Below are 72,089 nucleotides of genomic sequence, written 5' to 3' on the forward strand. Positions count from 1 at the left end.
ATTCCCTCCCTGTGACCCTGAAACAAACACAACAGTCATATTTTCCCTGGAGTTGATTGTATGCTGAATATATTAAGCAATCAATTATTTGGCTAGAAAGTATATTTCTGTTTCTTTTGGCTTTGGTTAAAGCCCATGTGTTCTTTAACATGCCTGTCTAAAACTGTCCCATGTAATCTCCAGTCTGCACCAAGCAGAGACATTGTAACCTAAGGAGTACACACTGGGTGCTTGTTCAACAAAGAGAGACAAAGCTAGGAGACAACATTTGTGCAGATTTCTCACTGTTCAAAATGAGCCTTCTAGGCACAGTGTGCTTGGGACAGCTAGCCTCAGGATGCTCCTTAACTCCAGCACTGCGGTGGCAAGTAGCTTGGTGCAGGAGTAATCTGCCGGCACAGTGCCTCAGCAGTGTCCCGTGTCTCTACCTCAACCTCCAAGTTTCTCAGCCACCACCTCATGGCCATCCTGATGAACCTGTGTTAACCTGACTATACTTACCAAGATGGTCAAGCAAAACCATGACGATAGCCAAATAGTCTATCAAAAGGTGAAACACACAACAGACACTGAGAGACCCACAGAATTTTAAGGTTAATTGGACAATTCGTGGTATTTGCTTGGCATAAAATACTAAGTAGATAAGTGAGACAGACTTTTTTCAGACATTATTAAATCCCTTTTTGTCTTAAAAAAAAAAACAACAACTGGCATTTACCTCACTAGATTTTATATTTCCCAAGTGGTTATCCAAAGGAAAAAGAAGTGTCAAACTAATTAGAAGGAAGAAATGCTATCACTGTGTTTCCAGAAAGAACTTGCCTTCTCATTTTATCATGGACACAAAAGAGTAAAAGTATTTGCTTCCTTGACGGTCATTAGTTCACTTTGCCATCAATGAAACAAAACTTCTTTTTTACAGCCTCAGGGACATCTTATTAATGGAAATTAGCATCTGACTCTTATTAACATTTCCACTTTATATCCATCAGATCAAAATGTTCAGAATCCATTATTCTTTTGTGAATACTCAACTAGTCCCCAAAGAAGTTCATTAATATCAGATCTCCAAAGTAACATCTTATTTATCTAAGTCAAACACACGTACCCAAACACACTTCCCAGACTTTACACACACAGCTGTAATCCAATCCTGCTGATCCTATTCTCTATTTTCCCAAGGAAGGGCATGATTCAGTCGGTAGAGGTGAAGGCACCATGACGTTAACATCATGTGCCTGGACTTCACTCTCTTACAGCAAAGGGGCCGGCTAGTGACTCCAAAGCCTTCCTACTACAATACTACACATCCGGAAGAAACATGTTTAGAAAAGTATTAATGGATTCATGACAAGCAAGAAAAATCTGCAAGGGTAAAAATTAAGCCCAAATAACAATAACAACTATGAACTTTAACCAGAGAAGGCAGCTGTGAATGGTGTGCAATGGCCATGGATACTAATATCTAGAGAAATATGGAGATTAGAGCCAATGCCATCAGACTGCCCCTCAAGTGGAAGAGCTGAATCTAAAATGTCTGAATTAAGATGGAAAACTGGGGAGGTTACAGTGGCACCCCATGTTCTGGGCTTTAGCATAAACAAGTTAAATTCTCTCCCTCAGTCAATACCATGCTATTCTTCCAAATTAAGTTCAACTGAATAGAGCTGGGAATTTTTTTAATCACACAAAAAAACCACCCCTATAAAATAGAATGACTTGAGGGAAAGTCAGTAGAAACTAAAAGGCAGTAACTTTAGATCTGCAGGGACTTCAGATGATAGAATTAGAAATTATAAAACAATATAAAATAGTCAAGAGAAAAAAATGCAAGTTTTTAAAGAGGATAATCAATAAGAAACTATTGCAAGACTGATGTCAAAAAGAAATATAATGCAAGAATAAAAATTCACAATAAATGGTCAAAGGTTTTTAGAGGACTGGAAAGGAGATCTGAAGGGAATACCTACACCATAGTTCAGAGATAAGGAAAGACAAAATTTTTAAAAGTAAGGGATAAATGAGATGTTCTGCCTTCTAGTTATAATTACAGAAGGAGGAAATATAGACCGGAGGAGGCTAATGGTCTCTGCGGAGAAAAGTATGAAACTTTATTGAAAGATATTTAAAAGCCTCAATTAGACCAAAACACCCTATTCATGCACTGGAAGACTCTATTTTAAATATCTGCTAGGCCACATCTAAACTTTATCCCTTCATATGAATCATAATAGCTACTTTGAACGCCTTTAAATAGCAAGTCTTGTTATGTACACCAAAGGAGATATTCACAACAGGATTATTCAGAGTAGAAAAAAAAAAATATATATATATATATTGAGTGGACATTTGAATAATGTTGAGTGAATGATATGTATATATCATTTACATGAGTAAATTATGTGTATATATATATATATATATATATATATATATATCTCAGCAACAATGTATTGACAAGAGTATAGATAACATTTTCAATTGTCATAGTGGAATTTTTATGGAATGAGAAGAATTAATTGCAGCAATATAAAACAATGTGGATGGATCTGAGAAACAAAATGAAGGAAAAATGGAATTGAAGGTGGGATGACCTCATGTTTGACAATTCTATAAATCCCCCAAACAAGAAAACTAGGCTAGACTGAATTGTCTAATAGCATTAAACATGTAGTAGTGGTATTAAAAACAATAACAAAGAAAGAGTATCCATTAATATGAAAGAGTAGTGGTTAGTTCTGGTAGAGAAGCTAAGACATGAAATTAGGAAACAAAGAGTATCAATATTAGTGCTATTTAATAATTCCTAAGCTTGATTATGAGTATATTGTTAATATTTAGGGGCATCTACTGGCTCAGTCAGAAGAGCTTCCAACTCTCAATCTTAGAATCATGGGTTCTAGCTGCACTTTGGGGGCAGAGATTATGTAAATATATACATATATATATTCAATATTTAATGTTAAATCTTAAAATCTACCTAGAGATTACTAGTATTTTGTACCTATTGCATATCACCTTAAAAGTGTATCTGGTAGTTTATAGATAGTTCTAGGTTGGTGTGCTCAAATTTATTCTCATTTTATTCCAAATTCCCAAAACTACTTATTCAGAGTCTTAGGCCGCAACCTATCAGAAGCAGCAGATTGAAAGGTAAAAGAAAAAGTTCCCAAGAGGCTACTATAAACCAGCACCTGTACACTGAATAATGAATGAAATATTTAGAAATAATCTCTGAGATATAGGCTCAAGGGCTGCAAAATTATTGCCATCCAGCACAAGAGCTATTTAATATTATAAGGAATGGGTTGGCACCTTCCAACCTCTAGCACCGCTGTGGAATACAGTAATCTACTTCCCTTGGGGAATCCTGAGTCATGATGCTCCGGAGGCGCTGTTACCTTAGGAAAGAAAGAGGTGGCACCTATCAAAAGACATCTCAACTCCAGTACATGTCCACTCACAGGGTCTGGAAGGGATGCCCCCTTTAGACTCCACAGAGTCATACTGCCTGCTTCCCTTACTAGGGCACCTTCCTGTTCCTGAAAGCACGTGTCTTTGTGAACCACAGATGAGCAACCCTTACAAGCAGTTAGTGGCAAGCTGCAGGGGCTGTTTCATAGCCTTGGAGAAAGAAAAGAATCTGTGTGTGGGCAAGGGGATGTGACGGGTGGATGTAGGGAGACGGAGGGGTATCCCGGGAAGAGAAAGCACTGTGAGTAAAGGCCAAGTTGCCACTTCTCATTCTCAATGCCTCCCAGTGCTAATGGCTTGTTATGTATTTGCCATGTGGTCTTTTTGTGTCTCTGGTGGCACGACATGGAATCAGGGCCAGGATCCCTAGCAAAGTGAACATGTAGCTAAAGGATAGGCAGGGCTTTCTGCGTCCCTTTTGGCAGCTTCCCTAGTTTCTGACTTTGTACTTATGCCGTCTTCTGGAGCTTGGGATATTATCTTAAAACTATCTTCTGCAGCTGAAACTCATCCAGGTTTATTCTGTACAAATTGCCTGGAGCACCAACATCAAATCTCTTCCTAAATCCCTCCACTACACCAACCAAAAATTAATTAATTCAACAATTAATGGTGACCACTATGTGTCTATGCTTTCCATGCAATTAAATCCAGCTAGTTATTAAAAGGAGAGTAATTGAATTATTCAACTAAAATAAACCACCCTAAATGGCGAATGACTCATTTAATATTGAGTAATTCTCTCAAGGACTTTCCATAAGGTTTTTGGTAGAATATACAGAAGAGATGTTTTTCCTTTCCATAACCAGGGACAAAACCGCAAAGTTTATTATTTAGGCCATAAAACATTAAACAAGTATTTATTATGATGCCAATGTAAGGGTCTCAATACAATTGGCAAATTATAAGATGGCAGTATAATATGCCATATTTCTGTAGATACATTGAATTTTTTTATATCGTAAAAATAGCAGTGATCCTGATTCAGGGGATGCCCATCTCTGTTGTTGCTTTGCTATTAGTTAGATCATGGACTTTAGCTACCTTGCTTACTTGGACTATGTTATTTTGTTTCATATCTAGAAATCGAAAGGCAATGTTATTATCTTCATGAGGTAAATAGGACTCCTTGCCCTGCCACTTACAAGTGGCAGTTTTCTAGGTCTCAGTTTTCTAGTACATGAAATAGAAGTCATGTTAGGAGGAATATTAACCTTAAAGAATTCTCGAGATGGTTGAAATGAGATTTGCAAAGCCCTTAACATGCTGTCTACCTAGAACATGGTAAACATGGACAACATCGTCTTTCACAAACTGAAGAGACCCACAAATCAATACATGAAACAAGAGATTTATATTTTATTTTAATCTCCAATGTTTCTTTGGTTTATTTTACACGTATGACCTTGATTTTCCTCTATTTTTCCTGTTTCTCTAAATCTTCTCTAAGACATAGATGGACATACAAAATAGTAAATTGTATCAAGTGGATCAAGGGACTCTAGAAACAAGATATCTAGCTGAGGATAAGATTTCAATACTCATATTTTAAAAGAGAGAGGTCTTTAGTACAAATCCCTTTAGATCTGGCTTTGTTTATTTTGGGCTGAGTTATATTTCTAATGACCTGGATAAAATGCCTCTCTAAGATGGATGGGCAGGGTAAGCTTTGTTCCCAAAGATGCATGAGTGACCTAAAAATGGTACCATGACCCATAAGTGGCAGCTTTGGCCTTAACACTGTGGATGTTGATAGTGTTGGTCTTGAAAGGGTCCCTAGAGTTTTCATGCTGTGAAGAAATAATTGAGATATTTCACAGAAGTGATATTCTAACAAAAGTCCTTGCAGGACATGGGGGCCACTTTACGTAGAGGTGCTTAGCTTTCTATTTTCCATGAGTTTCACATAAATATAATTTTATGACAAATATGTATTTGGTTACTAAGAGAAATGATACAGTTTCTTCCTTGCCCTGGGAAAACAAGGAAGTGAGCCAAAGATAGACATCTGAGGAGAGAACGCTTCCAGGGGCCTATTAGGGAGTTTCCATCAAGATTCCAGAATTCCTAGGAGAAGCTGAAGTGATAGGATGATGTTCAGCAGGAACATTTTCTTGTTTGGGGTTAGTCAGTGTGCTAGGAGATAATTCAGAGGAATGAAAAATAGGGGTGGGAAGGAATATCATAAGGTGAAAACATATCTCATTCACTGTGTAAACAGAAGGGAGGGGAGATGAGGTTAATGGGCCAGAAGTGGTTGCAGCCAAAATATTTCTGACTCTGTGAAAATCACATTCCTTCATGCAAATAGGCCTACCCATGGTTGGCTCTGCTACTCCAGACTCTTTTTAACACCGACAAAATTTATATCCACATACTGGAATCAAAACAGGATTCTGTACATTTGTCTAAATGCCGCTCAACATAATCCCTTTTTGTTTGTGTGGAGTCCATAAAGAAGTCAACATGGCTTTGTAATTTATTGAGATGTCAGCTCCCCAAACGTGGTTGGAGCTTGGAAAGACAGACTACAGCTTCTTTCTCCCTTCTTGAAGATGCACTGACCTCATGCAGGGAGCACTTCAAGGAGTTTTGTCTGGATGATCAATACATTTCTATATTTATAAGCCTAATCAGAGCCCATCTGGTTTTCTGCTCAAGTGCTGCTCAATGAGAGAGGCACATAATCAAAATTATAAACTTTACTGCATTGATTTTTTTGTTCTACTTGTTACTCAGACCACAAAAATAATTAAATATTTTCATTTTAATAACTACGGCTTGACACAAAATCATTTCTCTGGGAATTATTTCCCTAACGGCAGGACTATGGCATCTTCTACTCCCAGTCCTGTCATTTCTCATTCTAATTATTAGATTTTAACAGGTCCAAGACTTGTTTTAAATGCTTTTGTCTCAAAACTTAACAGCTGTTCCGTGGGCCATATATAGAAAACCAGTCAGCTGCCTTGAACTGACCTCAGTGGCGTAGTCACTGAGAGCCCCATCTCCACCAGAGACACTCTAGCTGCACATTATAAATCCTGCCAGGTCATCTATAAATATGAGCATTTCACCACATTTCACCTGCTGTTGTTTTGCTGAGCCAAGTGCCTGCTGCCTTTACTCATGGAGCAGTGAGCGCCTTTGGAACTTACTTTTTTTTTTTTTTCCCTTAGAAGTAGGGATTGCAGAGCCAGTGACTGTTTAACTGGCTTCATCAAAGTGTCGTGGGGAGTTCAGAAAAGAGAATTGAGGATGACCAACTTGGTGGAAGTATACAGAACGAAATGACGTCTCACAATGAAGATGATAGGCTGGCTTTTAATTTGCCGACGTGTTAATAAGCTAAGACATCTTTCTGTATAGTACATGGCTCATCACTTCACTTCACAATGGCCTGTGCAAGTTTATTACATGGTTTGTAGAGAAGGTGTATGTGTGTGTGTGGGGGGGTGTAACCAGATCAATTCTACTTGCCACTGTTGAGCCACTGCCTCTGCTGTCGGGAATTTTCTTTTATGAAGGCAACTTTTCCTTCATAGGAAGATGAATTAGATCTGAAGACACCTAAATGCTTAGCATTTTCACTATGCCTTTGAGTATGCTCTCAGGCTAATTTAGGCCATATGGTGTCTTCACACGGCAATAAATATGCCCTTCCTGACTTTTAGGCTTTCTCAGCTTTGGGATTTCTGAATTACAACCTGCAGTTCTCCCTGGCTTTCCTAAATTCTTCAGAAGCACAAATCAATCAGCATGTTCTCAAGGCCAAATTACCAGGCTAAAGAAAATCAAAAGGGTAGTTGTTGAAAGGCAGTATGCTAATTTTAATTTTTAATGGGCGAAAAGAGTCACAGGTGCGTTCTGATTTTATTTAAGCATCTTTATCATTTTAGTGGAAATGATAAAGCAGTTCTTTCCATCTCAAAATTTTCCAAGATTTTCCTAAGTATTTTTTTCTAGTCAACTTTCTTCATGTCTCATGCTACACAACCAAATTTGTTTTCTAATAACATATATAAAATTGTAAGCAAACTCACGAATGGTGACCAACCACATAAAGGAAGAAATTAACTGTTAACTTTCCAGATGCCAAAAATACGTTATTTGTTTTTCTTTATGGAATGCACAAGGTTTTTGCAAAATCTTTCCACAAAGTCAGTCTTTGAGGCTCTAAGACAGGGAAACAAAATAATGACATACCACAGCAGTGAGTTTCCAGCAAACACAGCTAAAACTGATTATGGACACTTGCCTTTATCTAGCCAGCTTAGACTTTGAAGTTTCATATACAATATTAGTTTCAAAAATTAAGGAACTTATCATTTAAAACAGGTAGCCTTTTGTAGTGAGCACTCAAAATGTTGCATTGTCTGAACACTAATGGTAACAAAGTTGGGACCTCTGAAGTAATGAAGAGTCTGGATGGTCATTTAAGCCAAAATATACATTTTATTTTCTCTACATCCTCTTCACTGTCTACGGCACTTGACTAGCCTGTCATAGGATAGACAGCTCCACTATCTCCTAAGATATCCAGATCATAGTAAGATCACTTTCATTGTTTAACATCACATCAATCTAGGATCTACTTCATAGTTATTGGTCCTAGGCACCAAATAAATTCCCTGCAGCTGAGTTTACCTCTGTTTCTCTTGACCAGAAAAAAACACTCTGTCAACTTTACGTATCTCTTAAGTTTCAGACTCAGAGGAATTGTGGGGTTTGGAGAAATAAGTGTATGAACAGCATACACAGCAGTATCTCAAATATCTCAACTAGGCTGTTTCCATACTTAGTCAATTTTAATGCTGTAATAATTTGATATGTCAATTGCTGGAATGAATATACATACACATACATCTACTCTTTCAGGTACATACACACACACACAAATACATATAAAGAAATCAGTAAGCAGAAGCAGAAACTGTTATAAAACCAGTATGTATATGTGTATACACACACACATATATATATGAATATATCTATAGAAAAACATACATGTGCATACATGTATATGAAAAATAAGGAATTCCAATATTTCTGACAGTAGCAAGTTTTTCTAGAAAGAGTGTGTATATTATATATAATACCTACTACTGGAATCATGGAATCATACATTTTGTTTTCAGGTGAAAATACAGCTTATATAATTTCCGATGTCCAAAATCCTTAAATAGTCCTTAATGAGAACAAAGACTATAGCAGCTCAAATACAATCCCAGTATATTTCTCTTTCATGTTAGCAGATTGGCCAGTACAGGCTGGAAGAACCACTGTGCTTCACGAGATCATTAGACCCAGTTTCCCTCCATCTTGTTACTCTGTCCTAACCTCCAGTATATTACCCTTACCCACATACTATAAACTGTCCCACCACTACCATACTTCCACTTTAATTCCGAGGATGAATAAAGAAAGAAGTAGAGGGCAAGTAGTTTTATTTTAAGGGGCATGACCTCACCACTGGGCACATCAATTTTATTCATGTATCATATATTTCATCAGACATAGCTCGATGTGCACTGCATCTCATTCTGTCTCCACATCTAGCTGTCGGATAGGCCAGCAAAAGAAATGTCTTCTCTCTGTGGTCATGTGTTCAGAGTAAGCTGGTGGCATGAGTGAGAGAGGAAGGAGTTTTATTATTGGAGTTTAAAAGGAGATCATTGTACCAGGGAAGAGTTCATAAACTATTCCATTATTCCCTTGGAATAATTAGGTTAATTCTAATTTCTTTTACATCCCAAAACCAGAAATTTTATCTTTGATGAAAGCACTAATTATATGCAAACCCAAAGAGAAAATTTAAGATCATGACAAAAACTTTTTTAACAAGGAAAAAAAAAAACATGCTTAAATCGAATTATTTTGACCAAACTTGTGTGCACATCTGTCATTTCTTAATTGTTTCCTTAGGATAAAATTTCAGAAGTACAATGACCATCAAAGAGAACATAATCTTTTAAATTTCTGATGTATGTTACCAATATTTCATCCAAAACTCTGTATCAATTTACACTCCAATCATAAATGCAGTAAGATGCATTTGTTTCGATCTTTTTGTAAAGAGTTTTATTGAGGTGTAATTTATACACTATAAAAGTCACCCATTGACGTTTATATTTCAATGACTTTTAATAGATTTATGCAGTTGTGTAACCATCACCACAATAGTAGAACACTTCCATCACCCTGAAAGATTCACTGCTGGCCAACTGCAATCAATCCTGGCTCACATCCCCAATCCCAAGCAAATGTTGTTTTCTATCTTTTAGAGACCTGCCCTTTTCAGAAATTTCATATTCATGGAATCATGCAACACATAGTTTTTTGTGTCCGGTTTCTTTCACTATTTTACAATCCTTTTGAGATGTATGTATGCCATAGCATGTCCGTGCAATCTGTTCATTATTATTGCTGAATAATACCACACTGGATAAATATGATGCATTTTGTGTACCATTTCACCAGGTGATGGGTATTTGGATTGCTACCACCTTTTTTTTTGCAATTATAAGTAATAAATATCTATGAAAATTTGGGTTTCAGTCTTTGTGTGCACCGAGATTTCAACTGTTTCTCAGTCTTACTAGAACTATTTTAATACAACAGTCCTAAATGTGAGAATATGTACATTCACTTGTGATACAAAAAAGTACTAATTCCCATATTTCTAAAAGCAGTGGAATGTTTTAAAGGGTGTTTATTGAAAGTGACAGTTCACATTCTAAAGCCATTTCTATTCTGTAATTTTTTTTTTCTGATTCTGTTGCTCCAAAGAGGGGCACTGTATTGTTTCAATGGAGAAAGGGTGGCATCATCTTTCCTAAGTTCTGGCACACACTAAGTTATTCAACGATGTGTTAGAAAACACTGCATTTTGATTTACATGTATGATGCGCTTTATTTTTATATTTTAAATTCAGACACCCATTCAACGAATATTTATTCATCATACACAACAAACCAGATCCTATATTTGGAACTCAAGGAACAAAACAGAACAGAATATGGTCCTTGTCTACATGGAGCTTTACAAACCAAGGAGGCAATCACGGTTCACGTTTATAAGAGGATAATTGCTATCTACAACAAAACTAGTTTTTTAAAAAAACCTAGATCTACAGGAAATAAAGAAAAACCTATTTCAACATTCAAGACGTCTGAAAAGCATTGCCAGAGGAAGAAATATCCAAGCTGAGATCCAAAGAAAGAAAGGAAGGGTAATCTAAGGAAGAAGACAGAAAAATAGGGAGAAAATGAAAGGGGGGAAAGAACATGCACAAAGGCCTTGAGTCATCAGAATACAGCATCTTTGGAGAAATACAGGTAATTGTTATGGATGGGCTAAGCAAAGCTTTTGAAAGGGCAATAACAGCAGAAGGAGCTGGAGCAAAATCACGAAAGGATTTGTAAGCCATAAGGAAGCCCTGTAAGTCAAATCTACTTATATTCCAGGCACCAGGGTCCTCCACAGTCATCCCTGTTCACATCATCAGGCTCAGTTAAAGCCTAAGGAAACCTTTTCTGGGCCTTGAAACCATAAGCATTCATGATACATGGATTCACTATTTCACAGAACCCTAAAAACCTCCTTTAGAATTTAAGTGAGTTAGACGTACAGGGTAGGTCTGTCTCCTCTATTAGAAATGTAAACTCTTAAGACAATGCATTTGCATGTGTCCAGTTCACTCAAAATTTTAGCATTATTCCATAGCCTCTTGATTTTAAAAGGCTCTTAATAAACAAATTTGTGTTGAATCACAAGAATGGATTTGCTCTTTATCATATGGATACTGAATAGGTCCTGATGACTCTGAGGCATATTTTTGCTTTGAGCAAGGCACTATTTTGCAGAGAATGCCCTGAAGAAAGAGGGCAAGACTTGATACAGAAGGACAAGTTAGCAGTATGGACTAGTTATTTATAGTCAGACAATGTCCTAAGTGCTTCATATATTTTATACCTCTGAATTATCATAACTCTGTAATGTAGATTCTATCTACATCACTACTGAATTCTGTAGGAAAATGGAAACATTATTATTGATGAGAATATAAGTTAGCATACAACTTCAATGGAGAGGAATTCGGTAATGTCATAATTTTAAACGTACATATTCTATTCTTAGGTTTAATCTTAAAAAATATATTTTTATGCATGAATATGTATATATACATAATACATAAAATATGTTTACAGTGACATTTTACACAATTTTTTGTTGTTGTTTTGTAGTAAACATTGGAAACAAGCTAATTGTCCATCATCAGATGACTGGCTAACAATTTATGGGATAGAGTAGAATACTAAAAAGCTACTTTTTAAAAAATGAAATAGATATAGAAAAAAGCCCCACGTAGTTTTTAAGTGAAATTATCTTACATATATTGTATTCCCATTTGTGTAAAGATTTTCTACATACCTATCATCTATTATTGATCTATCTCCTTCCATCTATTGACGTATCTTTGTAAAGAATGAGTAATTTCTGGAAGAGAACACAAAACACTAATAGTGTTTACTTCTAGAAAAAAAAGAATACATGAGAGATACAGATGGAAGACAGTTTCATTTCCTCATAAGCTTTACTGTGTTTTAAAAATATGTTTTGCCAATTACCAAAGTGGATTTTGCTCTCTGGAAGACTTTTTAAAATTAACCAAATCCCAAATCCAACACCTGAAATTTTAACTTTTTGGCTGAAAAACTTTTGTGCTTAGCATGATATTTGGCTGCCAATGAGGCATTGTAAGTTAAAGTATAAAACACAGAGTTTTGAATATTATTATTTTGACCAGGATACCTGCAGAAAACAGATGGCACAATTAAATTAGAATAAGTTAAGGAATGTTTAATAAAGAGATATTTTATTTATAAAGGTTCTGTCAGGATGGGAAAACTCAGGGACAGTGCAGTGCAGTACTCTAAAGCTAATGCTAAGTTACTTCCCTTAGGTTAAAAGGGCTAGAGGAGAAGTGTTACCAGAAAACAGACATGGGCACTTCTGGAGAAGGTCTTCCAATAGGAGGTAAAGCCTTTTCTGAAATAGCACAGCAAAACTGCAACAACTTTTCAGGGAGAGAGCTGGGACAATACACCCTTCACTGTCCTCCTTCCTTTTGGTCTCTTGCTAGGGTTTGTCATCAACTGACAAAGGACAAAGAAGTCCACTGATACAGTAAGCTTCCCATAGCACCAAGAAGGACAGAGAAGAATGGAGAGTAAATCTGAAAGAGTAAGTGGATGATCATCTACCCAAAAGTAAAAATGGTTCTGATATCAAGTCCTGTAGAAAGTTACCAAAGTTATGACCTTGAGAAAGTCAATTTACTTGGTCTTAGATATTTTTATATGTTACATTAGTTAGGATCCAATGAGAGGCAGAAACCTCATCAGTAATATGAACAGAGAATTTGATATAAAGGAGTGTTAACCAGCTAAAATGTGAGTAACTACTAAACTGAGTAGAAGATTCTACAGGGTACAGAAATAGCTAAAGCAGGAATCAGCTACTACCTCAAAGGTTAAGGCACAGTGAGCAATAAAGGAATTAAAAAGTTGTAAGATATAACTGCAAGGACCAAGTAGAATTTGTAAATAAAAAGACAATATCACTGAGGTACCTGATTGACTTATTTGGTTAAGCATCTGACTCTTGATTTTTGGCCCATGTCATGATCACAGGGTGGTGGTATGGAGCCCTAAAAAGGGCTCTGTGCTCAGCACGGAGTATGCCTGTCCCTCTCCTCTGCTCCTCCCTCCCACTCCCTCTCTTGCTCACTTTCTCTCTAACAAATAAATATTTTTTTAAAAAGACAGTATCACTTAAATAAGAATCCCCAAACTTGGAATACTTAGGTATAAATTTACAAAATATGTATATGATCTATATGAACAAAACAAAAACTCAGTGGAAAAGTAGTTCATTTCATGGATAGGAAGCTGTAATATCAAGATGTCAGAGCTTGGCAATATGATCTAGAGATTCTATACCACCAGGCAAAATTCTATCAAGCTATTTTGTGGATATTGACAAAAGATTGTAAAGTCATGCAGAAAAAGCAAAGATTCAGAATAGCCAATACAATCTTGAAGGAAAAAGAAGCACAAAGTTGGAGGACTAATAACTACCCAGCTTTAAGACTTAGTATAAAGTTATAGTCATCAAGACCATGTGGTATTGGCAAGAGAACAAAGAGATCAATGGGACATAATAGTCTATAAACAGATCTACATTAATATAGGTAAGGAATATTTGACAAAGAAGCAAAGGAAATACAATGAAGCAAAGATTATCTTTTTCAACAAATGGTGGTGGAATAACTGGACATCCACATGTAAAAACATGGATGTTCAGATTCTATATTCCTCAAAAAAATGAACTCAAAGTGGATTATAGACCTAAAAGTAAAACATAAAAATATAAAACTCCTAGAAGAGGGATCCCTGGGTGGCGCAGCGGTTTGGCGCCTGCCTTTGGCCCAGGGCGCGATCCTGGAGACCCGGGATCGAATCCCACGTCGGGCTCCCGGTGCATGGAGCCTGCTTCTCCCTCTGCCTATGTCTCTGCCTCTCTCTCTCTCTCTCTGTGTGACTATCATAAATAAATAAAAAATTTTTAAAAAATCTTAAAAAAAACAAAACAAACAACAACAACAAAAAAACTCCTAGAAGATAATAGGAAAATACCTGAAAAACCATGGGAATAGTGAGGAGGTTTTATATACAATATCAAAAGCACAACTCATAAAAGAAGTAATTGGTAAGTTAGATTTCATTAAAGTTAAAATTTTTGCTACATGAAAGATAATGTTAAGAGAATGAATAGATAAGTCACAAGCTAGGAGAAAATATGTGTAAAAGACACATCTGATAAAGGATTTTTACCCTTTATTCACATTTGTTTTGTTTCTTAAATTCAACATCTGAGTGAAATCATATGGTATTTGTCTTTCTCTGACTTATTTCACTTAGAATCATACTCTCTCAAGACATTGTCAATGGCAAGATTTCATTCTTTTTGATGGCTGAGTAATAGTCCATCACACACACACACACACACACACACACACCACATCTTCTTTACCCATTCATCTGTTGATAGACACCTGGGCTATTTCCATATTTGGCTATTGTGGACATTGTTGCTATTAAGATTGGAGTGCAGGTGTCCCTTCAAGTCACTATTTTTACATCCTTTGGATAAATACTTAGTGGTACAATTGCAGGATCACAGGATAGTTCTATTTTTAACTTTTTGAGGAGCCTCCATTCTGTTTTCTGGAGTGGCTGAACCAGTTTGCATTCCAAGCAGCAGTACAAGAGGTTCTGCTTTCTCTGCATCTTTGCCAATGTTTGTTGTTTCCTGTGTTGTTACTTTTAGCCATTCTGACAAGTGTGAGGTGATATCTCATTGTGGTTTTCCTGATGATGATGATGCTGAGCATCTTTTCATGTGTCTGTTAGCCATCTGTAGGTCTTCTTTGGAACAATGTCTATTCATGTCTTTTGCCCATTTTTAAACTGGATTATTTGTTTTTTGGATATGGAGTCTGTATGTAGGGGGGATGAGTTAAATGAGTGATGGATATTAAGGAGGGCACTTGTGATGAGCCTGGCTGTTGTAGGTAAGTGATGAATCATTGAATTATACACCTAAAACTAGTATCATGCTGTCTACTAACTAACTAGGATTTAAATAAAAAACTGAAGAAAAAAAAAGGATTGTTATCCAAAATAAAAAAAGAAACTCTTAAAACACACAATAAAGAAACAACCTGATTAAGAAATGAGCCATGGGGCACCTGGGTGGCTTAGCAGTTGAACATCTGCCTTTGACTCAGGGCATGATCCCAGTCCCGGAATTGAGTTCCGCATTGGGCTGTCAGTGAGGCTTCTCCCTCTGCCTATCTCTGCCTCTCTCTGTGTGTCTCTCATGAATACATAAATAAAATCTTAAAAGGAGAGAAATGTGCCAAAGATCTTAAAAGACGTCATACCAAAAAAGAAAAAATACTAATGGCAAAAGAAAGCATATGAAAAGAGGCTTTGCCTCCTATGTCATTAGTGAGATGCAAATCAAAAGTGATGAGATACCATTATCTACTTTGAGAATGGTCACAGTCTGAAACACTGACAACACAAAATGTGAATATGATATGGAGAAACAAGAATGTTATATGTTTGCTAGTGGGAATACAAAACTCTATGGTCGCTTTAGAAGGCAGTTTGGCAGTTCCTTACAAATTCAAACATACAACCTTGCCACATGATGCAGTGATCATGCTCCATTGCTCCATGGGACTTAACAAAAGGTGTTTAAAACTTATATTCCCAGAAAAAACCTGCACATATGTGTGTGTGGTGTGGGAAGGCATATACATCATTTTTTCTGCAACAGCCAGAAACCCTGGAAGCAACCAAGATGTCCTTCAGCAGGTGAATGTGTAGAGAAACCATTGCACATCCAGACAATGGAATTTTTTCCCTTTAAAAAAAGAGCTATCAAGCTATGAAAAGACACAAAAGAAATTTAAATGCATATTACTATTACATATTAAGTGAAAGAGGACAATCTGAACTGTCTACACATTTTATGATTCCAACTATGTGACAATCTAGAAAAATGATTTTTTAATCAGTAGCTGCCAGGGAGGACGGAGAGGAACTGGCAGGGCACAGATGATTTTTAGGCACTGAAAATATTCTGTATGACATTATAATGCTGGATACGTGTTACTATACATGTGTCCAAACTCACAGAACGTACAGCAAGAGTGAACTCTAATGTGAACTGTGGACTTTGCGTGATGAGGAAATGCCAGCATAGGTTCATGAATTGTAACAAACGTCCTACGCTGGTGAGGGATGTTCATAATGAAGGAGACTGTGAATGTGTGGGGGGAGAGGCTATATGGGAAATCTGTACCCTCCTTTCAATTTGGCTGTGAATCCAAAAACAAAAAGAAAAGAAAGAAAAGAAAAGAAAAGAAAAGAAAAGAAAAGAAAAGAAAAGAAAAGAAAAGAAAGAAAAGAAAAGAAAGGAAAGAAAGGAAAAGAAAAAACAAGACTTAGGAGCAAGAAACCCGATTTGCTCAAAGGCCTCCAGAAAAAAATGTGAAAAGTTGAAGAGACTTCTATCTAATTCATTATAAGAGGAAATCCATTAGTGTGTCTGACATGCATAGGATGTGGATACTATAGAAAACTTAGACAGGTAATGGAATGCTAAATAAGTTATCCAAGAAGTAACATAAATGAATAAACGAATGAATGAATGAAAAAATGAAAAAAATTCTAATTGCCTAAAGTTGAGATTCAAACTTATTTGGAGAAGGTCTGGCTACCAGAGGAATAAGTTTGCCTAGAGCAAATAAATTTTACAGAGAGCATGGGCCAGAGCAGGTCCATGAGGGCATATGAGGTGGGCACTGCCTTCCTGCCTGTGCCTCCTAAGCTCCTTCATTGGCTCCTACACCAAAACTACACACTGAAGGGAATCCCAGCCTGTGGTATCCCTCCAGCGATCTAAACTGACAGAGTCTGACATAGAGCCAGATGGCAAAGACAAAAATGTACACAGGAGTCCAGCAAAGTATCAACATCATGAGAAAGCAGGTGGATTTGAATTTGATAGGTGATGACTGATAACTGGCAGATGTAAAATAAGCCTCATAAGAAAACTGTAATGACAATACTTTAATTACGGAGAGCTAGGTACTTGAGAAAATATTTTAAAAATATTATCTCATTTACTTCTCACTAATTCCTATTGTTGTACACATTGTAAAGACGAGGTAAAAATAATACATTTATAGTACCCTGAGAGTGCTGCTGTGAACATTCAGAGGCGTTATACCTAAAAGGCAGAACATGTTAGGTGGAATATACAACATGATCAGTAAATGGGGAAGGAGAAGAGGCAGGGAGGAAAGGATGGAGACAGAAAACGAAATTATACTATCTGATTTCATCCTTGTATGATGTACTTTGTTTAAGGTTTCTTTCATTTGTTTGTAAATTACCATGAACAGTCTGTGTCCCACAGTGACAAATTTAGACCAATTTCTTTTTAGGTGGGGAAGTCAAGTGAGAGGGAGAAAAGAATCTTAAGCAAGTTCCACACTCAGCGTGGAGCCTGACAGGAGGCTTGATCTCACAACCCTGAAATTATGACTTGAGTGAAATCAAAAGTCAGTTGGTTAAACTGAGCCACCCAGGCATGCACCCCCAGATCAATTCTTTACATAGGACCCACATGTATTTGAAATGAAATGATATAGTGGAGGCTAAAAAGTGATATATAATATCTTTAAAGCTATATATATAATATATATAATATATATAATATATATTTATAAATATATATTTATATATATACTTATAAATATATATTATTATATATAATTATATACGTTATATATGTTATATATTATTATATATTATATATAATATTAATATAATATATATAATATATATAGCTTTAAAGATATTATATATCTTTTTTAGCCTCCACTATATCATATTAATATAATATATATATAATATATATAGCTTTAAAGATATTATATATATACACACACATATATATACACACACAGATATTATATCTATATATAATAACATATATTATATATGTGTGTATATATATATATATACACACACACACACATACGTCACCTGAAACTCTGTATTCAATGAGCCATCTTTCAAAAATGAAAGTAAAATAAAGACCTACTTAGAAGGATCCCTGGGTGGCACAGCGGTTTGGCGCCTGCCTTTGGCCCAGGGCGTGATCCTAGGGACCCAGAATCGAGTCCTGCGTCGGGCTCCCTGCGTGGAGCCTGCTTCTCCCTCTGCCTGTGTCTCTGCCTCTCTCTTTCTCTCTGTATGACTATCATAAATAAATAAAATTAAAAAAAAAAAAAAGAGAACTATAGTTACAGTAACACTCAAAAAAAAAAAAAAAAGACCTACTTAGATAAGTAAAAACTGAGAGCATTTGTGACAAGAAGATTTCTTCCCCAAGAAAGAGACATTCCTTATGCTAAAGATGAGTAAGGTAAGATGAAAACTCAGATTTAAAACAGGAAAAATAAAGTAAGAAACAGGAAGTATAGAGTATTAGCAATAGTAAATATGTGGACATTCTTATCTTAATTACTCTGAAAAACATTTACTATTCTTTTTATTTATTTATTTACTATAGTCACATACAGAAAGAGAGAGAAGAGGCAGAGACACAGGCAGAGGGAGAAGCAGGCTCCATGCAGGGAGCCCTTAATCCAGGGACTCCAGGGTCACGCCCTGGGTCCAAGGCAGGCGCTCAACTACTAAACCACCCAGGGATCCCCAAATATTTACTATTTGAAACAAGAGCTGTGTTGTGAGGTTGATAAAATCCCCTTAGGAAAACATGAGGGGAAAATGCTTTATGTTGTCACAACTTTCTTAACATTTTCAATGAAATGCAACGATATTTACTCTGAGGTACAAGATAGTAAGATGTATTAAAACCCTAGAGCAGCATTAAACACACAGTAACAAATAAAGAGCTAAAAAATTTTTAAATGAAATACTAGAAATTATTCAAGCAAAATAAAAGATAACAGGAAAGAAATGACTAAAGAGCAAAGCCAGAATGAATATGAAATAATTTCAAAATGGTAGACCCCAACCAAAGAATATCAGTAATTACACAAGCTGATATAGAAAAAAAAGTACTTAAAATCAGAATAAGAACCAAATATATGTTTTCTAGAGGAAAGGCATTTTAAATGTAAAGACACAGATAAGTTGAAAGTAAAATGATTGGAAAAGATACACTACTCAACTAAACATAAGAAATCTCATGTGAAGAGATTTTTCATTAGAGAAAAGTAGGTTTCAAGCCAATAATTATTACCAGAGATAAACAAGGAACTTTTGGAATGGCACAAAGGTAAATTCATCAGCAAGATCATAATCATTAATGGATATACACCTAGTAATAGAGCCTCAAGGTATATAAAGCAAACTTTGATAATACTTAAGAGAGACAGATAAATGTACAATCACACTGGAAATTTCAGGTACTGACAGAATATAAGAATATACCCTATTTGAACCACAATGTCAATCACTTTGACCTAATGGATCTTTATCAAATGCCCACACTCAACAACTATAGATTAGATATTCTTTTCAAATGCACATGAAACATTTATCACATTAGACCACATGCAATGCCATAAAAATAAATGCCAATAAATTACAAATGATGGGAATGCTATAATGTTCTCAAATCAAAATAAAGTTAAATTAAAAATCAGTCCGTTATTTAAAAATCTTCCAATATTTAGAATTTCAATAACAGACTTCTTAAGACATTCATGAGTCAAAATAAAATCTGATAGTAAATTAGAAAACATTTCAAAAGGAATGATAATAAAAATATGGAGGATGCATCTACAACAGGGACTACCAAGAAAATTATCATCTTAAATGCCTAAGTTTCTCCTTGAATGAGCAGAGAAAAGGGAGCAAATTAAAATACAAGGAAAATAATGATAAAAGCAGAAACCAATAAAATAAAAATGCACACAAGAAGAACATTAACAAAGCTAAAAATCAGTTCTTTGGGGAGATTAATAAAATTAATAGGCTCCTAGGAGAATTGAACTGATAAAAGTGAAAACGCAAATTGCCAATATTGGGTATTACAGGGCACATATTAGTTAGATCATCATTAATTAAAAGAACAATAAGAGTAGTATGAATAATGTATGCCATGGAATAGGATAGCCTATAGAAAATGCAAAATATGTCCTTGAAAAACACAATTAATACAAACTGATACTGCAGGGAATACAAAACCCAAATAGCCAACTAAATGAAATTAAATTTCCATGTAGAAAACTCATGAACTAAATAGCTGCACAATCTCACACTACTTTCTCAGACAAGACAAGAGGAAGTAACAGTGGTGAGCTGATTTCACATGGCTCATATAAACCAAACATCAAAGCCTGACAAGGACATTATCCCTCATGAACACTGACACAGGAACTCTTAATAAGCATTAGCAAATTGTGCCTAATGATATATAAGGAAGGTAATATATCAATAACAAGTGAATTGTATTCCAGGGATGTGACAATGGCTCAAAATTAAACAATCAATCCATGTAACTCACTATGTAAACAAAATAAAAGGGAGTGACATCATCTGATCATCTCAAAAGCTGCTGAAAAAAATCACTTGATAAAATTCAGTACTCATGCTATAGCTCTGCTTTAATACCCTTTTTTCTAAGAAGTTACTATGAGAATCCTTCATGTAAAAGTTTTAGCTCTTCAGAATATAAATCAAAACAGATAAAAGAAAATCAAAGAGGAGAGTGGTTTTCCAAAATCATCAGTATTTTACTATTGAGCTACCCAGTCATTTTTCTTTTTAATTTGGATTATTGTATTTTTTCCCATTTAAGATTTCCCACACCCCCTATTTCTAAATTTTAAGAGTGTTGTCCCTTCTTGGAACAAGGTTTTGATGGTTCCCTCAGAGGTTCTGTCTAATAATTCCAACATTTGATTCATCCTGGGTTTGGCATCTTTTGATTGTCTTTTTCCCCTGTGAGTGTGGGCATTCTTGTGTCCTACAAATTTTGGATTGGATCCTGGAGATGTTAAAGTGCTATGTGACTCTGTTCCCCATATGACCCATCCAGAGTCCGCGCTGACGTTCTCAAAGCTTCCGATGTGCTGTTGAGGGTCAGACTCTTGCACATGCAGTTTGGGGTGAGCCTGGGGGTTCCTACATCAATTTCGGGGGTTCGGTTTCTTGAGGTGTCCCCTCTCTGTAGTCTTCCCAACACTCTCTGGCTATCAAAGTGCCCTTTTCTGGCCATCTGTCTAGAAAACTAGGACTTTAGTTTCCTTGCCCTTATATGAACTTCCAGTAACTATGCCTGGTTCTGAGGTCAAGTGATGGAAGGATAGATGAGGTTATAACCCTAGCACCACCACCCTTCAGTTGATAGTTCATTTGGCCAATGGAGTCTTGTCCCTCAGAGTTTTAGGTGTATGCCTGGCTGACATAGTGATTGCTGCCATAAAAAATTATAACTTTAAAAATGAGGATGCTCTGGTGGCTGGGTCAGGAGAACTAAATACTGAGATCTTTTTCCTATTTTCTCCCTGCAGAAAGCTCTCTTTTCTTGATGCCCAGACCAGAGTTAGAGGGCTTCTTTTTATTTGCTCTTTTTGTTTGCTCCCAGGGCACAATTCCAGAATTCAGGTTCCTTTTGTATCCACGATGAAAGATATGGTAAGAAAACAAAAACAAAAGCAAACAGAAACAGGAAATATACCATCAGATCAATCCCACTTGAAGCTCTCATCTCCTCTCCCATGTTGCCTGCTTTTGTTTATTTTTCAAAATCTTTAGGAAGCTGTCCCACATATTCTACACAGGGGAGAGACATGACCTACATAGAGTTGAAGGCACTAATTCCATGTTTAGAGGAACTACACATCTTTTAGCCATATTCCAAAACAAAATATTTTCAGATGTTCAAAAACATGTATTAAAATTTTAGATTTTCAGAGGTGAGCTTGTTTTCCGTTACACTTAATTTTCAAAATTAACATACTTTGTATTTATATACCTTTTTATTAACACAATGTTTTTTGAGTATTAATCAAATCAAGCATCCAATTATGGTCATGTCATCTCTTTTTGTTTTGGAGAAGAAAGCTCCACATTGGACTCTGATCAGGACTTGCTTTGCTATGACAGTTAAGTCACAAAGGGAGGTAGCTTCAAGAGTCCTCCTTTCCTTTTGGAGTAGTTGTTTTGGAAGCAGGGTAAATTCCATCCAATGTCACTGGAAATACATTGTAATAAAACATGCAGGCATAAACTTTGAAACAGAGATAAGGAATATGAGAACCTTAAGCTTTTTGACTCCCCCTGGTCATCATCTTGTCAGTTACCAGTAAAAATCTTGAATGGAAAGTCCTGGAGTGATCATCAGGGGCAGCTATGTAGGTGGGTTTGCGGTTGGGCGTCTGGGTAGGTTTTTGTCTATTACTGCCACCAAAGCCTGCAGAGAAATTCCTAAATGGCAAGTGTGGGTGATGGCAGTTTTTGAAGAAGTAGAAATCAGACTGAGCATTTACAGCAAAAGAAGAGAAGTAGAGGGAGTGGGGAGAGCCTGATAAAAAGGACTGGGGCTTAACCCATGGAAAGCTCCCAATGAGGTTCACTCACTAGCCACTCATCTAGAAATATGTGGTACTTTCTTAAAAGTTTTAAGTGCATGCTACTAAAAAAGAAGACTCTTTAGCATACAGAAGAACAGAAAAAGGGGAAAATAATTTGTTTTTCACTTCACTGGTTTAAAAGATATTAACTTATTCTAAAACTAACTTTATGCTACTAGGTTTCTTCTACCTTCTTATTTTAGCTCATGGATGGCTTATTCCAATGAAAGCTAAAGCAGTACAAAATGAAGGGTAGTTTTTACTTTTATAAAATACTAATATATTTTACTTGCAAAGTCATTGTTTAAAATGACACCTAAAACCACTGGATCAGTGTGTACATTTATTTTAGATAACAACATGAAGATCCTTTTTTCTCTCTGAAAAGCCTCCACTCTACAGAATAAACTCATAGTTTGGGTATTTTTTTTAGAGGAATTTCTTTCCCAAAATGAACAAAATTTTGTTCCTTTGCAAAGCCCTATGATATTTATATGGCTTCTCAAAATGCCCAGAGTGTCCAGTGCCAAGTCCACCACCCTCCCTAAGCTGTCATTATCGTTTTATGGACATTGTGTACAGTCCCCTTTCTTCTTCCGCATTTTCAATCACTTACTGCTTGATATTAGAAAAGATTACACATTTGTACCTGCTTTTCTCATCCCTTACTTTACTGAAATCTGTTAAATTCTCTAATGGGCTCAGGTGTACGCCTTCAACTTCTTATGTTGAGGTCCTAATCCCCAGTACTGAAAAATGTGACTGTCTTTGGGGTTAGGCCCTTTTAAGAAGTAATTAAGATAAAAAAAATCATAATAGTGGGCTCTAATCCAATAATGATTAGTGTCCTTATAAGAGGAAGAGATTAGGACACAAGACAAAGAGGGAAGGCCACAGGGAGACAGTGGAAGAAGACAGCCATCTGCAAACCAAGGAAATTGGTTTCCTAAGCAGTATCCCTGATGACACCTTAAAGTTAGACTATTAGTTTCCAAAAATGTGAGAGCAGAAATTTCTGTTTTCAAGCTATCATTTGTGCAGTACTTTGTTTGGCAACTCTTGCAAACTAACTGTGCTAATTTTTTTAAGTTTTATTTATTTATTCATGAGAGACACAGAGAGAGGCAGAGATTTAGGCAGAAATGTAGGAATCAATCCCAGGACCCCAGGATCACGACCTGAGGCAAAGGCAGACACTCAACCACTGAGCCCCCCGGGCGCCCCATGTGCTAATTTTTAAATGAGTTTCTTCAATGTCTAGGCTTTCCATCATACTGTCTACAAATTCTTCCCAATTTTTGTCTTATTATTTATTCCACCAATGCAATTATATGTTTGGTAATTTCAGAACAATGTTAAAGAAAAGTGGTATTAGTGGGTACTCAAGTATTTACTCTGCCTTAATGGGACACATCTAGTGCTTCAGCATGCAGCAATGATCATATTTCTGGCCTTAAATTGCATATAGACTTTCTTTTAACATTTTAGAAATGTTTCCATTTATTGCTAGTTCACTAAGATTTTTTGTTTTTCTTCTTTTTTTCCAATTTAAGAACAAAATTATTTTATCAAATATATTTCACATTTAGGGGATGACATTAGATTACTATCCTTAAACCTTTAAATATTTGATTAGATCAATAGCATTTCTAGTACTAAATTGCTCTTACTTCTTGGATTGAACCACACTTGGACTGGCTGAACTGTTGCAACAACAGAAGAGTAATTGAAAGAAATAAAATATAACCATAAAACAACACCAGAGCAAATAAGAATCAGATAACCTTCACAAGCTAGTGCTTTTACAAAACATATTCTCTGACAGAATTCTCAATGTCATTAACAGTTGTCCTATTTTGATTTCATATCTCTTCTAGGGTTAATTTGAGCAATATTTTGATTATCAGTATTCCTTGCATAGATAGGATAAATCTCCTTATTCATAATCCTTTCCGTTTTTCTGTCTATGATTGTTCTTTTTAAACATTTTTGCTTACACTTGACTTGGGAATAATATTAATAAATTTAGGATTCTTTGGGGCAATATAACTTTGCAAATGTTTCATGGATAGTTAAAAAGAAGTTGTATCTTCTATTTTCAAAGTGGCACTTTTAATGTGTATCTCTTAGATGCATTTTTAAAATGTACATCTCTTATCTTCCATATCCTTATTTTCTGTCTTCTTGATGTCTCCTAAATTAAAAGAAGTCTCTAAATTCAATTAGTTAGACCCAACAATATTATGAAATACATAGATAATATATATTTAATTCTATTTAGTACTTCTTCAAATAATTAAGAGCTTTATTTACAAGTGTGATGTTCTGCAGTCATAGGGATTTTATTCAAATTCAAGCTCAATTACCTAAAAGTTTTATTACCCCAAGCAAGTTACTTAACTCTCTGAGCCATTCACAAATTTTCTCACTTACCAAATGGCACAAAACTATGAAAAGTATCAAAGACGATATATATATAAAACTTTGCTCCAAGTAAATGGAAGCTGTAATTACTATTCTGTCCACATGACCTACCACAAATCAGTGGCATACTATACTTTTCATTATTATTTTTATGTTAATAGGGTCACTTTACTTCTAATTGTTTTTCCTTTGTGACTTACTGCTGCTGTAGTTTTAATGAAGTCTATAACATGTATTCGCAGATCAATTATTTTCAGTGTAATTAGCTTCTGTATCATTTAAACCATTTTTCCTTACTTACACCATGTCTGATACTAACACTACCTGCTTTTCTTATCTTTGCATTTACCTGACATGTATTTATCACACAATGAGGACTTTTTATTTTAAAAAAAGACTTTTTTTATTTGAGTGAGAGAGAGCATGAACGGGGGAGGAGCTGAGGGAGAGGGAGAAGCAGGTTACTCACTGAACAGGGAGCCTAATGTGGAGGTCCATCCCAGGATCCTGACAACATGACCTGAGCTGGAGGCAGATGCTTAACTGACTGAGCCACTGAGGCGCCCCAAAATGAGAGATTAAAAAAAGTTCACACTAATTTTTTTGTGTTATTATTGCAGAACCATGCCCATTCACATGTATTGCCCTATTGCTACATTGAGTATATTTCTTGTCTTACACTGAAAAAAATATTTTTACAGTTGGGCAATAGCAACGGTAAGCCCAGAAAGTAGCCCTTTCAGAATCCAAAGAACAACAAGTTATATCAAGAAATACCAAGGGAAAAAAAAGAAATACAAAGGGAAGCTATCCCCTTTGGGTCCACAAAACGAAGTTATTTCCTTCATTTGAGTACAAAAGGGAAAATTAAAAGGTGACAAATATCGGAGTGCTTGGGTGGCTCAGTCAATTGAGTGTTGGACTCCTGGTTTTGGCTCACTTCACAATCTTAGGGTCCTGGGATCGAACCCTCCATTGGGCTTCACACTCAGCATTGAGTCTGCTTGAGATTCTCTCTCTCCCTTTCCCTCTACCCCTTCTCCCCACTCATGCACTCTTTCTAAAATAAATAAAAATAAATCTTTAAAAAATGACAAATATTATACTCCCCACTGATGTTAATTTTCCTCACTATTTTCTTTTCTTAAAAAAAGATTTTATTTATTTATTCATGAGAGACACAAAGAGAGAGGCAGAGACACAGGCAGAGGGAGAAGCAGGCTCCATGCAGGGAGCTTGATGTGCGACTTGATCCCGAGACTCCAGAATCAAGGCCTGGGCGGAAGGCAGATGCTCACCGCTGAGCCACCCAGTGTCCCTCCTCACTATTTTCTTGCATGGCTTTCCATCTACTGAAACCCACCCACCAACCAACCAACCAACCAACCAACCAACCAACCAAGGTAATTAGAATAAACTTAACATTTGCCGATGAAAACAAACAGGCACAAGTGCTGCAGCCAGGAATTTCCACTCAGGTGCAATCACATTGACATATTTGCCTCAAAGAGCTAATTTTTTTAATCCTATAGCTTACTTATCTGTTATCATAGACATAATTTATATCAAGTCGTGACTTTACTAATTATATTAAGTTTGGTGACAATAAAGCTACTGAAACCAAGGATAAACCAAGGTTCACTCATTAAAAAAAAGTGTTCTGGGGCACGTGGTGGTACAGTTGGCTAAGCTTCTGACTCCTGGTTTCAGCTCAGGTCATGATCTCAGGTTCATGAGATCGAGTCCCATGCCAGGCTCCTCTCTCACTAAAATAAATATGTAAATCTAAAGAAAAAAGTTTTCCTTGACAATTTTAAGAATGCATCACATAATTTTTTAAAATATTTACCATATCAAAAACTGAACTTAAAGTATCCACATGCATGTTGTTTTCTTATTCTTTAATTTTGGTAGGTTTGGAGTAGAATGGGGAATTGCTTGCAATAACAGAAGCAGAATATAACCAGATGGGAAGAGACACTAAATTCATATAGTCCAAAAATTCACAGTGTCATATTTTTTTTTTCATTTTGACCTCTTTTACTTGATACTGTACATTGAAGCTTCCTCATATGTTTTCATGACTTAATTAGTAGTCATTGCTTTGTAGTTAGATTAGCTTCTTTTATGGCTGAATAACATTCCATTTTATGGATGAACCACAGTTTGCTTATCCATTCACCTCGTGAAAGACAGGTTGGTTGCTTCCAATGTTTGGGGATTATGAAAAAAGCTTATAAGTGTTTGTATGAAGTTTTTGTTTGTTTGTGGACATAGTGTCATATTCTGTATGAGAGTGCCTTGTGCTTGCCCAGAGGCCAAAAGATAATGGGCATGTTTTTAAGAACATCTTTTTTTTATGTACTCCCCTCATTCATTCTATAATCAGGAATTCTTCATTTAATCTTGAAAGGCTCTGATCACTGGATTTTCGAATTTTCAAAGGCTCCTCAAAAAACTTGGAAGTTTGATTATCTGATCCTTTACTTATACAATTTCAATAATCCACTGACTCCAGCCCACTATTTATTAGTTTTGTAACCTTTTGTTGGACTACCACCATTAAACATCCTCTGACTGTTGTATTGATGTAAAGATAATATGAGCTGATTGAATTGTTTTCCAGGACATTTATATTAAGATGTGAAGGTTAATGTCCAGTTGCTGTTCAGATAAAATTTCTCCCTATAATTAAAATCAGCATATGCCCCCACATAAATCAAAAGAGGTTTTATTTTAGTAAAATTAGATTTGGTTCTCAGGGACAGAATTTTTTTTCCAATGATGAGAATGAGCAATAAGCAAATGATTATTTGAAAGAGATATTTATACAAATTAAAATACTATTTAACAAATAGGGCTATAAATTAGGTCACTGTACTACTGCAAATGTTTGGCAAATTTTTAAATATTTAAAGATAGACACTAAGGAATAAATGAAAGATCAATCTTCAGTGTTTTTTTAATCTAATATGTAGTAGTCTTTCACTTGAGATTTAAGTTAGTAAAGTGGAACTTAAATCAGACTAAACCATAGACTAATTAATTATCAGATTGGTTATTCTTTTCCTTGGCCTGCCTAAATGCTGCATCATAGACAGTGATTAAAATTATTTTGTGAAATGAATTAATACCTGTCATCTGTGTTAGTTCAAAATGAGACAGTAGCTTTCTTTGAAGCCTGTTACACATTTAATCTTACATTTTAAAACCTATTTTTATAGATGTTTGAAGAACTAGCCCAAGTGCTCAGTTTAATTGTAGATGTCTAATTTGGAGAACCAGCAATGCACAACTGCCCCTTCATGAGTTTCTAGAGAGATTCTTGTCCAAACAGGTGAAGCTCAGCTAGACATCCTGCCAGTTCTCTTCCTGAATGGAGCTATATGTGGTGTAACTGCCACGGGAAGGGCTTGTCTTAATCCTCCTTCACATGTTCAGTTTTACTATCCATATACTCTGTTTAGTTACTAATTTAACACTAAAATAGTTTTTCATTAGCAAAAAGCATGTGTATTGTAATTTTTCATTAATAAACTTTCTGAATAAAAATTAATATGTAATTAAATAATTTAAACTGTTATTTTCAGAATTGTTCTAATTTGTAAGCAAAGTATCTAGACCATGTTATTCTGTAAAATATTACCTTTGGGCAATGGAATAGGTATTCATTTATAGATTTTAGAACAGGGTTTACAAACAGGATCCTATGGTTCTCGTGAGTTAATGTGCAAAGAAGTGCTTCATCTACTATATGCTATATTACTATCGCAATGCTTTTAAGATTTTAATTAAGCACTATCCACATTTAATCAATTGTATTTTCTGCATTGTTTTTTTCTAGAAAAAAAAAAACAGCAAACCAACCAAATACTTAGAAATAAAAAAATCTGTTTATCAAACACCCTAATTAAAAAAAAGAAAGAAAATAGTACCTCAGTTCTAGGCTCCCCTGAAACAGCTCTTACTCAAGTTAACAGTGATCTCAATCTTGCTAAATCTTATGGTCCTCATTTTACTTGAATTTTGAGAACCATCAATATAATAGACCAATTCTTAAAAGACTTCCTTTGGTATTTACTGTGCAATACTCCCCTGATTTTACTTCTACATCCATCTGTATCATTCCTTCAGTATCTACTTTGTAAGTATTTGGTTAGTACAATAAACATTAATATTCCTCAAATTTCTGCCCTAAAGCCTCTCCTCCACCGTTTTTTCTCCCTCCACCATCTCATTTATGTACATGACTTAAGCTAACCGATATACAGGCATTTCACAAATATATACCTAGGTCTGCATATCTTCTTTGAGATCTGGACTTTTCTATCTAATTTGCATTTTGACATCTGCTCTTTGATGTCTCAGAGGAGATTCAAAGTCAACATGTCCCAAAGTGAACTTACAGTCTTCATTCAAAACACTGATTCTCTGCCAGTGTTCATTATCTTAGTGAAAGGCATTGCCATTCATCAGAAACCAGGGAGTTTGACACCTGCCTCTACATCCAGTCTATTAGCAAGCACTGTAAATTTCACCAAATACACACACACACACACACACACATATATAATCTAAAACGTTGGCAAAGATGCTTTTATAATAGGAATTAAAACATTGTTGACCTTACTCTCTCAAGAACAATTAAGTTATTATTAAAGATTCAAGAGAACTAAGTTGTTAATCTACTAATGGGGTTCCTACCAATTTTTGACATTCTTAAATAGTTTGCTGATTTTTGCCTTCATTTTTAAAGACAATTTTTAAAAAATTAAAAATTCATATTTTATTCACTTCAGGATCAGCTAGGTTGTAATTGGCTACACAACTCTTGGATCCCAGTGGCTCAAAGTGATAAAGTTTATTCTCAATTTCTGTTACATGTCTATTTAGGTGAGTGAGGATTCTGTTGTGTATCTTTCACATTTAGAGCCAAGCAGAAACAAGCCATGATTGGGTATGATGCCAGAAAGAAAGAAAACTCTGGATCAACAATCAGAAGAAAAGTCTGTATCAGCCATCAGACATTCTGTCCCAGAAGTAACACATATCATTCTTGCTCACTGTTCATAGGCCAGGACTGGTCTCATGTCCATGCCCTGATAGGTGGGCCAGGAAGGATGTGTCGAGTAAGGAATGAGCTGGAAATATCTGCTGAGAGTACTCCTGACTTTCACATTACTCAAAAAGAACTGTTATTTTAAAGCATGATTTAATAGCTAAAGCTGAATCTTTAAATTCTTTGGATGTACCCATTATGGGTTAATCATACTGATACTCAAATAATTTGTATACTGGGAACATGATATATGGAAGACAATAATTTTCCTCATTTTCAATTAAATTATAATCTTTAATGATGATTTTATTTTCTTAGTTCTTCAAAGAGTCAGCTGAATCAATCAATTGACCATTGATTCTCATTGACCATTTAGACATATATATGATTATATGAGTTCTCAATTACCATGGCCCATTTGATGGAGAAATTTAATGAAAAACAGAGCTCAGCCAAAAAATGGACTTATATTCTTTTGGGATAAAGTCTCTTGAAGTTCTCTAGTTTTCCCTATTTTGCTTTCATCCACTCTTAAAAAAAAAAAAAAAAAAAAAAAAAGTTTCATTTGCCCTTTTTAGTGAGTAGCTAAAAGCATAAGAACTATATTTCCTCAGCAAAACATTATTTTCTCAACAATTCAACAAGTCTGAAAGAAGAAATGCACATAATTTTAAAAGTAGTTTAGTTATAGTCGGATTCCCCACCTTCTTTTGAGGATAACAAGGAGCAACTAAGTCAAGTATAAAATGCTTCTGGCAAACGCCCACTGACTATGACTTCATTCATCTGTAACTTGGTTTCCAAACTGTATCAGAAAAAATTTCCTTTCCATTCAACATCAAGGACCCTTCTCTGCAGCCATGTGAAAGTTTCCTGACAAGGTTTTTAATGCTGTCTTTAAGTGGAACATTGAGTTACTGCACTTCCATTATCAGAATACAGTATGCCTGATTGGCCAAGGCTACAGGAATTTTAGTTAAATTCTTCACCAGGGAAAAAGCAGCACTCAAACCCTTTTCACATAGCTGTAGCTAAATCATATAATGCAACTTGGCAAGTGTAGATGACATCCCATTATAGTATGTCTGGGTTGCAAGACTCTTAAGAAACTGTCCTGAGTCCCTCATATCAATCTGTAAAAGTCCCCACACATAGAATTCTTTTTGATGGAAGGGAATAATTATAATTAAATGTGTAAAATCACAGATATGCAACTTTGTGAAAATATCATCATATTTGACTTTACAAAAAGCACGTGCCCACTTTCCAAAGCCTGTTAAGTATTACTGCAGTGATCAGAAGCTTTTATAAAATGGAGCTGGATGTATTTCTTTCTGAGTTGTATATCCTCGAGACGTGTATACACATAGCTACTGAGTTTGACTGAGAATCCTGACAGAAAATGTAAGATTTTCTTCAGGGAATATTCCAAAATAAATTATTTGGGTGAAATAAAATGGTAGCCAGAAGCAATGAATTAACAGCTGAACTGTAAGTATGCAGTCCATTACCAATGATTAATCACTAACTGGTGTGCACGGGCTTCATATATAATGTTTGGGTCTTACTCTCTTCCTGTGTTCATGGGTTTAAAAAAAACATCTTGAAAGTTGTCAAAGGGATTTGGCTCTAAAATAGCAGAGAAAGTCAAGAAAGTCTTCTCTGTTGTGTGCTACTAATTGCTGATAAATTAATTATTTGCCATTGGTCTTTCATAGAAAGATATAATCATTATTTTGTTTTTGTAGGTCATCAAGATGATTCTAATATGAAAGACTTCACTTCTCATTCCCATAAAACAGCAAAAAGCAAAGTGGGGAAAATCATATATTTGAAATCCCATGTTTCTAGTTGTGTTTATGAAGTATTACAACTCTGTGAAAACTCTGATTACTGACTCAGATTCTGGAGCATTCTTATTATAATTCACTGTTATTATCTGTCTAATCAGAGATAAAGGCACAGTGATTTGTGCCTTTAGGCAAAATTCTCCTCAGACCCACTATTTCTGTTTGCATTTGCAATGGTTTAGTGCACTATCCTGGTTTCTGATTTCTTAAATTGACAATCTCAAGTTGAAACTCATCCTTTCTGAGCCTCTGTCAGCACTGTGTAAACCTACTGTGCCTTACAAATAGTGCTCAGGAGGTGTCCATGAGAAACTCAGCTTTGGAGCCCATTCTATCCACATTCCCAAATTCTGAGAGCTCTCACAGCTGCTGACACCACAGACAGCTATTGAATGAGCTTCACAGGTGCTGTGTTATATAGAAACATATTACTTTTTCTTATGAAAATATTATCAGCTATACAATTGAAAGATACTTACAAAATCAAATTGTGGATCTGGATGTCACTTTGAAAGGTCATTAAATCATCAAAGAGTATTGTATTATTGAGGGAGTTCATTACTTGTTTCTCTACATTTGAGATATTTCTTAAAATGTTATTGTTAAAGTTTTCTCCAAATGTCACTCTAACTCTATCATTTATTAACAATGATACAGATGGTAGAACCCAAAACACTGATTCTAATGTGGGACTCCATTTATGGATACTGCAAATGATAAGAGATTGAAAAGAGGCATCTACCTATCAGCCAAGAAATATTATTTGAGGCTTACATTTTGCCCCATATGGTTAAATGGTGATTTCAATCATGCCAACAAAAAACGCTATCTAATAGTGAACGACTGCTTACCGTTTGCACTGCAACAGATCTTTTAGCAAAGGGAGTTTTATTACCTGAGTTATCTCAATAATTGTCTGAACACTGTAATTTGTCTGTGGAACATAAGCCAAAACAAGGAAATAAACCTAAAGTGTTAGGCATGAAGGACATCACCCTTCCCGTAAGCACTGATGCTTGGTGCCTGCTGCCAAAAAAGAAAGAAGAGAACTAAAGATTTTTATGGAGACTATCCACCCCATTCTTTGAGGTCACTAAAAATAATTGTGCCCAAAATCAGGAAGATGAGCAAAGGGCTTTGTGCTTACTTCTAGCTTCATTCTTTCATTTATTCACTTCACCTATTCATGTATTCATTTAACTGTTTCCTGTCCTGCACTTACTGTAACAGGCTCTGTACAAGGTACAACTTGTATACAGAGAAAAAAGACAGATTTTTGTCTTCAAGATGTGTCCAGGGATTTCAGCAAAGAGCTGAGATGTCATAATATGGAGGAAGTCACTCAGAACCATGGAACATTTTGAGCAAAGACAGGTTTGGGGTTTAGAATGCAACAGAGTCATAACCAAAGACTTAGTACAACAAAGTGGACTGCAGGCAAGTGAATACCATGGATTTGAGGTTCATTCTCTAATGTATCCCCAACTCCACTCTTTCTGATGGCAGGTAACAGTGCAGAAATAATTTAGGAGTTCAAAGAGTAAATAGTTAAAGAGAAACTTTTTGAAAAAATTCTCCCTCTCATATGGAGTATCTTTTCTATGAATGGAAAGATATTTGGACCAAAGTCATCTGAGGAAATTCAGATTTTTTTTCCAGAAGCCACAATTCTCAAACTTTAAAGCTACATTATTTTGTCTGTGAAGAAAGCTTCACAGAGCTCCTCTTTGTAGATTACTATTTCCTACTCTTTTTCTAGGAGTCAAATTAAATTTCAATGAATTATTTTTAAAACTAAATTATAAATTCTGGTTTTTATATGTTATTAAAGTGGACAGGAAAGAAGGGGAAGGTTTTAGTATAGCTATTTTCAGTGAAATTTTTCAACTGATACATCATTACCTATATATAATCTTAAATTATAATTCTCTAGCTATACATTTGAATACAATTTTTTATTCAATAAATATTATTATCTATTATATGCCAGTAAGTCTAAATGCTGAGGATAAAAAAGTAAGAAAAACAGGAAAACAATTCCTTCTTTCATGAAGCTCACATTCTTGGATAGAGGGGAGGGTGGAGCATATGAAACACAAGTGGATAAGTAATGCATAACTTGTCAAATATTTGATATGGATTATGAAAAAGATTGAGTAACCATTGCAGAATTAAGACAGTTTCATGGAATCCCTGGTGTGAAGCAAGAAAATCTTGCTGCTGAAAACATTCAGGTCTTTGAGTTTGTTAAAATTTATTGAGTTACGTTTACACAGTGCTTGGGAAATGCTATGAGCTATTGGGTTACTCTTAGTAACTCATATACAATATTATCATTCAAAATGATAGCAAATAAAGAAAGCTTTTTTTTAATATATAATTTGAATATTTTGAAATGTTGTATATTAAACTGAAATAAGACAACAGTAAAGACAGGTCAAAATGAATTAAAATGGTTATATAATTGAGTTTTGCAGTAAAAAGGAATCTTGAATTCTCAAGAATACAATCCAAACTACTCTTTTTTGTATCAAAATAAAATACATAAGTAAACAACACAAAGACAAAACCTAAGATCCATGAATCATCAGAACAAGTGGACATTAAGAAGGTAATAAAAGTTAGGGATCATGAAATGAATTACACACTCTAACAAAGTGAGATTTATCCCAAGTATGCAAGACGGGTTCAACATGAGAAAATTGATTAATAGAATCCATCACACCTACAGGCAGAAAAAATATCAAATGATCATGCAAGTAGATGCAGAAAAGCCTAAGCCAAAACCCAGTGTCCATTCATGATAAAAACTCTCAGCCAACTAAAAAGAGAGGAGAAATGCCTCAACTTGATATAAGCACCTACAAAAAACTTATGAGAGTACAACAATGAGAGTACTTAACATTGCAAAACTCAGAGCTTTGTAAGATCAGGTATAAGGCAAAGATATGCTATCTCACAATTCCTCTCCAACACTGTACTGGGTGTGCCAGCTAATGCAGTAAGAAAGAAAAGAAAATACAAGGTATACAGATTTGGGAGAAAAAATAAAATAAAACCGTGTTTGCTCACAAATGGCACCATCAATTATGCAGAAACTAACTAACTAACTAACTAACTAACTAACTAAATAAATAAATAAATAAAATTCCAGGGATTAGTAAGTGACTGTAGGAAAAGTTGTAGATAAATCCTTTTTTAACTGCTTATTTTTATTTATTCTGTTTAATTTTGTTTAAATTCAATTAATTAACATATAATGTATTATTGGTTTCAAAGGTAGAGGTCAGTGATCCATCAGTCTTATGTAACACCCAGTGTTTACTCCATCATGTGCCCTTCTTAATGTCCATCACCACAACCAAACTCCCCTCCAGCAACCCTCACATTGTTTCCTATGATTAAGAGTCTCTTATGGTTTGTCTAACAAAATATGATCTATAAGAGGAAAGTATAACCTGTATGAGAAAAACTAAAAAAATCTGATGAACAAAAACAGAATTGAATACATGGAGAGATATTCCATGTTCGTACATAGGAAAACTCTTGGCAGTTCTTGCCAACAACCTAAAGAGATCTATAAAGACTCAAGACCATATTAATCAAAATCCCATGAGATTACTTTCTGGATATTGATGAAATTATTCTACATGTTTATAGAGGAAGACAAAAGCTTCCTAATAGCCAACATGATATTGAAGGAAAAGAACAATGCTGAAGGACTTATACAACCCAACTTCAAGACTTCAAGTCTTCAAGTTACAATAATCAAAAGAGTGTGGAATTCACAAAAGATAGAAAAATAGATAAGTTCACAAAATAGCCCAGAAATAGATATGCACAAATAGAGACAACTAATCTTTGACAGAGGAACAAAGACAATACAACAGAGCAAAGATAGTCCCTTCAACAAATGGTATCGTAACAAATGGATGTATAAAAAAAAAAAAAAAAAAGAAAGAAAGAATCTACAAACAGACCTTGCCCCCTTCAGATAAATTAACTGATCATGGATCACAGACATAAATGTCAGACACAAAACCATAAGTCTCCTATAAGATGACACAGGAGAAAACCTAAATGACCATTAGGTATGGTGATAGCTTTTAAACAGAGCACCAAAGACACAATCCATGCAATAAATTGGAAAGTTGAATTTCATTAAAACTAAAAACTTCTGCTCAGCAAAAGACAATGCCAACAGAATGGAAGACAAGCCACAGCCTCAGAACAAATACTTCCAAAAGTCATATCTGATAAAAAATTCTTATCTTAGGAATACAAAACAAAACAACCCAAAAAAACAGAACCTCTTAAAACTCAACAATAAGAAAGTAAACAACTTGATTAAAAACGGGCCAAATACCTTAACAGACATTTCACCAAAAAAGATATAACGATGGCAAATATCCATAGGAAAAGATAATCCACATCATATGTTATCAGAGGAATGTGAAATACAACAATGATGAGATACCCCTTGACACCTATCAGAACGGCCACCATCTGAACAGTGACAGCACACCAAATGTGAGGAGAATGTGGAGCAAGAAGAACTTAGTGGTGGGAATGCAAAATGGTAGACACACTTAGGAAGACAGTTTAGTGGTTTCTCAAAAAAGTTTACACACTCTTTAACAATAGAAAGGGAATCTGACACCTAAACCTAACAATTAACTCTTCTTATTAATATCTCAATGCTGAATTTGTAAAGTACAGTGGTGAAAAGTCATCAAAAAGTCCTAATGGTTAGAATTTATTGGGCACCTACTGTGTGCCAGTCAACATACAGGACTTGGCTACCGTCATATGCTCCACCGGAGCACGTTGTCTGGGTCTGGCATGTAGCGAGTGCACGTTCCGGTCTAGATCCAGGCCTAAAACCAACACCTGTGCTGGGGTGTGGAAACCAGAGCTTCGCCGGGAGAGCAGAGCGGCCCGGTGCAAGGCCCGAAGCCTGCAGGCCTCCCTCCGTCCACCTCCCTTCCCGCCCCGGGCGGTGACCCGGCGGCGGCGGCCTGGTGGCCTGCGGGGAGGACGAGGTGGCCTCGGGGACCGCGGGGGCCGCGTGGAGACAGAGGGGGCTTCCGGGGTGCCCGGGGCACGGACCCAGGTGGCTTTGGCGGAGGAAGACGAGGCGGTCCTGGTGGGTCCCCCGGGCCTTTTTTTTTTTGATTTTTTTCTTTTTTTTTTTTTAATTTATGATAGTCACACAGAGAGAGAGAGAGAGGCAGAGACACAGGCAGAGGGAGAAGCAGGCTCCATGCACCGGGGGCCCGACGTGGGATTCGATCCCGGGTCTCCAGGATCACGCTGGGCCAAAGGCAGGCACCAAACCGCTGCGCCACCCAGGGATCGCCCCGCCCCGCCCCGCCCCGCCCCGCCCCGCCCCGCCCCGCCCCGCCCCGCCCCGCCCCGGGCCTTTGATGGAACAGACGGGAGGAAAAGGCGGGCGTGGAGGACCTGGAAAAAGGGACAAAGGCGAGCGCCGCCAGGGGCGCAGGGACCCGCCCTGCTACACGCAGAGGCCCCGCAGAGCTGCACCGACTACCAGATTTATTTTTTAAACCAGAAAATGTTTTAAATTTATAATTCCATATTTATAATGTTGGCCACAACATTATGATTATTCCTTGTCTGTACTTTAGTATTTTTCACCATTTGTGAAGAAACATTAAAACAAGTTAAATAGTAGTGTGCGAAGTTTTTTTTTTTTTCTTTTTTCCTTCTTTTAAAGATGGTTGTTTAACAAAGACTAAACAATGGGAACCCCTTGTGAGCATGCTCAGTATCATTGTGGAGAACCAAGAGGGCCTCTAACTGTAACAATGTTCATGGTTGTGATTTTTTTTTTTTAAATAAAACTCCAAATGTTTATAAACAGTAAAAAAAAAAAAAAAGTTGTGTGATTCAAATTAGGAAGTCACATGCCAAAAGAAAAAAAAAATGTGCAGAAAGCAGACAGTAAAGCCCCGGGGTGTGTGTGTATGTGTGTGTGTGTGTATATATATATATATATATATATACACACACACACACACATATATATAATGTAAATATATTACAAATATATTTATAATATATAAACATATATAATATTAGTATTATATATATATATAAATAAATGTGAGTGGAGAAGCATTATGAGATTCAGTAGAAAGGGGGACAGAAGGGATAATGAAGTACAAAAGTTAATCAACTCTTAACTAGGTGTCTCTTGAAAGCAAAGGAAGCAAAACAAAAGCTCAGGTTTACTGATATGAGAAGGCAAAGGAAAGATGGGGAAAACCAAACAGCAAGCTAAAAGATGTTATTTGCTAAGAGATATATGTAAAATTAAAAACAAAAAGGGATTGGAGTGCCTCAATGGCTCAGTCAGGTAAGCAATCAACTCGATTTCAGCTCAAGTGCTGGTCTCAGGGTCCTGAAGATAGAGCTTCCAATCACTGGGCTCCACACTCAGCAGGGGGTCTGCTGGGGATGGTCTCCCTCCTTCTGCCCATTCCCCATGCACACACTCTTTATTTATTTAAATATATAAATCTTAAAAAAAAAAAAAACCTCTATAAAAAATGAAAATGGAGGAGGACAAAGAATGAGGAGAAAAAAGCAGTAAAGAAAGAATTTGTAGGTAGATATGAAAGGGATTCAGAATCAATATAAAATGAAATGTGGTGAGTATACCTGGTATTACCTTAGACGTAATTTTTAAAATGTCTATAATGATTGGACATACACATGGAATTTTTTAATAAGTTAAATATTATAAGTAGACCTAATAAAGGTAAGAAGTATAATAACAGGGTTGCTAATTACATACTGGGGTGGGGCCAGTATACTTCTGATGAGCAAAATATCTGCTGAAAGGATTACATCCTGACAATACTGAATTGCTAACACAATTCAACAACTGATTACTACTGAATGCTTTTCTAAAATTGGCCCATTATGAGTTTTCCATATTCACTTTCTATGCATAATATTATATATAGTATCATAAAAACAATATGAATCTTTACATTGATCTGTTTTATATGCCTTTTTATCATACACAATTGTTTTTCCTTGTCTCACTGACCTAAGTGATTAGGCATTTGAAATACGAAAAATGGTTTAAAAACAAATTATTTATTATCACAGCAGGAAGAGTTTACAAAGACAGGCAGATGATAAATGCATCAGGTTTGTGCACTCCAGAAACCATGTAGATAAACTGTAAGAATTTCTACTCTGATGGAAGAATGCATAGAGGTCACTTTTTTTTCTTAAGATTATTTTTTTAGATTTTTTTATTTATTTGAGAGAGAGGGAGAGAGAGCACAAGTAGGTGGGAGGAGCAGAGAGAGAGGGAGTAGACTCCTCACTAAGCAGAGAGTCCTAAGCTGGCCCCAGGACCCTGGGATCATGACCTGAGCTGAAGGCAGATGCTTAACCAACTGAGCCACCCAGGCAGCCCCACAAGAGGTCACTCTTGAGGGGAGGCTCAGTGCTTGCTGAGAGAACAAAGGGGTTGAGGTGGGAAAGACTGTCCCAATACTCACTGGTAGCAACGATCTTCTGGAGCATATTCTACAGTTTAATTTCAGATCTATGATTTTTTTTCTATTTTAAATCTACTATTATTGAAGATTTATGGCAAGATGGAAAGGTAAAATCACTTTCCAGCGAAGACAGTCAAAACTACTCTTGTATCTCAGCTAAAATTCTGGAAATGAGACCAAAAAATGGGAGCACAAAGGATACATGCTCTTAAGTGGTCTTTGAGTTTTAACTCATGAATCACCACCATAGTTTAGTCAATTTCCACAATGTAAACATTTTTCAAGGAATATTCATATTTGCCTTTGAGACATGTTCTCTCTAAGTTAAGCACTGAGTTAAGGAGCTCTACAAAACTATTCCATATATTTTATTGCCATCATTTCATTAAAAGAGAAAATCAACCAAGTGAGTAACTTGCTTAAGTCCACCCAACTATCAAGTTTCACAGCCAGGAATAAATCTAGAAAATAGTAACTATGACTATGTTTTGCAGTTTCCTGAATCAGACTGTGGAGAGGTAGAGGCCATAATTTTAAAGTTATTTTGATGCACAACCAGGATAAGTTATCACTACCTTATACCTACAGTGTACACAAATATAAATGCAATAACCCAGAGATTGGAATCATCACCAAAATGAATATGTCTAAAAGACAAAAGTGAAATGAAACAAAAATTTTCTTTATCAGTTGGGCCCTGAATTCCAATCAACCTTTCTATAAACACTGTGAAACTGGTTATGTAATTCAGTTGGCTTGTGTACACTGTGCCTAGTCAGGCTCAGTCTGACTTAGACAGAACTCTAGGGATCACTTATATAGTGGCCCCTTCTCCTTTTGGAGGTATCTGGATTTCTCTCTTGCCATCTATTCATTTAATTGCCTCTGTCTCAACTCAGAGCCAGTAAAGCAATACAAGAGCCGCAAAGAATATCCATTTGAAACCATAAGGTGTTCCAATGGAAAAAATAAATTCAAGGGAGAAATACATGTTGTAAGAGTACAGATAAGACCACATGAAATGCAGAGTTATTTTACAAGGAAACTAAATGCATAACTTTCAACATTGACCCCACTGCCATCCTTTTTATTTTCATGGCATAGGTGCTTCCTTAAAGCATTTCTAAACATATCTTCTATTTTTGGCAGTTATTGAAATTGAGCAGCTGTTCAGTATGTGAGGAGTTTTGCCTTATTGGAAAAAATCAGAAAAGTGACAGAAATAAAATTGTAGCAAATAGTCAAAGAGAGAAAATAAATTTGGGTTAGAGAAGCAGAAACACATGTAAGTACATAATGAAGGAGAATTCAATTAAATTATCAGTGAAGATATGGAATTACAGAGCTAGAAGAAAATGTAATTTCCTCATTACTAAAAAGAGATGGTTAAGCACTTTTACTCAAGAGATCTAGTAACTTTGGGGCACCTGGGTGGCTCAGTTGTTTAAGCATTTGCCTCAGCTCAGGTCATGATCTCAGGGTCCTGGGGTGGAGTTCCACAGTCCTGGAATCCAACCCAGCATCAGGCTCCAGGCTCAGTGAAGACTCTGCTTATCTCTCTCCTTCTGCCCTTCCCTTATTACTGAGCACATGCCTCCACGCACATTGTCTCTCCCTCTCTCACACACTCTCTCTCTCAAACAAATAAAAAAATATATATATTTTAAAGAGAGAAAAATAGTAAGTTATACCAAGATTACTTATACCAAGTGTTCTATTAGATTTTATTAATAGAACTACTCATATATAGTGAGGCACTGTGTTAGGCATTTATATTCATTTAATTTTCACAATAATTCTCTGTAGTAGTTATAATTTCCATTTTAGTGAGGAAGAAACTAAGACTCAGAGAAGCTAAGTAATTTGTTTTAAATTGTCTGTTAAAAGTAGCAAAACCAAGACCAGAACAGATTAGATATGCAGGGACAGAGCCTTATCAAATCAATAAAGAAATCATCTGTGAGACCCATGAAATAATTACCAGAAGAAAGGTAGTGGGTGGGCGGAAGCAGACTGGAGTGTTTCATTCCATATTCAATGGCATATGCTGAATAACTATACTGTCTCAGGCTCTTAGTAGAAATGATCTCTTTTGGGACATTAATATTGATCTAGAATACACTGAGTTAGACACATGTCTATTTCACAGGAATGCTGTAATTGAGTGTTTCACCATGAGCTAAAAATTATTTTAAATGATAATTGATTTGGAAGATACAGCCAAATCAGAAATGTAAAAAGGAATTTCAAAAGTGATGTAATAAAATTCAAGAAAGAATTAGAAGAACTGTTTTAGAATTAAAGACTCAGCTAGAAAAAAACACAGAGCATCTAAGCATAACAGATGATGACTTAAAAGAACAGAAGGTAAACAGAAAGTAACTGTCAGAAATCAAAGAGAAATGAAAAGGGATATATAAAAAATATGAGAAGAGGCAGCAGATGCAGGAAAAAGACAAAAAAGACCCAAGACATGTAGAGTAGGCATTCCCTAAAAAAGAAGTCTAAATCAGAGAACAAAAAATACTGAAAGTTATAACACAAGAAAACATTCCTGAGACTTAAAAAACAAAACAAAACAAAACAAAAACTTGCAACTAGAAAGTAAAGGAATACAACACAAATACAGAAAAACGGGCAATAGTGGGGCACACTCTAGTAAACTACTAGAATTAAAAAAAAAAAAAAAAAAAAAGGTTCTCTGGGCACTCAAAACATGACAACTCTAGAAAAAAGAAATTGAATCATCAGGACACCTGGGTAGCTCAGCAGGTTGAGCACCTGCCTTCAGCCCAGGGCCTGATCCTGGAGTCCAGGGATCAAGCCCCCACATGAAGCTCCCTGGATGGAGCCTGCTTCTCTCTCTGCTGCCTGTGTCTCTGCCTCTCTCTGTGTGTCTCTCATTAATAAATAAATAAAATCTTTACAAAAAAAATTAGATCATCAGACTTTTCACATACTTTCTATCAATAATATACTTAATACCTATGAAATGTGTGAGCCTAGGATTTGATCCAGTCACACTGATTTTTAACTATAAAGTCTTGAGATAAATCGTTATGACAACCTAATGTTTCAAACATTCTGTTCCCATTAGCACTCTGTAAAGAATTTACTAGACCATGAACTTTAGATAGCAGAATGAATGGAGGAACTACAATAAGAGGCCTGATGGTGAGCATTTAATGTATATTTACCTACATAGGACTGTGAAAAAATAGAGTTGTAAGAGGTGGCTTGTAACATATAACAGCTATATGTCCCGACAACAGACACATAGCAATCTATCCAAAACAGGAGAGAATGGGGAAAAAAAAAAAAAAACATTAACAATAGAACAGGAAGTTTACCAACTACCCTATAAGTATTAGCTTGAAGTAAAAGGATATTACTTCAAATATATTTGGGGGAGATTAAAATAAAGTTCCATTCTCCAGGAGAAAGAACTTTGCCATAGCCTATTCCCACCTGAGGGAACAGAATTTCTGTGACACTGATACTTCTCTGGCCTCCTTTATGCTGTAAGAAAGAAGAGGGGAGAAGAACACACATACACACACACACACACACACACACACACACACACACAGTCAACAGGGGTCTGTAATTTAAAAATAATAAATTCAGAATGCTACAACCAGGAAGTTAGGAAGCAAGGTGAGAAAAAGAAAGGAAACAAATAAAGAGCTATACCATTAGAAAACCACTTTTGAAAAGTCACAGCACTGCGACACAAGACCACTTGAAAACTGAGATTTATCAGAAAATCATAGCATGCACCCCAAATTTAGATTCAGAGCATACAGGAGCTGTGGGAGCTACAATGATCACAGTTTTACAGAGAAACAGAGCCAATAAGACATAGATATACACCTAGGTATATATGTATATATAGATCATGAGCAATTGGCTCATGTGATTATGGAGACTGAGAAGTCCCACCATCTGCCTTCTACAAACTGGAGACTCAGGAAAGCAGGTGGTGTGCAGAGGTCCAAGAACTAGGGAAACCTAAAGTATAAATCCTAGTGCAAAGGCAGCAGATGAGATGAGCTGTCCCAACTCAAACAGTAAAGGGGGGCGGGGAGGTGAACTCCTCCTCCTTCTGCCTTTTGTTTTCAAGACCCTCAGTGGATTTTATGACTCCACTCACACTGAGCAGGATAATCTACTGAGTCCATTGATTCGAATGCTTATCTCATCTGGACACCCTCACACACACCCAAAAGTAATGTTTACTCTGGGTAAACATAGCCAGTTAAGTTGACACATAAAATTAACCATCGGAGAAGAAGAAGAAGAAGAAAAAATTACCACCACAGAAGCTCTCAGCAATATCTTTGCAATTTTCTGTAAATCTCAAAACTATTCTAAAATTTAAACAATTTTTAAAAGAACTCAGAAACATAACAATTAAAATGTATGGAGTTTTCTTTGATTCCAATATTTTAAAAACAAATATGTTAGTTATATAATTTTGAACACTTATTGGCTATTTGATGTTATTTTGTACTATTCATTAATATTGGGGGTAAGACCATATTTTGTTTACTTTTTTAAAAAAGAATACTTTTGTTATGGAATTGCAAACTGAAATATTTGTTGGTGAAATAATCTAATGTCAGGGACTTGCTGTAGAGGAAGAGTGGAGGGGGAAGTAGGTGAGAGTATGAATGAAGCAGTATTGGCTGCAGATTCAGGTTTCTTGCACTGGGTTACAGGTACACGGGGCTCATGGGACTGTTGTGCCTATTTCTGTGTATGGTAGACATTTACCAAAATGGAAGCTTAAAAATATCTCCAAAGCAAACACGCACAACTCCGTAACGACTGTTGTAAAGGATTACGAGTAAACAGAATAAAAAACAGATGGGCTACATTTCTAAGTTAAAAATGAACAGTTGAGCAAAAACACTTCAAATTTTCACAAATCTGGATTCCTTAGTACATAATAATTTCATTATCCTCAACAACCATATAGAGATGTCGTTAACAGACCTGGGTGCTGGCCTGATTATCAGACCTTGCGTTCCCACCTAGTTAAGGCACAGATACTAAGGAGAAAAAAATCAGCAATGTGTCTCAATCAACAAGAAAGCTGCCTGAACTAATAATGAGTTAAAATAGTAGACAGCGAGCAGCAGCTAGATGCACACACTGGATGCGAAGAGAGACAGTCACAGGCGCTGTGTGTGGAAGGAGGCCAACTGCAAGTTGTTAGGCACAGGACTTTCTGCTTCTTCAAAAGCACTGTCATAGGAAGGGGCTGCCTTTTTAGAAACTAAGACTGGTAGTACAGAAATGATCGAAGTATAAATGAGTACTGAAAATAAATTCCATCTTCTTTTTTTGTCCAATCAGCAGTAGCACACTCTAAAGATATTTAAGTTACCCTTATAAAAATTGTCTATGAAACTAGAGCTGAATGGACACCCTGCATGCATGGTCATGCACAGAAAAACACACACACACACACACACACACATGCTGCACCTAGGTGGCTCAGCCACTTAAGTACCAGACTCTTGATCTCGGCTCAGGTCATCATCTCAGGGTCATTGTGAGATCCAGCCCCTGCTTAGGGTCCCTGCCCAGCAAGTCTGCTTGAGATTTTTCTCTCTCCTTATTCTCTGCCCCTCTCCCACTTGTATGTGCACACACTCTCTCTCTAAAAAAATAAATAAATCTTTTTTAAAAACCACATACATGCGTTATTTTGCATTAATACTCAAGAAGATGACATTTCGAAGGAATACATATTGATCAAGAAGAGATATAAAAATGTGGAGGGAAAAGAGTCTAGGAAACTATAAAGAATGCTTTGAGGTAAAAATGAAACTCAAGTTGTAGAATTAAAAGAGGTTTAATACCATTCTGGTTTTTGGCTTTCTACACATCATTCACATCTACCACTTTTAAGTCACTTCAAATTAGGCATCCCAGCAGTGAAGTTCATATTCTCTTGCTTCAAGCGAAGAATACAAATGTGAGACAAAAAAAGGGAGGGGGGAGGATTTTAGCACTAAACTTAGTGCTAAAATATGGTAACAAGGGACAAGAAATATAAGGGAAGATGGGAAGGCAACGGATGGAAAATCTGTGGCTCTAAAGATGTCACCTCAGTTCTATAATTTTCAGCTTTGTGGAGATTAGCAATGGTAGGAGGTCTGTTAAATTGTAAACCATGTTGAACAAAGGGGACGCAGCCTCTGTATGCTGGTGACATGGACTCCAAAGAAACCGAGCAGTCACTAGCTGACTCTTAGAGTTTTTTTGGTTTTGTTTTTTTTTTGTTGTTGTTGTTTTTGAAATGAGACATCTAAATGTCCAAGGGGAAATAGGCAGCTCTTACAGTGATTTATTCTACTGAGACATTTGCGGGAAAGATTGTAATTTAAATTCATCTGTCACATATGTTCTATTTTGTTCTGCATTATAGTATATCCACACAGATTTCTATGCTATATGCTATTATTTATGAGCGTGGAAGAATGTAAGCACAAGTTCTGATAACCAAAATTGTTTCCGGTGTAAGTTTTTGATCTCAAGCAAAAAGAAATGTATGAATTTGTAGCCCAACGTATGGCAACGGGCATAGGTTAGTGTGAGCTGGGGAGGTTAAGGGAATAGAGTTTTCTGAAACATCTGGGGCTCAGGGATACAATCACAAACATTATTGTGATGTAAATCATAGAAATGTATATTGTTAGAAAGGGAGATCTATTGGCGAGTGCTTGGAAAAGACCAAGCAAAAAGGAAACAGGATATGTAGAAAGAGGTGAAGTTATTTCTTCTGTGTTGATTTTGTGGTCAAGAGTCTCAACTATTACATGAAGAAAATGCAATAGATATAATGGACTTGGTGATTGCTAAAGTTTATAATACATTGCCTTAAAGCATCTCACTGAAGACATAACTCTAATTGGCTTGAAAATCATCTCATAGGAACTGTAAGCTCGATCTAGATTAGATGAACTCAAACCACTGATTGAATCAAGGTAAATGAAGTGACTACACTATAGAGACACAAAATCACTATTTGGTTGATTTTTTTCCTTGCACATATTCTCTCTCCTTAGTCTATAAAGTCTTCAGATGAGTGATATTTCACACCTCATTTAATAAAAATGTCTAGGAAGAGAGGAAATATGTAGACTAGCTATAGATAGTAGAGGCAGTCACAATATCCTTCTAATGTGGTGACCATGAATGTTCTAAGGAAGCAAACAGCATGTGCATTTGAAGACCAAGGTAGGAAAGAAAACTTATCCCCAAAATGGTTTGTAGACTTCATCCAGATATGTATCAATCCTAATGGGACATGTGTCTCACAGAGCAAGAGTTGGAACTGACAGCTCCTATCTTCTCTGCATATGATACAAAATCCAATGTATTCCTAAATTCAAAGATATTCACATTTAAGTATTTGAAATTGTTTAAGATGCAAAAAAATCACACCTACTTAGAGGACCAGGATTTAGTCTAGGAAAAAAGTCTATTAATGATGAACTCAGAGAGGAAATAAGAAAAATGAATCTTAAAGAAGAAGAGAAAAAGTGACATCAGTCCAGTTGACTGGAAAGCCTTTTCTAGTTCAAGAAGAGAGCTGTATCCTATGAAAACTCATGGTACATAGCACCAAACCCTTTTCTCTTCTCGTCTTCAAGATGTCTAGGGTAAGGGAAGATTTATCTCCACCGCAGGCAGGCTTGCTGCTGGCATCCAGGAGAATGTTGCAAAGAAAGCTGAGTAAGAAACACTTTTTTGGATTGCAATTTGAGAAGGTTTAGTAGACATATAATTTCTCTAATAAGGGTAAAAAGGAAATGTGGTCCAGAGTTAAGCTCCCCTAAAAGGGTTTCTGATACCACTTTATATTTTTTAATATCATAAAAACAAATGAGGGAATAGTAAAAGTCCTGCCTGAAGTAACTTGCTATGTATTTCTTATTCTGAAAGTTAAGCCATAAATAATAATTTTACAATCTAATTCCACTGTTCCCCATCTGGCTTTAAGATAAAGGCCATAAGCCGCCAATTCATGAATAAGTCAGATCCATCAAGATATGCCAACAAAAAAACCCACATTTTTTAAAAGATTTATTTATTTTAGAGAGAAAGAAGGAGAGAGTGGATAGGGCAGAGGGAGAGAGAGAAACCTGAAGCAGACTCGCCATTACATGAGGAGCCCAATGCGGGCCCTGAGACTATGACCTGAGCCAAAGCCAAGAGTCAGCCACTTAGCTGGCTGAGCCATCCTGGTGCCCCCAACTGCCAACTTTTTTTAAAAATAAATTTTTGTTAATATTTCAAAATTGAGAGAGAAATCTGAATTTTTCTTTTCTTTGACAAAAAGAATAGCAATCCTAGGGCCAAATCAGCTAGATCTGAGTGCCACAGTTGGCTTTTAATTAAATAGCACCATTTCTTTTCAACATGTCCCATATGAGTGACTTTTTCCATATATTTCCACTGCCTGTCCCATAGGTATTGAGATCTTGCACAATGCAACATCATATCCTTAGGGATGTATTATATTCATTAAGTAAAATATATTCTTTACTTATATTTAATATGCAATATTTTAAATAAGTTCTAGTTGTAGAGAAAGATGAAATTAGCCACTTTTAGTTTTCTGAGTGATCCACATACTACTGGCTGAAGACATGATCAGAAAGTGTACACTGGAGCTGGAGGTTTAGTGCCACCTAGGAAAAACAATCCAGGTTCTATAGTCTTTTTAAAACTTAAAAAAGAAAAAAAATCATTTAACCAACTATCATGCAGAATGGCACATTCTTCTCAATGTAGCGAGGGACATAAATTCTCCTGGCAACCCCGGCTTCCTAAGCTCCTCTGACTGACCAAATTTCTGGTAATTTCTTTTCCTGGTTAAATGTAAATTTCTTTAAATCATTAAAGATGGAGGGACTAAGAGTTTCCTCGTCTCGGGATAAGATTTTGACAAGAGGGAGAGCATGTATGAAGAATTTAAAGCCCCCACCTGTAAAAGGACAACAGTCTGGACAGTAACATAGCATTCTGAGGGTCCATCTAGTTTCTGCTCTGGGTTGCAACTGAGCCCTGTTCCCTAAATGTGGTTAAAACTATAAGTGGTCTAGCTGGCTATGTTTCTGTCCAAGGACTCCACTATGCCCTGCAGCTCTGTGTAGCAAAACCTATGCTGTCTACTCCAAGTCTAACCATAACTAAGGAGGAGACCCAGGGAAACAGAGGGCTCTGGGTTCCTCCCGCAAGCTGCTGGTGTTTGAACCTCCTGCATTAACTTCTGAGAACACTCAAGGGAATTCAACCATAAAACAAACCAGTCACTCGGGTTGCCAGGGGGCAATAATAAGACTCACTGGTTCAACTTTAGGAGCTCTCCAGGCAGTTTTCCATACAGCAGGGCTAAAGGGGCAGGTGTGACAGGATCATGAGCTAGAAGCTGCCTGTGAAGCTCTGGCCAGGGTTCTCTAATCAGGTGCTGTGGCACTTTCCCCACTCCTGGCCCAAATGCCCCAATTAGGAGCTAACAAAGAGCAAGCTGAACAAACACATCAGGAAAAGAGCTCCCCTGGGAAAGAAATAAGTTCTTATTGATGCAAGCCTTGGAGCGGTTGAAGTCAAACGCCTGGGTACACTCAGCAAAGATTCCTGGAGGAAATGAGGTCTTGCTGAGTATGTGTGAGGACTGCCAAAGGAATCAAGGTGTCAGGTTATTCCAAAAGCTCCAGAGGACTGTTGTCTCTCCTATGCCAAAGGGCCAGGAATTGCTGAGAGAATCACGAGTGATAGGTAGAAGAGGACTCACAGGTGGTGTGATACGGGAGACCATGAAATCACACATATCATGCAACAGCTCTGCTTATTTAGGACAAAGTACAAAGTATATTAACAGGGAGAATAATATAATAATGTTAACTAAGGCCATTGGATGTATTTGCTATGATATTAACTTTTTTGTTAGATAAGATTTTTTCTTCTCACACATGACTTCTTATCTTTGGACAAATACTGTTGTTTATTAACCATAAATATTTTTATATATAATGAACAATAACCTTAAGGCAAAATACATGTTTCCTCTGCCCAAAGATTTTTCAAGAAATTATTCAATTACCTAATGCTGATTGGAAACACAAAATGTGCTATACACTTAAAGGATGGATAAAAGGAGGTATTAAAAAAACTCAAGGGATTTTTTTTTTTAATAGCAAAACTGATTTTAGTCAAACTTTCCTTTAGGTACTAACCTGGTTAGCCAATTCTCTTACTTGGAATTCCTACAATTAAGTTGGCCATTACTTAATATTTATAGAGCACTTTGAAATGTCCTAGTGTTTAATAGCATTGCTTATGTTTTCTTTACAACATTCCCAAAAGGTGTAAGCAGTAAAAACTTCTCAGGAACAGAACAGGAAATTCTAAACTTCCATCAGAAAAGATATTTTTATAAGGCATTTTGGGTGGTGAACAGATTAAGGAAGTCAGCTGCTTATTCCTTTAACCAACTTAATTTCAAGTCAGTTCTGCCAACATTTATTTGAACTCAGCTGTGACAATAATCTTCCAGGGTTTAATTATGATTAATTACAGCAAAGCCTAGCAAGAAACTCGAGTTTAATAGAGGAGTCTTGAGATCAAGTCTCAAGTTGGAAGTACCTGGAGAGGTCAGTAATTCCAGAACAGCTCTGAAAGGCAGGCCATCTCTAGCAGATGGCAATTGATTTTAAAATTCTCCCCAAACCCTCCATTTTTCAAATCTATTCAGTTGAATGTCTTTTGGTACAGAAATAGCACTTTCCTATGTCCAATCAAAATCCAGGCTTTGGAATAAACCTATCTTCTCTGGTTCATATTCCTTGGAAACAGAGGAATTTGGTTAAAAGCCACTTATAAATTTAAAAAGCTATGACTTACTTTTTCAAGTAAATAAAGTGCCTGTCCTTTAAACCATATGACCTGCATTAAGTGTTTTACTTTCCACTTCCAGGCTCAATTGGGACTGATTAGAATAGCTTCTAGATCTCACACCCACGGCATAGATCGTCTTTAAAAAGAATGGTAAGAGTGATAGAAGTCCACTAAATATTGAACTCAAGAAAAACCACAAAGGCACCATTACAATGGAATTAATTTCAACAAGCATTTAATGAGTTTCTACTTTGTGCTTAATAATGGGCAGTAGGCTGCTCAAGTAAAACAAACAGAAACTCCTTTTTATATTAAGGTTGAAATAAAGAAATAACAGCGTATTTAACATTCCAATAAGTGAACAATGGCAAGAAAAATGCAAACTCTGTAGTGTAGACAGACTTAAGAGACAGGTCAATGTGAAGAAATACCCTAACACAAGAGATAGGACTTGAACTGAAACTTGAGTCCTCTATTTAAGAAAAGAAAGAGAAGTACATTCTCAATCAAGAAGGCAACAATTTAAGTAATTACTTAATTAGAATGGCCTAGTGTTAGGTTAACAGTGGAAAATGTCTGCATTGAAGAGTTGTTCCCAGAGTGAGGTGAAGATTAAACTGAATAACTTACGGCAAATTATCCTTCAAGAATCTCATGGACAGGAGGTCTTTGTTCCATGTGTGAATTTTGAGCTGACTTTGAGAGTAAGTTAAAAAGACAGAACAATAAGCATTAATGTGGGAGGTCAGTAATCTAATACCTAATAAAGACTGGTGTAATAGATCTACCGACAAACAAAGATAGGATAAGATGAAGAGGGTGTTTGGTGGAAGAATATTTTAAGACACAAGAGAAGAAAGTCAAATTAGATTGGGAAAATCCATTAAAGATTAAGTCTTTTAGTAAATAGAGAAATGAAGACAAAAAAATACCATAATGAAGGAATTTTTCTTATAAAATGAATATTCCTGGGGTATCCAGGTGTCTCAGTGGTGGAGTGTTGGCCTTTGGCTCAAGTTGTGATCTGGGGGTCCTGGGATGGATGGAATCCTGCATTGGGCTTCCCATGGGGAGCCTACCTCTCCCTTTGGCTATGTCTCTGCTTCTCTTTCTGTGTTTCTCATGAATAAATAAATAAAATTTTTAAAAAATAAAGTAAAAAAATAAAATGAATATTCCTTCTCTCCAACTATTGTGGAAATGACTCTTTAAACTCATCCTTAAGATTTCTTTGCTTCTTCACTCTCTTCTTAGTAACTCTACAAATTCTTCCTGGTTGGTGTATGTGTTCACCGGCTTTAACTCTTTCAAGCATACAACTTTAACTCTTTTCAAGCATACATACTTTTAATACAAATACGAGACCCATATTTACTTTTCCGTTGTTGGACTCTCTCTGCTGAATAGAGTTAGTAGATATTTCATAGACCATTCCTCATATTCACCACATCAAAACCAGAACTCCTAAGTTTAACCCAAATCCAGATCCTCCCCAGCCAACCTCTATGTTCTCTATTGCAAGGCTATCAAATGATTAAAGACTTCATTCTCTCTCACCAAATTCCTTATAGCAGCATCTCACTTAACTTCTCTGCCTCCAACTTCTGTCTTTAACATATATTTAAACCATCTGCTTGATATAGTCACTTCATTTCTACAAATGTGTAATTTTTTTTTGGCTCCATAAAACATATTCCAAATTTTATAGCACAACATCCAAGACACTATTCTGTTTTTCCAGGGTTTCATTCCAGAAACCATCCAACCCTAGTGTCCTTCCACTTCCAGAATATGATCTGCACTTTCAAATATGGAGCCATGGCTATGGCTTTAGTCCATGTCTGAAAATCTTCCTCAAATCTGTTCTCTTGGAATATTTCTTACTACTTTTAAAACAAGCTCAGAAAACATCTACTCCTTTGACCACTCATCCAAATTTAATCAGTAATTCCTCTAAATGACCACTATACTCAAATATAGTTCTACAGGTAATTTATTGAGTAACTGCTATTTATTTTTATTTTTAGATTTTATTTAAATTCAAGTTAGTTAACATACAGCGTATTATTAATTCAGGGATAGAATTTAGTGATTTATCGGTTGCCTGTAACACCCCTCATTACATCAACTGCCCTCCTTAATATCCATCATCCAGTTACCCCATCCCCTCACCCACCTCCCCTCTAGCAACTGTCAGTTTATTCCCTATTGTTAAGAGTCTCTTATGGTTTGCCTCCCTCTTCATTTTTATCTTATTTTTCCTTCACTTCCTCTATGTTCATCAGTCTTGTTTCTTAAATTCCACATATAAGTAAAACCATATGGTATTTTTCTCTGACTGACCTATTTTGCCCAGTATAATAGACTCTAAATCTATGCACCTCATTGCAAATGGCAAGATTTCATCCTTTTTGATGGTTGAGTAATATTCCATTGTGTATATACACCACATCATCTTTATCCATTCATCAGTTGATGGACTTCTGAGTCTTTTCCACATTTTGGCTATTGTGGACATTGCTGCTATAAACATTGGGGTCCATGTGTCTCTTTGAATCACTATTTTTGTAGCCTTTGGATAAATACCTAGTAGTGCAATTGCTGGGATGTAGGGTAGTTCTATGCAACCACTATATTTATATATCATTCCATTGGAACCTTATCAAACTCTAAGATTGATGGCCTATAGGTTTCAGACACACAGGTGCTCAATAAATGTTATGAGATTTTACTTGTGGCCTTTCCTGAAACCTACAGAAAGATTATAATTGCCTGAAAGAGAGTATTTTCTAAAGTAAAAATTTTAGGTACTTGCCCATTTTTTTAATGAATATCTAATTTTTTTGCTTGTGATATCCTTTCTATTCTTCTAATCATACTCTGTATGATGCCAGTCCATTAGGCACCAGCCCCCCCCCCTACATACACACGCACACACACACACAAATACACACAAACAAACCAAAAAAAAAAAAAAAAAAGAAAGTCAATCTAATGGTTCCTACAAGGAAAAAAAAAAAAAAAAACAAAGAAATTGAGCACCACTGTGGTGCTATGAACATAAGATGCTCTATACACCTTGTTTACATAAATTTCTGATACAACTAGTTAATATAAGGACACTGGAAAGAATATTTATGTAAAGTAGAAATATGAGACTCCAACATAGTTTAGGGTTTTTAGGAAAAGTAGATGTTATTGTTCAGGCAGTGGAGTCAGACAAAGAAAACGATGTCTAGCTTTTAAAGACTCACATACTTCATTGGCTGTTAGGAAAATTAAATAGAAGAATGCAGGCAGAAAAGCTGGCATATAGTTACCTAACCTGATTGTTACTCTGATTGTAATTGCATTATCTATAAACTGTGGAAGAGAAAAGAGAGCATGGGCTAGTGAATCAGATGAATCCAAGTTTAAATGTTTGCCAGCTATGTGATCTAGGATGATTATTTAACTTCACTAAACCTTGCTTTTTTTCCTACTGTATCTATAATCAACATTAGATACAACTTTCTAGTTTTAAAATGAGACAGATATTGCAACTAGCATGAAAACGCACACAGAGGATATAAAATAGGTTGGTTCTCTTCCCTTTCCCTCATGTAAAAGGCCAATTTTTCACTTATATTTTTATAATGTAATTTTTTAAAGATGTAATAGATTCTTTACTAATTACATCGGAATTTAACAGCCTACTTACTCATAATAGATGTAAGTGTCTTAGTGTTCGCCCTGGCTAGAAACCTTTCACTAAAATGGTGTTTAGGTTATAATCTTTCTAAAATCAACAATAAACAAGCAGAAATGTCCACTTAATGGGACACAGGATTATGCTATTACACTAAGAGATTTTAAAGTAAAGCCTCAGGGGATCCCTGGGTGGCTCAGCAGTCTAGCGCCTGCCTTTGGCCCAGGGCGCGATCCTCGAGTCCGAGTCCCGCGTCGGGCTCCCAGCATGGAGCCTGCTTCTCCCTCTGCCTGTGTCTGCCTCTCTCTCTCTGTCTCTGTGTGTGTCTATCATGAATAGATAAATAAATAAATCTTAAAAAGAAAAAAAAAAAAATAAAGTAAAGCTCGTAGGATTATACATTAAGTAGCTCAAATGTTTTTAAAGCTCCAACAATCCCAACAAAACTAAAAACAAAACAAAACAAAAAACCCACCATGGATCCCTGTCATCACCAACCTGCCAATGTATTTCCAATACCATCTAAATTTAATTAAAGGAGAGTAAAGTCTTGCAAAAACAAAAACAAAAACAAATTCCTTTTTAAAGATTTTATTTATTTATTCATGAGAGACATAGAGAGAGAAGCAGAGACACAGACAGAGGGAGAAGCAGGCTCCATGCAGGGAGCCTGACACAGGACTCCATCCCGGGGCTCCGGGATCCTGCCCTGGGCTGAAGGTGGCATTAAACCACTGAGCCACCAGGGCTGCCCCAATTTTCATTTCTTAAATCCTACTCTTGGCAATTGAGACATACACCCCTTGTATTTTTCACCAATTTTTAAAAAATGGAGAGGCATGTGTGGAACATTAGGCAGTGGAAAAACTTTACCTGTTTTTACCAAAATGGTTAAATTTACTTTTGTGACCTACACATTTCTAGTTGCCACATTATACACAGTTGAGCTAAAGCAATGCTAACTAAACATTTTTCTTCATAATTCAAGAACTCAGAATGTCCTAAATAATCGGCCATACTGTGTCTTATCCCAATGGAATCAGTGCTTTGAGAGGATTAAATAGTGACTTTTTTTTTAAAACCAATTCTAAGGGCGTGTAAATATGTAATTGTTAGACATTCTTTCTAGGCAGGCTTGACAGACCTCTCTCACTCTGAATTTATTTATTTATTTATTTATTTATTTTAATTCAGGTCAACTTATTGTCAAAAATGGAAGATGTCATCAAGTCTTCCATTTCCCTTATCAGAACCTACTTCCTTCTGCATCTCCTCTCCTGCAAGTCTCATTTATTACAGTTGGAAAAGTTAATTTTGATTAATGACCTAATTTGAAGAAAAAAATGAGTTTGATTAATCAACATTTTCCAGCAAAGTGTCAGTTTTGGAATAAGTCCTCCTTGTGGCAATTTGTAGGTATTTATGATGTCTAAGTACCTGCTAGGCTTCCTAAATACACTAATTATATATCATGGTTCATTGCTTAAAAAGTGTTTTGCATACCTTTACAGAGAAACAATGTAATGCAAAATATATCAATAATACAGCCTTTCTCACAAGACATAGTTTTTGTAAAGCTGAATCATTACCTTTACCTCCTGTGAGTACTGAGTAATACTGGCATGGATATGACTGGCATAGTATCCATCTGAGGGACACCATTTGCTGCTAACTGCAAATTCTCCTCTTCTTATTGTTTAAGTTATTGTCTTGGTGTCCGGATTTCATCAGTTTGACTACATTATGTCAACTCGCGATCAGCTAACAATCAGAAACTATTTCAAATACCTTAAACTATTAAGTTGGAGAGCATTTGTTAAAAGCTTCTATCTATAGACACATCTTCATTGCTCCATCAGGCAGCTTGCAAGTCTGCCCTAGCCTTCACTTCCTCATTGCTCAGAGCCTCAGGGTCAGCCAGAGGGGAATGATTAGTGACCTCTTCAAGTCGTTCTGTGGGAACCAGCACAGCTCTGCCCATGTAAGTGTCCTTTTACATTCCCAGGTATGTAACAGAAGAGCTTTCCAAAGTCCCCATGAACACTTCATGTACCAATTTTTCCTTGAAAATTTTTGGTCAGCTTCTTATTAGTACCAACTAATAATTTATTTATCAATGCCTGAGCCATCTGCAGTATTAATGAATTTCTGCTATTTTTTTTTTCACAAATGCTCTAGGAACATGGCTAAAGAGAGGATACAGCTATTGGCACATATCAAGTGCTGAGTCCAGTCAAACAGAGACAAGCCCTGACAATGGACTTTTTCAGGGAACCACCATACAAGTCAAACAGAGACAATTTTTCCACTTGAGGGTTTTGGTGAGCTACAAACCTGTTCTATCCTTTCAATGGCTGCCAGACTACTCATTTTCACAGCTAGTATGGTTGCAAAGCTTTTGGTTTCAAAAACAACGTAGTCTGGGAAGAGGAAACTGGGAAAACACCACAAGGTTTGCTACTCTTACTGAGATTCCACTATTTTTCTTGAAACTCCTTAAATTGTTGCAAGCCTTTGTCTAATTTCCAGAGTTCCAGAAAGATAATTTTGACACTATTTGCTGGTCATCACTTGGAGGGTAGGTTTGGAAGATTCCTTACTCCACAGTCTGAAGTACATCACCATAAATATTAGGTTTGTGGCTTTGAGTTCAATGTATTTCTTTTTTTCCTTCCTCAAATATTTATAGAAAACTTCCTAAACTGTCCTTAGTTTTATAGTCTGGATTTTTAAAAATCAATAAAAGCAAAAAGAAGACATCCTATGAGTTGCTTATAATGTCATCATGAATCTCCATGGGTGAGCACCACGGGTGAGCACCACAGGTGAGCACCAAGGGTGCTCTTCGCTGCAAAAATACGCCTTAGATGTTGTAAAAATATAGAAGTGGTAGTGATCTTAGCAATTCTCTATCCCATTTCACCATTTAAAAATGTGAGCACAAAGAATTCCACAATTTTGTACTAATCACAACAGAAACAGCCAGAGGTATTAGTAGAAAATGGCATTTCTTTGCTTCAACTAAACGATTACTCTTCTCTATCCTTCAGTCTCAATTTTAAAATAGGTTAGTGAATGAACACCTTTATTAAATGCTGTAGATAAATTAACCATGCTGTAACACATGGAAGGTAGATCTAACCGGGAAACGATGTAATTTTTGCTTATGAATTTATAACCTAAGAAATATTTAGGATGTATGTGCCTGAAAAATAAAAATACATGATTAAAATATCCAAAATTGCAAATTATATAGGAACCCAACTATTTAAATTTGTGGATTTTTTCCAAGTGATTGGAATAAAAATTATAGTCGTAATGAGGCACCCAGGAAAAGACATGTATGGCTAATTCATTAACTTGGGCTATAAAAGACACCTTCAATCCAATTCATGGCAGCCATATTGCCCAGAACAAGTCTTTCCCAAATTCTTCAGCTAGTCATGTTGTGATGGCCCTTTATTCTTGGTTTCTTATAGTACTTACCTAGTACTTAATGGTGTAATGTATCTCTTTATCTACTTGCCTTTCCCAGTACATTATGCTCACCTCTGAATCAGCCACTCTGGATCCCCAAAATCAAAAAGAGACAAATGGTATTTATCTAACATTGTTATTCAAATGGATGAATGAAATAATGCTTGAATTTACCTTCTACTTTGCTTGGGCAAATAGAGACTGAAAATAGATATAATCTCATGAATTTTATCCTGGAGGTGAGTGGATCTAGGCAATAGATTGTGTTTCTTAAAGTTCAGGAGTATGCTGAATTCAGCTCCATGAGATAAAGGGACAACTAAAAAAGAAAAAAAAAAATGCCAGGAATTTGTTGCTTTCGATAAATGCAGGTACCAGAACTATGCCTGGGAGAGTCTGTGAATGAATGAACTACTTGCATCAGGAAACTCAACTCCCCCCTGCGCAGAAATAGCAAGTCCAGAAAACAAGCTATGGATGAAGAAGAATCTTATTCTTTATCCTGATGTCATGCTACTGGTGTTTGGTTTTTGTTTTTCCGTAGGCTCCACACCCAATGTGGGGCTTGAACTCATGACCCTGAGATCAAGAACTGCATACTCTGCTGACTGAGCCAACTAGATGCCCCAAGCCATTTGCTTTTGTACAAAAGATAAATAAAAGGTATTCTCAACCAATGTCACATAACCACTTAAGATTACTTTTAAATTTGGCTTTACCAAATTTAACATCAAGAAAGTAAAATAAATAAAAAATTAAAAAGCACCACAAAGTCTGCTAATCTTACTAAATGAACACGATTCAGGGGCAAAAATGAAGCCAAAGGATTTCATTTGTTGTGAATTAGCTGAGAAACTTTTCTGTTCACATCCACAACTTAGCATAATAAGAGATATAACCTGGGATGCCTAGGAGGCTCAGTGGTTGAGAATCTGCGTTTGGCTCAGGGTGTGATCCCAGAATCCTGGGATCAAGTCCCACTTTGGGCTCCTGGCAGGGAGCCTGCTTCTCTCTCTGCCATGTCTCTTTCTCTCTCTCTCTGTCTCTCTGTCTCTCATAAATAAACAAATACATAAAATCTTTTTTAAAAAATGAGAAATATAACCTGAAGTAACAAAAGCAGACAAAAACCATATGAAGTTGGATATAACAGATACGTAAAGACAAAATGAAACGGAAAGCTGAAAAGGGCTTTTCTAATCATTAAATAATGGAATTATTCAGCTAATGAGTCCTTATTAACTAAGGGAATTAATGAATTAAACTCATTTTCAAACCTAAGAGTGAACTGTAAATACAGTATTTTCACTTCTATGATAAGAATAGTCCTTTAAGAAATTGGTTTCTTGTGAAAAACCCATGAGGACTATACATTGATAAAGCTGTTTCACATTATATTATCTATATGTTTCACCCATTATTGAAAAAAAAAAGCCACATCATCTATTCTGAGCCCAAGTGTGCCTCATTAAAATTAGATAGTTATATATTATTTGATATTGCTCTGGGAGCACTCACCAACTCATGGTTGCTATTAAATACTATCCAATTTTTTAAAAAATATTTTATTTATTTATTTATTAATGAGAGACATACAGAGAGAGAGAGAGGCAGAGACACAGGCAGAAGGAGAAGCAGGGAGCCCTACGTAGGACTCCATCGGGGGTCTCCAGGATCACGCCCCGGGCTGAAGGCGGCGCTAAACCGCTGAGCCACTGGGGCCGCCCTATCCAAATTTTTTATTATTTTCAGGTTCCCAACATTCTGTCTTCAGTAATTCACTTGGTTTTACTTTAATGTAATCCAATAATTGCAAGATTTCATGGGGAAATAAGTCCCTAAAGTGTTCTCTATGGCTCCTTATGCACATTTTGATGAAAAAAAAAAAAAAAAGTGAGACTTTGTCGCTTTGCTCTCAGTCAAGCTGCTTCAATTTCTCTATATGAAAGGACTTCCCTCTTTTTTTTTTATTTTAGCAGATATGTGTATGCATGATTCCTGGAATTGGTAAAGACAATTGTGCATATACTGATGGGAAATCCTTTATCTTGAGACTAACATAGCAAAGGACAAAATCAAAAGACTCATTTGTAATGCATGTTGTATTATGACCACAGAGGTCCAATCACAAAATGCTCATTTTTAATTTCTTTAAAGCTTTGTTTCATCTACCTATGCTAGATGCTTTGATTTTTTCATTTCTTTCCTAATTTTTCTCCCAAATGTATCTCAACATAAATGGATGCCAAGGGTCAGCTGATAAACCATTATCTAGAGAAAGCCAAAGCAAAATACAATGTGGTTAGTAGCATCAAACAATGAATTAGGGAATATCAAAATAAAATTTTGGCAAAATTTCATTGCTGCTTTGAAGTTTTCATTCTTTCAGAACTGAAAAATCTGAATGCTTCTTCCCTAATTTTCTATGTGGTGTTATGTATGGCTGAGATTGTCCACACTATACACCAGGTCACTCTAGAGAAACACTTTCCAATAGATAAGAAAGAGGAGGCATGAAGAAAGGAAAAGAAAGGGAGGGAGAGGACAAAGAACCAAGGGAGCTAAAAATAGGAAGCGAGGGATCCCTGGGTGGCGCAGCGGTTTAGCGCCTGCCTTTGGCCCGGGGCGCGATCCTGGAGACCCGGGATCGAGTCCCACATCGGGCTCCCGGTGCATGGAGCCTGCTTCTCCCTCTGCCTGTGTCTCTGCCTCTCTCGATCTCTCTCTCTCTCTCTCTCTCTCTCTCTCTCTGTGTGGGACTATCATAAATAAATAAAAATTAAAAAAAAAAAAAAAAAAAGGAAGCCAGCAAGCTAAGTCTCAGGAAGCTACAACAGTCAACAGGACTCTGCTGAGTGCATTATGGCACAGCACATTTTCATCTCTTATGCCCATTTTCTCCCAAAGTACAACGAATAACAACAACAAAAATACTGACACTTCCAGAATTCCAAACTTTGAAACACTAAGAAGTTGGGCAAACATACAAAAAACACTGTAGTGCACTGTGTTTTTTAAATATGTTTTTCAAAATGATATGACAGGAACACAACTCCCCCCCCACCACCACCACAACTACCTTTGAGAGAATCATGAAGATTTGGGGGTACCTGGAAACAAAGATACGGTCCAGGGTTCATTCTACTTAATTATTGTTTTTGTATATACCTGTGAGCTTGAGGTCAAAATGAAACTTTGAACAACTTATCTAGAAAGAAAGAGGGAAATGTATAAACATGGGGAAAAAATGGAGGGGCTTTCTTCAGTTAAGAGCCATCTGTGGAAAGTGGAATGTTAGAAGAAGTTTTTGCAGAATGCAAAGATTTGCTGTCTTTAATTTTTACAAATAGTTTGTCTTATTTCCTCCCAAATTCTACTGAGAGCTCAGCAATAAAATTTATGTAACTTAGCCAGAATAATTTATCTTTCCATCTCTGTTATAGCTTACAGTCATTAACAAAGTCTATTTTTCCCTGCCATGTCACCTCTGCACTGATTTCTCTCATTTAAACAAGAACACACCTGATTAAGGAGCAGATGTCTTGTCCCTGGGTGGTTGTTTTATTTTTACTTAACTACTGTATTGCAGAAAAGAGGCTAAATTTGCTAATGAGATAACATCACTTTAGTTAGATAACTGCACTGGTCTTTTCCACTTGTTACAAGCCAAGTGTCATATTCCATATATAAAACCAAAATGATGCCATTACCAAAATGAGCTGAGAGATTTACAGGAAAAAGCTCTGGCCTTCAACACAGAAATCTTTAACCAGCTGAGTTACCTTGGAAATTTGCCTTAACTGCTTCCATGGTCAGGTTCTTAATCTGTGACACAAATTTGATAATACTGACCTCTCAGGGTTGCTATGGAAGTAGGGCTACATTGGGCTATACTTCCCATAGAATTATTCAACTGTAGTATATATTGTAACTAAAAGTTGCATGAACCCAAGAATGGAATGACTCTTCTTGTCCTATAGGAGTTAAAACTCCCAACCGTATGGCCCTCAAAACACACAGGGATATCACTTTAAAGAATCCAAAGCCAGGACCCATCATTACATTTAGAAAGCAAGGGAGCTATAGCATTGCAGAATTATTCTTACGTCTAGGTTTATTAATCAGCTGGTCTTAAGGAGAGAACAGTTTAGGAATAAATGTCTTCAAAATTAAGAGAAAATAAAACATGCAAGAGTTAAAGAATGTAAGATAAATAAATATGCAAGCAAAGGCAAAGAACTATTTATGATGTGGAATTTTTTTCAGAAAGAAAAAAACACATTGCCTCATAACAAAAAATGAAGAAACAAGACAGATACTCTGAGGCTGTATAAATTCTACAAAATAGAGATCTTGACCTTTATAAAATTTAAAAATTCATTGTAGAATAACAGAGTGGCAAAAGCCAAGTGCCTGCTGCATTATGAAAACACGTATGGTGGTCTGAAAGGTGAAACATAAGCTTACAAGTCAAAAAGGAAGTTCCATTACCAGAGAGCAAAGAAGTATTTTTAATTCCCTAATTGTAGTACTGACACCCACAGCCTCCTGTGGGTTCCACTGATGGTAAGAGTTGAGAACTTTATTGTCATCATAGAAAGAAAGGTAGCTAATAATGCAAAAGAAGAGGGCCAGGTGTTATCCACCCTGTTGGCTTCAGGACCAAAGAAATTGAGGTAGGCACCTGCTCTTCATTCAACCCTCTACTACCCCTCTATCACCTCTTTGAAAGTAAAGTAAGGTGTCTCTTAGCCATAAAGTATCTGTGCTGAAATGTCCTAAGTACTATGTACTAGTACCTAAGTATCACATAGATAAAGCCACTGTCCTATTACACAATCTTTTCAACCAAAATAAAGATTGATATTTCATAATTTATTTGGATCTTACAAATAAATTTTGAGCATTTTTTAAAACCACACATAAGACAAATGATGTTATTTTATATAATCAAATATTTGAGGATATCGAGTAACTGAAACACATGCATCTTATTGATTTGATGTTTAAGTAGGAAGAGATGCTATTGCTTATACTTCCTTTAAACACTTAAAGGTTTTAAAGGTAAGAAGAAAATGCTTCAAAATATAGTTTGGATTTTGCTGAATGCAAAGCTTTTAAGAAATGTGTTTGAAGTTAATGAGTCCTGAAACTTTCTCCACTCCTAAGAAGAAATAGTTGAGTCAATGCTAACAGAAAGCTATCTCTTCCAAGAGCACCATGCAGATAAATGTTAGAGTCTTAGAAATAATGATGTTAATTTACAAAATCCTACCATGGCCTTATAATCTGTCATCATAGCTTCTCCCTCTTAAGACAAGGGAAGGGATTTGAATGTGCAAAACAGATAACTAAGAGACAAAGTAACATACTGTTATCCATCTGTGAGATTTATGCCAGCAGAAGGAAATGGAGCTTGGGGTGAACCAGTCCAGAGGTAGACATGCATCACTGACTGAAAATGATTTTGGGGTGGGCTGGAAAGTGATCAACAGATAGGATAGCAAGATATTTCTGTCAGATGTATTACTAAATGTACAGAACTGCTCTTGTACACTCTTTAAACTTGAATTTCTTCATTATGCATAGCAAAACCCAAAATGCCTCATCACATTAAAGATTTGTTCTCCAGGGCCTAAATGGCGCTGTGGAAAGAGTGTCTTTACAGGTTTATATACAATGTTCTGACGGCTGTACAATTATTTGTGGCTTATGACAATGCACTTTTAAACCAGTCCAGAAAGTTGACCTTTTGTAGCTCATTTTGTGTGTCTGTGTGTTTTGAAATAACTTATATGTACCCTGTTTCCTTAGTTAATTGTAATGTTGGTTCACTGCAGTAATAAAATGGTTATATATTGAGTATCTGGGATGGACCACTCTGCAGTGTTATATTATAACTGTTTATAACTTTGTAATGCCTTCATAAATGTGATTCATTACACTAATAAACATGCAAGACAACTGCAGCATCTTGCTGTTTCTTTGCCCAAATTGCTTTGGCCTTGATACTCAGACATGACTTTCACCTTCACCTTGAACAGAATCATAGAATGTGTATGATTTGATTTCACAGAATTATTTCAGTTTATACTTCCCAAAATTATAGAATCTCATAAAAAAGTAGATTAGAACAGGACGTGTTCGAATCACTTATAATTAAAAAAATATATCCCTTATGGGAGAATATAGAAATTATCAAAAGGTGAGAAAGCAGGACCTCTAGTTTTAAAAGTTTAAAAAAAAACAGAAATTATTTATACCATAGACAAGAAGATTGTTAGCAAGTTACCTGCTTTTCAATAAACAAAAGGTGTTGGGAGAGAACAGGTCAAATAGAGAATATTTTTCCTCTATTTCTAGTACAGATAGAAATTAATGAAATCAAATTGTAGTGGAGTTTTTGGTGAGGGAGGGAAAGAAGGCAACGTTTCTGTTTTCAATGTTTATGATTACTTGTACTACTAAAAGCATTATAGAAAAAGACACTGTAAATATTCTGTTGAGATCTTTAAAAATAGAGTTCCATTAGTAAAGAATTATCTAGTCTTTTTTTTTTTTTTCTAAAGTAGAGAATAACTGAATGGTCCGTGTCTGGCTTCAATAAACAGTTTTGTGGAAATTCCCAGCTTCTCACAGTCCTGTGTTAAAGCTTTAGCATCTCCAATTAACATCAACAAGTTACAAAAAAAGATCTGTAAAAGAAAAGCAAGATATTGGGACTCTTTCTCATTCATAAATGCAATTAACCTGCAATGTCTAGTATTTGTCCTGAGCAATTAGGACAACTGAGCTTTAACCTAGTCCCATCCCACATGTGTCACCTCTATATAATGGTATGGGGTGGAGTCACACTTGATTTTCTGATTGGTCTGCAGTCTAGTCTGCCTGACTGGCTTGATATTTTCCTCTCCTTTCTATCAATCTCAAATTCAGGGTTTGTACGATACTTCTTATATTCATAGTTTCTAGGCAGGGTCCTTCCTAATCATAGGGACTACCAAAAATCCAATTGTCAGATGCCTGACATTTTCTATTTGTAAAATAGAAATAAAACTTGCCTTGCAGAGTTTTTCTGAGAGGTAAATAAAGTTTTATGAGATAAAGTATATATAGCTGCAATTTAGTAAATGCTCTAATCATCACTTCTTTCCTCCCTAGGCTCCCAACCACTAACACAGACTCTAAGCTTTAATGACATACCTTTACCAGTACAACAGACCTCACTTAGTCATTGACAATCGCTAAAGTACACTAAGCCCTCTGAACTGGGATATTAGGTCATTTGGTCATGTCTATGCTCTTTTAGACCTTCCAATTTCAACTGTTCTTAGTTTCCTCAAACATTTCCCTATAAGCCCACCACTTAGGCGTCAGTGTGCAATACAACTGAATCAGGCCAGGATAAGATAACATTCTATAATAATAAAAACATGTACAAAGTTCTGAGTCCAATTAGGATGTGAAAGAATGAGGAAGACTGACATTACATGAAATGATAAAAGTTTCTCAGGCTAAAAAGCAGTAGCAGTATGTTGTGGTGTTTGACCATTTGCAGTTATAATAATATTAACCAAAATAGCAAAGACGTTGGGATGCTAAATAAAACTACTGTGGTAATTTTTTTACATTGTGAGTAAAAAGACACTGAATTATTTCAAGACAGACTATGCTTGTTTAAGCAAATGCATTCTAGTCTATAGAGTAAGCACTGGCAAATAAGTAAGTGAATAGAAACAACAAAAAGATATAAAATAGAATACGTAAAAAGACATAATTAATGCAAAAGCAAGTAGATAAGAATCTCAAGAACAAAAAGAAATTGGATAAAAACTAATAGCCAGATGGTAGATTTAAACTAAATACCAATATTTAACATTAAACATAAATGGATTAAATATTCCAATCAGAAAACAGATATTCTGAGATTCAATTAAGAGCAGGCTATTAAGGGATCCCTGGGTGGCTCAGCATTTGGCGCCTGCCTTCGGCCCAGGGCATGATCCTGGAGTCCCAGGATCAAGTCCCACATCAGGCTTCCTGCATGGAGCCTGCTTCTCCTCTGTCTATGTCTCTGTCTCTCTCTCTCTATCTGTGTCTCTCATGAATAAATAATTAAATCATAAAAAAAAGAGCAGGCAATCAAGAACTAACTATAATGTTTTTTTTTTAATTTTTATTTATTTATGATAGTCACAGAGAGAGAGAGAGAGAGGCAGAGACACAGGCAGAGGGAGAAGCAGGCTCCATGCACCGGGAGCCCGACGTGGGATTCGATCCAGGGTCTCCAGGATCGCGCCCCCGGCCAAAGGCAAGCGCCAAACCACTGCGCCACCCAGGGATCCCAAGAACTAACTATAATGTTATAAAATATATAAATATATAAAATTATATATAATTTATAAGAGACTTACTTGAAATAGAAAGATACAGGTAGGAAGGTATAGATAAGATTGAAGTATGCAATAAGATATAATATTAAAACATTAATCTGACATTTATATCAGAAAAAGTAGTTACCAGGAAAAAAAGATTCGTTACACATAAATAACTACTTATACTGATTAGGTGCCAATCCATCAGAGTCATGAAAATAATAAATCTGCATAGATCTATAGTTTCAAAGTATCTGAAGCAAAAACTGACAGCTGTAAATGGAAAATAAGACATGCACAATCATACTTGAGTATTTTAATACTCTCCTCTTGGTAACTGTAGAATAAGTAGATAAGAAGCACATAAAAAATCTGAATCATACTATCAACCTACTTTTAACCTAATAAAAATTTATAGAACATGATACTTAGTTGCAGAACAAATATTATTTTCAAGTATACATGTAATATACATCAAGGCACACACTATGGAAGACCAAAGATGTCTCAATTTATTTCAAAGAATTTAAATCATATAGCATATCTAAGAATAAAACTAGAAATCAAGAGTAGAAAAATTCTCTTATTTGTAAATTAAGAAATGTGAGTCCACATGAACCTATAGTCAAAAAAGACAAAAGAAATCAGAAACTATTTTGAGGTAAATGGAAATGAAAGCATAACGTAAAAATTTTAGGATGTAGATACAATGATGATTGTCTTTAAAAGTTTATTATTATAATATCAGTGTCTAGGGGAACCTGGGTGGCTCAGTTGGCTGAGCATTCAACACTTGGTTTCAGCTCAGGTCATGATCTTAAGTTCATGGGATTGAGCCCCCTACATGGGGCTCCATGCTCAGTACAGAGTTTGCTTAAGATTCTCTCCCTCTGACCCTCCCCACCCATAATCCCTCTCTCTCTCTCAAATAAATAGATAAATATTAAAAAAAAAAGAAAAAAAAACCATTATCTAAAATTAGTAATATAAGCTAAAAAATGACAAACTTTTTTCTTAAGGACAAATAATGTGGTTTATGGATGATGGTCTGTATAACAACTGCTCAACTCTGCCATTGTATAAATAATATAAAAACATACAACTGGTCTGTATGTATCTGGGATGTAATCTATGTACCGTGATCTAAACTTCCATGTAAAGAATTTAGGAAAGGGGAAAAAAGAGAGAAAAGCAAAACAAACCTACATAAGTAGAAGGGCATAAATAATTAGTAGAAAATAAAAAATAATTGAGTAAATCAACAAAATCCAAAACTTGGTTCTTCATAATGTTAAATGTAATTGATAAACCTAGCAAAAATTATCAAGAAATAGAGAAAATATAAAATACCAACATCAGAAATGAAACATAGGTCATTACTACAGATCCTACAGTCACTGAAAACAGAACTATATAAGTATTAAGAATAACTTTACAGCAATAACTTAGCTATGTTGATAAAATTAAAGTTATTGATCCCTCAAAAAAGAACTTATCAAAACAAACACAAAAGAAATAGGAACTAATTAAATTTGTAATAGAAAAAAAATTTCTCACAAAGATAACTATGGGCACATAGTTGAGCATAGTATCTCATATTTATAGTATAAGGAAATAATATTAATAATAATAAATAATGCCAATATGAACAAACTTTTTCATAAAGTGGGGGTGGAGAATAGAACACTATTCAACTCATTTTATGAAGTCAAAATAACCCAAAACCCAAAACTGGACAATGACATTTGAAGCAAAAAATGTTTACAGACCAGTATCTTTCATCAATATAGAAAATTCTTTACAAAATCTAAGCATATCAAATTTAGCAATATATAAAATGTGATAATAAATCATGGCTAGTGGAGTGTATCCAGAAATGCAAACTTGATCTAACATTTGACTATCAGTAAGTATAATTCACCACATTAATAAAGGAGATAAAGTATGCTATCATCTCAATAGGTGTAGAAAAAGTCATGGGACACAATCTAACAGTTATCTATAATAAAATCACTCAGCCATCTAGCAATAGAAGGAAACTTCTTGAATGTGATGAGTACCTATGGAAAACCTGAAATGTTTTCAGGTTTAATGGTGAACATGAATACTTTTTCCCTAAGCCTATAATCAGGATGACATAAAGATGTCTTTTTTCATCACTTCTATTGAATTTTGTGCTAGAGATCTTATTCACTAAAGTAGCTTAAAAAGAAATAAAAAGTATTAAGTGTCAGGACACCTGGGTGGCTCAGTCAGTTGTCTGCCTTAAGCTCATGTCATAATTGAAGGGGCCTGGGATCAAGCCCTGTGTCATGCTTCTTTCTCACTGAGGAGCCTGCTTCCTCCCCACCTCTCATGCACTCTCTCTTTCATACTCTCATTCTCTTTCTCAAATAAATAATAAAATCTAAATAAATAAATAAATAAATAAATAAATAAATAAAGTTTGAGAAAGGAGAAATAAAACTCTACTTGCAGAAAATATGATTATGATAAAGACCTGAAGGAATCTACAAAAACACCCAATCCACTAAGTGAGTTCAGAAAGACCTAATGATAGAAGGTCGGCATAGAAAATTCATTTGGAATGCACGGGCAACAAAAAGGTGAGAAAATAAAAATAAGTATCACAAAAAAAGCATAAATCACTTAGGAACCAATTAAGTAATATATGTAAAAACTTTGCACTAAATACTATATAACATTGCTGCAAGTATTTAAAGAACAAAGTAAAAAGAAAGAGATACCATGTTTATGTGTAGGAAGGAGTATTTTTAGTATGGAAATTTCACCTCAATTATTTATAAAATAAATGCTGTATCAATCAAAATACTGTCAGGTTTGGTGGGATTTTTTTGAGGGGGTGGGGTAGACAAGCTATTATTAACATTTATGTGGAAATAAAAAGATCTAAACTGTCAAAAATTTCCTGAAAAACATGTATAATATTAGAAGAATTAGATGGCCTGATTTTAAGTCTTACCTAAGTTTTAATGAGTGTGGTATTAGTATAAGTAAATGGAACAACAGAACACAAGAAAGAGTCCAGAAATGGATTCACACAAATATGGTCAACTACTCCTTGACAAAAGAGCAATCTAAAACGTATATGGCCATCATTTCAATAGCAATCTAAAACGTATATGGCCATCATTTCAATAGCAACTCATGCCTCACACCATATACAAAAATTATTTCAGTAAGGACTGCAGACTTAAACATAAAATCCAAAAATATAAAGCTCCTAGAAACAAGGAAGGAAGTATCTTGGTAACACTAGTGTAAATAGACAAAGACTTCTTAAATAAATCTGCAAAATGCTAATCTTAAAAGAAAAGACAGTTAATGATTTAGAATTCATTACGATTAAAAAATGTATCTCATCAAGGAGGTAAACAATCTACCAGGATCTGCTTTCAGGGATTATCTCCACTAACATCTGTTATGTTTGGGTTTTCTCAGACAGAAAGACAAGAGAGAGGCAATCTATTTGGTAGATAATATCAGGAAACACTAGAAAGAGAGTAGGGAATTGAGACAACAAAGTAACAACATCAATAATAGCTGTATCCTAAAGAAAGCACAGCTCAATCCCACTGGAATACACTAGGACAGAGTTTCAAACACCCCTTAAGGGATTTCCCAACTGAAGGACAAGAGACACTGTGCTATTCATTCTGTAACAATAGTACTCACTGGCTGAGAAGTGTTCCTTAGGATATTAACTCCTGGAACTTCCTTGCTTGAGCTGTACGTACCCTCTCTGAGGAAACACTCTGAGGAAAAGAGGGTAGAGACTTTTAACTAAGAATCCCCAACCAGTAGAAGTAAATAGCAAGAGGATATAGCCTCAACACTAAAAAAATATGATACATATATTTCTAAAAATATTTCACCAACAGCCATTTTAGGACTAACATTTCCTGTAAGGCATCAAGGAACAAAATTAAATGGAGGCAGAGTTCAGAATCCAAGTGTATGAGGCCCCATGGGTTGAGGTTTGAAGACTCATCTAGGAGAGTTGGGTATTTGCTCTGTTCCTTCCACCTCAAAGGCTCTTCCTGCATACCCTTCCTCCTCCTAATTAACTCCTATCTATTATACAAAACTCATTTTACAAATCCTGACTGATCTTTTCCCAGCACATCATGCCCCTGTAAAAAAGCACACTTTAACACCCTTGACATGGCCTTCCTAGCAACCTTCCCAATTGAAATTACATAAATAATGTAACTTACTATTTAGATTTGTCTCACACAAATATTAGCCACATAAATGTGAGGACTGTATGTATTTCCCATTGCTGTATCTTTAACCTTTAACACTATTCCTAAAACAGAGGAGGTACACAACACATATTTGTTCAACTCATGCATTAATAAACTAGAAACTATAGAATATTTTAGATTACCTAGGGACTGGTTACCTTTGCAAATTATGAATAATAGAAAGCTATCCAAGGAGATCTAATATAGCCAAACAACAGAAACTTGTCCAGGGAATAAATATACACCATTAAGATATCTATCTTGGGATGCCTGAGTGGCCCAGTGGTTAAGCGTCTGTCTACCTTTGGCTCAGGGTGTGGTCCCAGAGTTCCAGAATTGAGTCACACATCACGCTCCCTGCTGGGAGCCTGCTTCTCCCTCTGCTTGTGTCTCTGCCTATCTCTGTATCTCTCATGAATTAATAAATAAAATATTTTAAAAAAAGATGTCCATCTTAACATCTGACAAAGATGATTCTAGTAAGAAACACATGGACAGGGATAAAATATACATAAACACATGGAAAATCCTTCCATCTTAAAATATACATTTAAGGAATTTATTTGAATAAATAAACTGAAACAGCAACAAAACATTAGAAGAGGATTGTGTGAAATCCTCAGCACACATAAAATATATCACTCAGAACTTGGAACAAGAGCATATGGCATGACATAGTTAGAGAAAAATCCCAAAAACTCCACTGAAAGACTGTTAGAACTAATAAATGAGTTCAGTAAAGTTGTAGGATACAAAAATCAATTCACAGATATTTGTTGTGTTTCTATACACTAAAATGCACTAGCGGAAAGAGAACTTAAGAAAACAATTCCATTTATGATTGCATCAAAAAGAATAAAATACGTACAAATAAATTTAATCAAGGAGTTGAAAATTTTAAAACAATGAAACATTGTAAGACATTAAGAAATAAAGTGAAGACAACACAAATGGACAGCTATACCATGCTCATGGATTGAAAAAATTAATATTACTAATATGTCCACATTATAAATTCAACACAGCCTCTAGCAAAAAATACCAACAATATTTTTCACAGAACTACAATAAGTAATCCTAAAATTTGCATAGAGCCACAGAAGACCTCAATTAGCCAAAGCTATCTTTAGGAAAGAAAAATAAAAAAGCTGGAAGTATCACAATTCCAGATTTCCAAGTGTACCACAAAGATAGAGTAATTAAAACAGTATGGTTCCAGCACAGAAATAGACACACAGATCAATAGAACTGAATGCAGAGACCAGATATTAACCTTTGCTTATATGGTCATTAATCTACAAAAATATACAAAAGAAGCAAAAATATACACCCAGGAAAAAGAGCCTCTTCAAAAGATGGTCTTGGAAAAACTGGATAACTTATGAAAAAAAAAAAAAAAGAAACTGGATCACTTCTCATACCCACAAAAATAAACTAAAATGAATTAAAGACCTAAACCATAAAACTTCTTAAAAAAAAAAAAAAGAAAGAAAGAAAAGCTAACCTAAGCAATAATCTCTTAGACATCAACCTTAGAATAGATTTCTGGTTATGTCTCTCCAAGCAAGGGAACAGAAGTAAAGATAACAAAAAAAAAAAAAAGAAGAAGAAGAAGAAGAAGAAGAAGAAGAAGAAGAAGAAGAAGTAAAAATAACCAAGTGGAAGTACACCCAACCTCAAAGCTTCTGAACAATGAAGGAAACCATCAACAAAATGAAAAAGGAGAAGTGGGATCCCTGGGTGGCGCAGTGGTTTGGCGC

This window comes from Vulpes vulpes, chromosome 12 (assembly GCF_048418805.1).
Source record: "Vulpes vulpes isolate BD-2025 chromosome 12, VulVul3, whole genome shotgun sequence".
NCBI classification, from domain to species: Eukaryota; Metazoa; Chordata; class Mammalia; order Carnivora; family Canidae; genus Vulpes; species Vulpes vulpes.